This window comes from Gadus chalcogrammus, chromosome 20 (assembly GCF_026213295.1).
Source record: "Gadus chalcogrammus isolate NIFS_2021 chromosome 20, NIFS_Gcha_1.0, whole genome shotgun sequence".
Taxonomy (NCBI): domain Eukaryota; kingdom Metazoa; phylum Chordata; class Actinopteri; order Gadiformes; family Gadidae; genus Gadus; species Gadus chalcogrammus.
The window spans coordinates 442,871-513,298 of NC_079431.1; the positions used below are offsets into that span (position 1 = coordinate 442,871).

A 70,428-nucleotide genomic window follows, 5' to 3' on the forward strand; every position below is an offset into this window, starting at 1 on the left:
CCTAACCCTAACACTAACCCTAACCCAGCACCTCTCAGCTAGTATCATCAGCCTAACCCTAACCCTAACACTAACCCAGCACCTCTCAGCTAGTATCATCAGCCTAACCCTAACCCTAACACTAACCCAGCACCTCTCAGCTAGTATCATCAGCCTAACCCTAACCCTAACACTAACCCAGCACCTCTCAGCTAGTATCATCAGCCTAACCCTAACCCTAACACTAACCCAGCACCTCTCAGCTAGTATCATCAGCCTAACCCTAACCCTAACACTAACCCTAACCCTAACACTAACCCAGCACCTCTCAGCTAGTATCATCAGCCTAACCCTAACACTAACCCTAACCCTAACACTAACCCAGCACCTCTCAGCTAGTATCATCAGCCTAACCCTAACCCTAACCCTAACACAAACCCAGCACCTCTCAGCTAGTATCATCAGCCTAACCCTAACCCTAACACTAACCCAGCACCTCTCAGCTAGTATTATCAGCCTAACCCTAACACTAACCCAGCACCTCTCAGCTAGTATCATCAGCCTAACCCTAACCCTAACCCTAACACTAACCCAGCACCTCTCAGCTAGTATCATCACCCTAACCCTAACCCTAACAATAACCCAGCACCTCTCAGCTAGTATCATCAGCCTAACAATAACCCTAACCCTGAGCTAACCCTAGAGCTTTAAAGGCCTTTGGTTTACAGTCTTTATTCAACCATTTAAGATCAGATAATTTATGCACTAGTGTTTCATCTCTTGTTTTCTGCTCTCAGGCATTTCATTGATTTGGGTTTCGTCGACAAAGAGAGGATTGCTATTTGGGGCTGGGTGAGTTTCATTCAGTCCTTTTATCATGTTCCAATGCACTATAAATCATTATCATAATGAGTGTTCTTTAGCATAGTGAGCGTTCTTTAGCATAGTGAGCGTTCTTTAGAATAGTGAGTGTTCTTTAGCGTAGAGACCGTTCTTTAGAAAAGTGAGCGTTCTTTGGCATTATGAGCATGCTTTAGCGTAGCAAGCGTTCTTTAGCATAATGAGGTTCTTTAGCGTAGTGAGAGAAGCATAATGAGGTGCTTTAGCATAGTCGGTGTAGCATAATGAGGTTCTTTAACGTAGTGAGAATAGCATAATGAGGTTCTTTAGCGTAGTGAGAGTAGCATAATGAGGTTCTTTAGCATAGTGAGAATAGCATAATGAGGTTCTTTAGCATAGTGAGAGTAGCATAATGAGGTTCTTTAGCATGATGAGCATTCTTTAGCGCAGTGAGCGTTCTTTAGCATAATGAGGTTCTTCAGCGTAGTGAGAGAAGCATAATGAGGTGCTTTAGCATAATGAGGTTCTTTATCGTAGTGAGAATAGCATAACGAGGTTCTTTAGCATAGTGAGAGTAGCATAATGAGGTTCTTTAGCGTAGTGAGAGTAGCATAATGAGGTTCTTTATCGTAGTGAGAATAGCATAATGAGGTTCTTTAGCATAGTGAGAGTAGCATCATGAGGTTCTTTATCGTAGTGAGAATAGCATAATGAGGTTCTTTAGCGTAGTGAGAGTAGCATAATGAGGTTCTTTATCGTAGTGAGAATAGCATAATGAGGTTCTTTAGCGTAGTGAGAGTAGCATAAAGAGCGTTCTTTAGCATAATGAGGTTCTTTAGCGTAGTGAGCGTTCTTTAGCATAGTGAGCGTTCTTTAGCATTGTGAGAATAGCATCAGCCCACTGAGCAGGTGGAAGGTTTCATTCCCCTCGTGTTGCTGCCAGTCTTACGGCGGTTATGTGGCCTCCATGGCGCTGGGGGCTGGAAGCGGACTCTTCAAGTGTGGAGTCGCCGTGGCTCCAGTGGCCAAGTGGGAGTATTATGGTATGTTACACATTCCTGCCTTCTCTTCCTTCAGCTCCAACCACCCATCCTCCCATTATACTTTATAACGTGAACAACATGAAGCAAGATTCAGGTTTTATGAGGTATTAGTTTTTGTTGAGGCGTTTTGGTGATTCGTATTTGAATGAGTTTGTTTTGTAGATGCAGTATATACTGAGCGCTACATGGGCACGCCCGTAGACAACGTGGATGCGTACCAGGTGAGGACCACTAAGAAAAACGTCTGGTACAACGTCAGACAATCATCAACATCAATATACTGAATCGTATAAATAGGAGAGAGAAGATAAATTACAAATACCAGCGTTTTTATATTACATTGACTAATATCTCTTCTATCTTCTGTTGATAGAATTCCACTGTGACAAGAAGAGCAAATAACTTCAAGAACGTGGATTATCTACTGGTCCATGGAACAGCTGATGGTAGGACCATGAGCGCATTTACTTGTAATCTACTGGTCCATTTTAGGACCATGAGAACATTTACCATTTATCAACTGGTCCATGGAACAGCTGATGGTATGATACTAGTGTTTGTATAGAACACCTAGTCAGACTAGTCTTGTCCTAGAGCACACTGTGAGATACTAGTGCTGGTATCTCCCCAGTCCAAGGTGAGATCATTTAAGGCGTTCAGCAAAATAAAATGTACTCACAGAAAGTGATGAAGGAGGCAGATGCTACGGAACTTCAGTACCTGGAACATTAAGTAGAACATTAAGTACATGGAACATTAACTACCTAAAGTCTCTTTCCTGTAGATAATATGAGTGCTAACATGTCTCGTTCCTGTAGATAATGTATGTCTCGTCCCTGTAGATAATGTATGTCTCGTCCCTGTAGATAATGTATGTCTCGTCCCTGTAGATAATGTATGTCTCGTCCTGATAATGTATGTCTCGTCCCTGTAAATAATGTATGTCTTGTCCCTGTAGATAATGTATGTCTCGTCCCTGTAGATAATGTATGTCTCGTCCCTGTAGATAATGTATGTCTCGTCCCTGTAGATAATGTTTGTCTCGTCCCTGTAGATAATGTATGTCTCGTCCCTGTAGATAATGTATGTCTCATCCCTGTAGATAATGTCCACTTCCAACAAGCAGCCCAGATATCTAAAGCGCTGGTGGAGGAGCAGGTGGACTTTGAGGCGATGGTAAATATTGACTCCTGCTGGGCTCTCTGTGTTGATGAATGAACGCTTTAACCGGATCTCGTCACACTCTGACACTCCGGCAGCCAGAGGTTTGCAACGGTTGGATAGGCATCCTATTGCCAGGTTGGATGTCCTTTATATATATATATAATAGCTATATCTCAAAGGAGTGCTCTACAGAGCTTTGAGAACAACATTGAGTTGAATGATCAAGGACATCGGGAAACAGTACAATATTAACAACAAACAAACCGTATAATAGACATTTCTTTAGTGGGCAGTTAAGTGGATTCTAGATAACAGCTTAAAATGGAACAGAGTAGTTTAGAGTTGTGATGTTCTAATCTAAATAGTGATATAAATAAAATAAAGACTCCTAAAGTAATTACATTTCTATTAAATATTATTACAGAGAGTTCAATTAACATCCTACATTTAGGTGAATGTCTGATTAAAGATTTTTCAGTTGAATGGGAACAAATCCTGGATGGGTTTGGTTCCAACTGAAGTACGACCTGTCCCTTGGCCTGGGTCTGAGGAGAGATTGGGACCACATTGAATATTATATATTATATATTGCATAGAGTCCTGATGGCGGCTGACATGTTGGATCTGTTTCAGTGGTACGCAGACATGGACCATGGCCTGGGCGGCTCCGCCACCCAACACGTCTACACGCACATCAGCCGCTTCCTGCACAAGTGTCTGGCCCGCCCCCAATAGGGCCAGCTTCCTGAACAGGAGTCTGGTCCGCCCCCAACAGGGCCAGCTTCCTGAACAGGAGTCTGGTCCGCCCCCAACAGGGCCAGCTTCCTGAACAGGAGTCTGGTCCGCCCCCGATAGGGCCAGCTTCCTGAACAGGAGTCTGGTCCGCCCCCAATAGGGCCAGCTTCCTGAACAGGAGTCTGGTCCGCCCCCAATAGGGCCAGCTTCCTGAACAGGAGTCTGGTCCGCCCCCGATAGGGCCAGCTTCCTGAGCAGGAGTCTGCTGACGCAATGCATCCTGGGTCCATGCTTCTGCTTTTCGGATATTGTTCATGTTGTATTAATGTACATTTTGAAGCCGTACGTATGACTATGTGTTTGGATTCACTCTGTAGGGACAAAATGTGAGCTTATGTAATCTAAAGTTGTGATATTGGAGCCACTGTGTTTATAAAAGTGTTTTATATCCTACAAAAAGCTGGTGAACAAGTCAATGAAACGATGAAACTCTTTTTAATGTTCTCGTGTGATGTACCTGTTACCTTGATAAAATTAAAGATCAGCTGAATAAAAGTCATAAGTTCTGTGTAAAATAACACCTACGAATACTTTTAGTCTGAAATACCTCGGTAAAGTAAGAAAAACATTATTAAGGACCAGTTAAGTACCGGGTAAATAGTTAAAAGAAAAAAAAACGGTTTGATAGTGTGATAGACAGATGAACCCTAGCAAATCCCAAAATAAGTCAAATATAGAAGTAGGGAAACATATAGAAACCTAAGTAAGTCCTGATGGAGCGGTAATAAGTGGATGGACTCAGCAGAAAGGCTCTGGGTTCCATTCCCGATGTCAGCAGCGCAGGTACCTCCATCAGGAGGCCTATACCTACCTGCTCCATCAGGAGGCCTATACCTACCTGCTCCATCAGGAGGCCTGCTCCATCCGGAGGCCTATACCTACCTGCTCCATCAGGAGGCCTGCTCCATCAGGAGGCCTGCTCCATCAGGAGGCCTATACCTACCTGCTCCATCAGGAGGCCTGCTTCATCAGGAGGCCTATACCTACCTGCTCCATCAGGAGGCCTGCTCCATCAGGAGGCCTATACCTACCTGCTCCATCAGGAGGCCTGCTCCATCAGTGGGCCTGCTTCATCAGGAGGCCCTCCCTACCTGCTCCATCAGGAGGCCTACTCCATCAGGAGGCCCTCCCTACCTGCTCCATCAGGAGGCCTACTCCATCAGGAGGCCCTCCCTACCTGCTCCATCAGGAGGCCCTCCCTACCTGCTCCATCAGGAGGCCCTCCCTACCTGTTCCATCAGGAGGCCCTCCCTACCTGCTCCATCAGGAGGCCTGCTCCATCAGGAGGCCCTCCCTACCTGCTCCATCAGGAGGCCTGCTCCATCAGGAGGACCTCCCTTCCTGCTCCATCAGGAGGCCTGCTCCATCAGGAGGCCCTCCCTACCTGCTCCATCAGGAGGCCCTCCCTACCTGCTCCATCAGGAGGCCTGCTCCATCAGGAGGCCCTCCCTACCTGCTCCATCAGGAGGCCTGCTCCATCAGGAGGACCTCCCTACCTGCTCCATCAGGAGGCCTGCTCCATCAGGAGGCCCTCCCTACCTACGACTTCATGATAGAGCATCTGAAACATAACTAACAAGTAGATAAGCACATAATGAGGATATAGCTGCATATTGCTCTGTTAAATGGATTCCGGCCGCTGAGCGGTGTGATGACCTCCATGTGTCGCTGCGATGGCTTCACGGTGTTTACCTGGTTTCCAGGCGAGAGGCTCCTTCAAGCTGATGTTTGGTTAAGACCCCCGAAGGCTTTTTAACCAACCAACCATTGCACTATTTCCACACGATTCTCTCCTCTCCTCAAACAAAGTCAAAGCCATCCAGCTGGGGGGGGGGGGGAGCTGACTAATGGGTTGAGAGTAACAGGTTGCGGGGGGGGGGGGGGGGGGGGGGGGGGCACCTGGGACCGGTGGGCTGTCAGCTCTGCTATATAAGCCTCCGGTCGGCGGGGCGGAGCAGAGTCCTCAGCGGCAGAGGAGAAGACGACGAGCAGCAGGAACCTCCCCCGCTCACAGCCTGCAACCTCTCTCCCTCAGACGACAGGTGAGCCTCCCTCAGACGACCAGCTGAGCCTCCAGCCACAGCAACCGACCAGGTGAGCCTCCAGCCACAGCGACCTGGAGGTCAGACCTTCAGCCTGCAACCTCTCTCCCTCAGACGACCAGCTGAGCCTCCCTCAGACGACCAGCTGAGCCTCCAGCCACAGCGACCTGGAGGTCAGACCTTCAGCCTGCAACCCCTCAGACGACCAGGTGAGCCTCCCTCAGACGACCAGCTGAGCCTCCCTCAGACGACCTGCTGAGCCTCCCTCAGACGACCAGCTGAGCCTCCCTCAGACGACCAGCTGAGCCTCCCTCAGACGACCAGCTGAGCCTCCAGCCACAGCGACCCGGAGAGCAGACCTTCAGGCTGCACTGCCTCTCCTTCACTGCCTGTCTCTGCAGAGGGGCTGTGGGTTCACGCGTTGTGTTGGTCTTCCAGAAGCTCAGAGGATGCACAGCTCCTACTCTCTGGTGGGGGTCCTTCTGCTGGTGGCGGTTCAGGCCAGCTGGCAGCTCCCGGACCCCGAGGACCACGGCCGCAGGTGAGACCTCCTCCTGCTCCTCTGGCCCCTCTGGTCTCCTCCTCGCTCTGCTGAAGGTCCACCGTGTTCCCCTCAGGCTCACCGGGGACGCCCCGCTCAGCCTCCCCAGAGAGACGGCCTCCAGCAAGAGGCACTCCGAGGGAACCTTCTCCAACGACTACAGCAAATACCTGGAGACCAGGAGGGTGCAGGACTTCGTCCAGTGGCTGAAGAACACCAAGAGGAACGGGTGGGTGGACCTATGTCATCTACAGATAGACTAATACAAAGGGACCATACGACCTAATGTCATCTACAGATAGACTAATACAAAGGGACCATACGACCTAATGTCATCTACAGATAGACTAATACAAAGGGACCATATGACCTAATGTCATCTACAGATAGACTAATACAAAGGGACCATACGACCTAATGTCATCTACAGATAGACTAATACAAAGGGACCATACGACCTAATGTCATCTACAGATAGACTAATACAAAGGGACCATACGACCTAATGTCATCTACAGATAGACTAATACAAAGGGACCATACGACCTAATGTCATCTACAGATAGACTAATACAAAGGGACCATACGACCTAATGTCATCTACAGATAGACTAATACAAAGGGACCATACGACCTAATGTCATCTACAGATAGACTAATACAAAGGGACCATACGACCTAATGTCATCTACAGATAGACTAATACAAAGGGACCATACGACCTAATGTCATCTACAGATAGACTAATACAAAGGGACCATACGACCTAATGTCATCTACAGATAGACTAATACAAAGGGACCATACGACCTAATGTCATCTACAGATAGACTAATACAAAGGGACCATACGACCTAATGTCATCTACAGATAGACTAATACAAAGGGACCATACGACCTAATGTCATCTACAGATAGACTAATACAAAGGGACCATATGATGATTACCATCATCAAGGGTTAGAACAGCTGGTCTCATAGGAGTGAAGAGAAGGAGTAAAGAGGAGGAGTAAAGAGGAGGAGTAGAGAGGATGAGTAGAGAGGAGGAGTAGAGAGGAGGAGTAAAGAGGATGAGTAGAGAGGAGGAGTAAAGAGGAGGAGTAGAGAGGAGGAGTAAAGAGGAGGAGTAGAGAGGAGGAGTAAAGAGGAGGAGTAAAGAGGAGGAGTAAAGAGGGACTGAGGAGTAAAGAGGAGGAGTAAAGAGGGGGAGTAGAGAGGAGGAGTAGAGAGGGGGAGTAGAGAGGAGGAGTAAAGAGGAGGAGTAAAGAGGAGGAGTAGAGAGGAGGAGTAGAGAGGAGGAGTAAAGAGGAGGAGTAGAGAGGAGGAGTAGAGAGGAGGAGTAGAGAGGAGGAGTAAAGAGGGGAGTAGAGAGGAGGAGTAGAGAGGAGGAGTAAAGAGGGGGAGTAGAGAGGAGGAGTAGAGAGGAGGAGTAAAGAGGGGGAGTAGAGAGGAGGAGTAGAGAGGAGGAGTAGAGAGGAGGAGTAAAGAGGAGGAGTAGAGAGGGGGAGTAGAGAGGAGTAGAGAGGGGGAGTAGAGAGGAGGAGTAAAGAGGAGGAGTAAAGAGGAGGAGTAAAGAGGAGGAGTAGAGAGGAGGAGTAGAGAGGAGGAGTAGAGAGGGGGAGTAAAGAGGAGGAGTAGAGAGGAGGAGTAGAGAGGAGGAGTAAAGAGGAGGAGTAGAGAGGGACTGAGCAGTAAAGCGTGTCTCCCCCAGAGAGCCGTTCCGCCGCCACGCCGAGGGGACCTACACCAGCGACGTCAGCTCCTACCTGCAGGACCAGGCGGCCAAGGAGTTTGTGTCCTGGCTGAAGACGGGGCGGGGCAGGCGGGAGTAGCCCCGCTGAGGGGGGACCCCCGTGCGGACCGCGCCTCAGACCCCCAGTGTTTGGTCTCTTCTGGGCGCCCCGTGCTGATGTCTCCGTGGCCGAGCAGCAGCATGCTGCCGTCTCCGTCCCTCTTGTTTCCGTCTGGTGTTCTCCCAGGACTCCCGTTAACGTCTGCGGCGCTGCTGGATAAGAACATCTGTCGACAATAACTTTCTTAATTTCATATAAAGTCAGATTTAGTTTTGAATAAAGAAAAATGTGCTCCTTGAGATCCGTCTTTCTTTAGTTCTCATGCATCCATATCAGCGAACAGGTTTGAACATGATACTAATATCTGATAATATGAATGATTAATATGATACCAAAACCACCTCAAAGCTTCACTCTGTGAATAAACAGGAGAGACACTGATCCCCAGGAGAGACCCTGAAGAACCAGACTCTGTTTTAGATTTCCACAATATTTCACAAACCTCAGAATGATTTGTATTTTGTGTTACCAAATACTTTACATCAAAAAACCTTGCCATCATCATCAACCCATAATTGATCAAGTCGGTTAATTATGGACGGACCCCCCGGGGGGGCGTGGTTAAACAAGGAACTAAATGTTGATTAATATCCAACCAGAGTCCGAGGAGTCCGAGAGCCTTGATGAGGAGGAGTAACGCCTCCTCCTCAGTGAGGACTCAGAGAGCCTTGTTGAGGAGGAGTAACTCCTCCTCAGAGAGCCTTGTTGAGGAGGAGTAACGCCTCCTCAGAGAGCCTTGTTGAGGAGGAGTAACTCCTCCTCAGTGAGGACTCAGAGAGCCTTGTTGAGGAGGAGTAACTCCTTCTCAGAGAGCCTTGTTGAGGAGGAGTAACGCCTCCTCAGAGAGCCTTGTTGAGGAGGAGTAACTCCTCCTCAGAGAGCCTTGTTGAGGAGGAGTAACGCCTCCTCAGAGAGCCTTGTTGAGGAGGAGTAACTCCTCCTCAGTGAGGACTCAGAGAGCCTTGTTGAGGAGGAGTAACGCCTCCTCAGAGAGCCTTGTTGAGGAGGAGTAACTCCTCCTCAGAGAGCCTTGTTGAGGAGGAGTAACTCCTCCTCAGAGAGCCTTGTTGAGGAGGAGTAACGCCTCCTCAGAGAGCCTTGTTGAGGAGGAGTAACTCCTCCTCAGAGAGCCTTGTTGAGGAGGAGTAACGCCAACTCACCTGATCTCCATCTCCCGCTCCTCAGAGCTGAAGAGATCCCAGTGAGCGCGTCTCTCTGCCCCCCCCCCCCCCCCCCCCCCCCCACACTGCCCCCTGGGGTTCACACCACAGTCCACCTCACCTGTCAAACATTCAGATGATTCCCCGATGAGCGGCTGGCAGTCAGCAGGAAACGAAAGCACGCCAATCAAACAGGGCGGGGATCAGTGATTAGGTCAGCTGCTGGCAGGGGGACAGAACAGTAATGCACATGAGCCAGCATCTTGACATGTATTGGGATGTGCCTCCTCCGAGCTGTCATCTCTCCTGCCTCCAACCATCTGCTCAAGTCCTGCCCGCTCGCTCTATTTATAGCCACCCGTCTCTGAGGGTCATGTGACACGCTTCTTTCATCAGGCAACTTATGTTTTCTCTTCTAAATAACAATACGTACACGGCATTGAACCAAACGTCTGACATTAGAGTAAACTGCTTGTGTGTGTGTGTGTGTGTGTGTGTGTGTGTGTGTGTGTGTGTGTGTGTGTGTGTGTGTGTGTGTGTGTGTGTACAACATGATACGATATGAAATATGCAGACATAGATATAGATCTCTTTTTCAATATAATTTTATTCTCAAAATACATGTGCTTCAATATAACTTAAGGATCTTTATCAAAGTGAATCCAATGCAAAATTGTACGATGACATTTATGAAACACCAGATAAAAACGTGCATACAATATTTCACAGCTACATACGTTGGAGTGAGAGGAGAGAGGGAACAGAGACCTTTCAGAACCATAGAAAAAAACAGAAGACGTCTTTAAGAAGCTATTTAAATACATGAAATGATCTAGTGTCAAATGTAGGTCGTATGTTTTAATAAATAATGAATCCATTCATCTGGTAGAAAATATTTTCTGATATGAAGCAAGATGATAAATATATAACATAAATATTGATCCATTTTTAATTTCAATACATCTATTGATACATTTCATGTCAGAGTACAACGCTGATGCAAAGAAACTCACTAAAACAAGGATGCTATCAATACATTGTTTCAATCAAAATAATTACTCATAATAAAAAGAGTACAATAAAAATCGATATCAATACTCAGAAAACAAGATTAACGATGCACACATAATATATGCAAACATAAGGTTTTAATAAAATAGTTCAATAACAATGTTTTACAGAAAGGGTTTAGCAAATATATTAAAATATATAATATAAGTACTATGGCTGTTAACCAATAATCCAATCACAACAGACCACATGATTGTGGTCTGTTGTGATTCAATTGGACCAAAAAGCCGACCATTCGTCTAGACTGAGGTTTTATTCGATGAAAGTCCACATGTTGCTACATTACTTCTTTACTTCTAGGATGGATCGGCTATAGTAACATATAGTTAGTTTACATCCAGTATTGATCAGCTATAGTAACATTAAGTATGTTTGAATAATGTCCTGTTGCATAATATCCAGCTGCATATCGAAGTTCTTGTGCTATTGGGATTCTACCTTAAGATAAATGTACTTGTTTCTATCCATTATTGATCAGGTTTGGTAACATATAGTATGTCTACATCTAGTATTGATCAGGTATAGTAACATATAGTTTAGATCTATTGTTGATCAGGTTTGGTTACAAATAGTGAATATATAATATTGATCAGGTATATTAACACATAGTTTATATATATTATTGATCAGGTTTGGTAACATATAGTATATATCTATTATTGTTAAGGTTTGGAAACGTATAGTTCATATATATTATTGATCAGGTATAGTAACATATAGTTTATATATTTTATTGATCAGGTTTGGCAACATATAGTTCTTATCTATCATTGATCAGGTATAGTAACATATAGTTTATATCTATTATTGATCAGGTTTAGTAATATATAGTTTATATATATATATTATTGATCAGATATAGTAACAAATAGAGTAGTTTATATTATTGATCGGGTTTGGTTACATATAGTTTACATATTTTATTGATCAGGTTTGGTAACATGGCTCACTGGTATGTCTGAACCGGTTCTGTGTCTGGGTGAGCGTCTTCAGTCACCGGAGCGCTCTGCGTTCCAAGCGCTCCCGAAGCAACCCTTGGACATCTCGTCGGTGATGTTGAGGACTGGGCTCAGTGCTCTGAAACACCAGCAGATGATGTCACTTCCTGTCACATCCCTCATCATGCAGACAGCCTCATAACACATGAACACATGAACAGTGAATTATATAATTAAGATTCACTTTTGTGTACGCTTCAATTAATATAATAAACAGTAACTTACATATACGTATAATATAAAAGACAGTAATTTAGGTGTACGTATCATATAATATAATAGACAGCAACTTACAGGTACGTATAATATAAACTAACTTACATGTATAAGTATGTATATATAAGTATATAAATGTATATATTTATGCATAGATGTATGTAATGTATGTATACGTATATATGTATGTTTATGTATATTTATATATATACATGTATGATATATAATCAACTGTACCCTACTCGTAGTCTTTCAGCGGCAGCGCCGTGTCCTCCTCTCCCAGAATGCTTTGCTCCTCCACCTGGCAGATCAATTAGTCAGTGTGTTAGTGGAGCTAAACACCACAGATCATACAACTGAAGACTTCCAGAACATTCTACAGTCCTAAACTCTAGCCCAGGGTCTGCCACCCTAGGCACGTGTGCCATCAAGGGCAGGTGGCAGCATAATCATTGGCACACCTGGAAAAAAAAAAGTGTTCAATTATTATTATTTTTTTATTATTATTTAAATATTCCATTGCACAATGCGGCAGCATAATCATTACTACCTATTTTTTTACACTTTATTCTGTTTTGGGCATTTCCTCCCAGTGCAAATATGTTTAAATGAGTTCTGAAATGGGATCAATTAATAATTTTTAAACTTATGTTGTGAGTAATAGAAAGAAAATATTTAAAATATTGTTGCAAGTGGCCTGTATGCATCGCCTTCACATGGTTTTGCAAAGCTGTACATGTCTTAAAGATATTGATGGTTATGGTTTGAATATTCTTGTTTTTTAACATTTTCTCACAGTGCAAATATGTTTTTGAATGAGTTTCTGAAAGTGGTGTTTTAAGATGGATCATATGTAATTATAATATGTAAGCCCATGTTGCAAATATACCAACAAAAAAAAACATTTAAAATGTTGATGCATGATTGTGGACTATATGGAAGTAATACAATTCCAGGTCTTCTGTAAATGCTTTTGGTCGCTGTGTCATAATTCAGCTTAATGTTTAATATATTGTTGCTTAAGGCACTCTCATTAACGAGAAAATGTCAAACTGGCACTGCATGTTGTAAAGGTTGCTGACCCCTGCTCTAGAACATCATCAACAAACTATTTTTTAATTTGCAGTTCAGACTAAATCCCTTTTGGTCTTTGGTCTGATTCTCTAAGTTGACCGTGTGAGTGAGCGTTGTATCAACTCCACCTCATCCTCTTCGTCCTCCAGAATCTTCTTCTTGTTCTCCGGCATGAGGTCGTCCAGCCAGCTCATCTCCCGTTTGGTGAAGAAACAATCCATGAGCTTCCTGATGAACACCAGCGCCAGCACCTGGAGGGCACACAGGCAGGTGAGGCTCTCAGGTGGACCAGGTCTCTGGTGCTCAGGTGGACCGGGTCTCTGGTGCTCAACGTGAAGAAGGCATCTCACACCATCATGGGGAAGACGATGGCGGCCTTGGAGGTCTTGATGGTCCAGAGCAGCAGCAGGCAGCTGAGCTGGATCACGGTGAACAGGTGCACCTTGCGGAGGGGGACGTGCCGCAGGTAGATAAGGTCCGGCTGGTGTTTGGCCGGCATGAAGAACAGCCTCAGACGGTCGTAGAACTGGGGAGCGGCAAACAATATCAATATCAAACGCAACTAACCCCTCACTGGCTTAAACTCAACTAACCCAACTAACCCCTCTCTCACTCAAACTGAACTACCCCCTCACTCACTCAAACTCAACTAACCCAACTAACCCCTCTCTCACTCAAACTCAACTAACCCCTCACACTCTCAATGACCTCAACTAACCTGTCGCTGGCTTAAACTCAACTAACCCCTCACCCACTCAAACTCAACTAACCCAACTAACCCCTCTCTCACTCAAACTCAACTACCCCCTCACTCACTCAAACTCAACTAACCCAACTAACCCCTCACTCGCTTATACTCAACTATCCCCTCACTCACTCAAAATCAACTAACCCCTCACTCGCTCCAACTCAACTAACCCCCTTACACACTCCAACTCAACTACCCCCTTCACTCCAACTCAACTAAGCCCCTCACTCACTCAAACTCAACTAACCCCCTTACTCGCTCCAACTCAACTAACCCCTCACTCGCTCCAACTCAACTAACCCCCTTACTCACTCCAACTCAACTAACCCCCTCACTCACTCAAACTCAACTAACCCCCTTACTCGCTCCAACTCAACTAACCCCCTTACTCACTCCAACTCAACTAACCACTCACTCACTCAAACTCAATTAACCCCTGACTCGCTAATGAACTCACAGGAATAGAAAACATGATTTTGTTCATAGTTGAAGATAACACTAGTAGTAGTAGTAGATTGTTTTGATGGGCGATTTAACTGCATTTTGGTCATTTCATTTGATGTTAATATAGTTGTTAATATAAAGTAAAGAGACAAACAACTCAGCCAGATGTTGCAGCCATCTTGTGGTAGTTTATTCAACTCTAGCGCCTCCAGTGGCTTACACATGATCTGCATTTATACATATCAGGACATCCTCTTTATTTTCCTTTTTTTTTTGTCCGTCCATTGAGCTAAACAACTGCTCAAACATGAAAAAAAAATCCTAGTACTCCTCGATGAATCTTCTTGGCTTTGAGACAATTCGTCCACTTGCTGTTGTAACAGGTAGACTTGAAAGCTTTGTAGGACTAGAATTACTTCCTGATGTTTTCTTTTGAACGTCCATTTCATGCTTTTTCTCTGTACTGTCATGCACATCCTGTTGAGTGACATCTTGTTTGTTGGTGTCCTTTAGTGTGTTACTCAGTTCCTTGGACTGCATCAGATACTTTCTGTTTCTTCTGTATACTTGTCCCCCAGGTGTCTGGACTACATATGATCTTGGCTGGTCAGAAAGTCCCGTTACCTGGGCTGGATTCCATAATCCTTCCTGCCAGATTCTGACATTGTCGCCAACCTCAAGTTTCTGGAGTGCTCTGGCTCCTTGATCGAAATATTCTTTCTGTTTCTGTTGTCTTGTTTCAAACACCTGTTGTACTGTACTTGTGACCATTTGAGGTTTCAACGTCGACCCATCAACAGCTGGGCTGGTGACACTCCGACATCCTCCAGAGGTGTACTCCTCAGACTCAGCAACGACAGATATGGATCTTTTCCATCAGCTTTCGATTTTTTAAGCATGAGTTTGATAGTCTGTATTCCTCTTTCTGCCATTCCATTAGACTGCGCATGGTAGGGGCTTGAAGTTTGGTGACTGAACTCCCACTCTTTTGCAAAGGCTTGGAACTCACGAGAGCTGAACTGTGGTCCGTTATCTGAGATCACTATTTCAGGAATGCGATGTCTGGCGAACTGTGACTTCAGATGTGTGATGATTGTTGCACTTCTTGTGTCTGACTTCAACCACTCCACCTCTATGAACTTAGAATAGTAATCCACCAGTAGTAAATACTCCTGCTGGCTAAAGGTGAATAGGTCAACACCTATCTTCTGCCAGGGTCTTTCTGGAACACTGTGTGGTTGTAGTGGCTCTTTAGTTTGACGTTTCTGATATGTCCTGCACACGTCACACCTGTTCACCATCTCAGTGGTTTTTTCATTATCACTTCAAGTGGTTTGTGATCCGACTGCACATCCACTTCTCTTCCGTAAATGTACTGATGAAAACACTCTGCTCCGAACACAATTGCTAACATCTCCTTTTCTATTTGCGCGTAGCGCTGCTCATTCTCTGTCAGTGCGCGCGATGCATAAGCTACTGGCTTGAGCTCTTGAAGTAGAACGGCTCCAAGTCCACTTTTTGATGCATCCACTGACAGCGTTACGGGGAGCTTGACATCATAGTATCTGAGCACAGGAGCTTCAGTGAGCATCATTTTCATTGTGCTGAATGCCTGCTGCTGTTCAGCTTTCCACTGCCATTCAACATCGTCTCTGGTCAATCCCCGCAATGGCTCAGTATGCTTGGACATGTTTGGAATGAACTTTGCGAGATATGTGACTACGCCCAGAAATCGTTCCACATCTTTCTTGCATTCTGGAGTTGGCATTTTCAGAACAGCCTCAATCTTGGTCTGATCAGGTTTCAAACCGTCTTTTGTGAAGATATGACCCAGGTATTTCATTTCCTCTAGGCCCACCTTGCATTTTTCTTTATTCAGCTTGAAATTCTTGGCTCTTGCACACACGTGAAAAATGTGTACCTTTCATAGGTTATATTCTTTCTGGGGTTGCAGTATTCTTCAAATTTTTCCAGAATTATCGCCAGTTTAAGCCTATCATCCTCCTCGTCAAACGTGAAGGTATTGTACACTTCCACTGCCTCTTCGCCGGGTATATGGAGAAATAGTGAGGACTGTACCTTAGCTGACTTGCTAGCGCCCCCAGCAGCTGTTAAATACAGCTCAAAGCTCTGCCGAAATCTCCTCCAGTTTTCTGACAGGTTACTGTGCAGTAGATCAAGTTCAGCGGGCGGCTTAAGTCCTTCCATGTTTGCAATACCGATGTTAGTGTTTTTCCTTTTACTTCTGACACCATGTTAAGTTGTTAATATAAAGTAAACAGACAAACAACTCAGCCAGATGTTGCAGCCATCTTGTGGTAGTTTATTCAACTCTAGCGCCTCCAGTGGCTTACACATGATCTGCATTTATACATATCATGACACATGCTAATAGCATTATGAATAGTAGTAGTATAGCTAGCAAAGGCCGTTCAGCAAAGTCACAACTTTTCTCGGTTTTGGGACCTCAGTGGTGGAACAAGCTCCCTGCCGCTCTCAGGACCGCAGAGTCGCTCACTACCGTCCGAAAAAGACTCAAGACTCACCTGTTCAGAGTCCACCTCCCCCTTCTGGCCACCATTGTACATTGTATTGTATTGTGTTGAATGTTATTATAGTTCATAACTGTGTAGCAACTGCTATCATTGCGGTAACACAGGGAATTGGTTAGCCTAGCGATTGTTGTACTTGCACTTGGTTCTATGAACCTCATTACTGTACCGACAGCGATATATTGTTGCACTTCTTATGACAAATGTACTTATTGTAAGTCGCTTAGGATAAAAGCGTCTGCTATATGCCCTAAATGTAAATGTAAATGAATAAAGCAGAATATAAGGCAGGAGAGGGAAACAGGCTGAAGCACAAAGCCTTTACCTGGATGCCTTTCAGAGAAGATGCTCCCATGTACAGGAACACTCCATACAGGACCGGCATGGGAATGAACTGAGGACACAGGAACCATCAGAGAGACATGAGGACACAGGAACCATCAGAGACATGAGGACACAGGAACCATCAGAGAGACATGAGGACACAGGAACCATCAGAGACATGAGGACACAGGAACCATCAGAGACATGAGGACACAGGAACCATCAGAGAGACATGAGGACACAGGAACCATCAGAGAGACATGAGGACACAGGAACCATCAGAGACATGAGGACACAGGAACCATCAGAGACAAGAGGACACAGGAACCATCAGAGACAAGAGGACACAGGAACCATCAGAGACATTAGAACACAGGAACCATCAGAGAGACATGAGGACACAGGAACCATCAGAGACAAGAGGACACAGGAACCATCAGAGACAAGAGGACACAGGAACCATCAGAGACATGAGGACACAGGAACCATCAGAGAGACATGAGGACACAGGAACCACAGAGAGACATGAGGACACAGGAACCATCAGAGACAAGAGGACACAGGAACCATCAGAGACATGAGGACACAGGAACCATCAGAGACATGAGGACACAGGAACCATCAGAGAGACATGAGGACACAGGAACCATCAGAGACATGAGGACACAGGAACCATCAGAGACAAGAGGACACAGGAACCATCAGAGAGAAGAGGACACAGGAACCATCAGAGACATGAGGACACAGGAACCATCAGAGACATGAGGACACAGGAACCATCAGAGACATGAGGACACAGGACCATCAAGAGACATGAGGACACAGGAACCACAGAGAGACATGAGGACACAGGAACCATCAGAGACAAGAGGACACAGGAACCATCAGAGACATGAGGACACAGGAACCATCAGAGACAAGAGGACACAGGAACCATCAGATACATGAGGACACAGGAACCATCAGAGACATGAGGACACAGGAACCATCAGAGACATGAGGACACAGGAACCATCAGAGACATGAGGACACAGGAACCATCAAAGAGACATGAGGACACAGGAACCACAGAGAGACATGAGGACACAGGAACCATCAGAGACAAGAGGACACAGGAACCATCAGAGAGACATGAGGACACAGGAACCATCAGAGACATGAGGACACAGGAACCATCAGAGACATGAGGACACAGGAACCATCAGAGACAAGAGGACACAGGAACCATCAGAGAGACATGAGGACACAGGAACCATCAGAGACATGAGGACACAGGAACCATCAGAGACATAGACATGACAGAGGTCATGAAGACAGAGCTGACCTTGAGGACAGAGGTCATGAGGACAGAGCTGACCTTGAGGACAGAGGTCATGAGGACAGAGCTGACCTTGAGAACAGAGGTCATGAAGACAGAGCTGACCTTGAGGACAGAGGTCATGAGGCCAGAGCTGACCTTGAGGACAGAGGTCATGAGGACAGAGCTGACCTTGAGGACAGAGGTCATGAAGACAGAGCAGCCCATGAGGGTGAAGATCATGAGGCCGGTGAAGCGCTGCTCCCGGATTCCCAGGAACTTGGGCTGCTCCCCGGGGGCGGAGCACTCAGACTCCAGCTTCAGGCTGTTGACGTGGGAGATGGAGAGCACCGTGGCCGCCACGAACCAGGGCAGGCCCATGAGGGAGCACACGCCCAGCATCACCGCGACCACCAGCAGGTCCAGGTGGTAGCCACAGCCCTTCTGTAAGGGGGGACAGAGAGGAAGACCAGGTGATAGACACAGCCCTCCTGTCATAGTTACCGTAGAGGGGACACCAGGTGGTAGTCACTGCCCTCGGCAGGACAGAGAGGAGACCCTCAGGGACAGAGAGACCGTCAGGGACAAGGAGACCGTCAGGGACAGAGAGACCGTCAGGGACGGAGAGACCGTCAGGAACAGAGAGGAGACCGTCAGGGACAGAGAGACCGTCAGGGACAAGGAGACCGTCAGGGACAGAGAGACCGTCAGGGACAGAGAGGAGACCGTCAGGGACAGAGAGACTGTCAGGGACAGAGAGACCGTCAGTGACAGAGAGACCATCAGGAACAGAGAGGAGACCGTCAGGGACAGAGAGACCATCAGGGACAGAGAGGAGACCGTCAGGGACAGAGAGACCGTCAGGGACAAGGAGACCGTCAGGGACAGAGAGACCGTCAGGGACAGAGAGACCGTCAGAGACAGAGAGGCCGTCAGGGACAGAGAGACCGTCAGAGACAGAGAGGCCGTCAGGGACAGAGAGACCGTCAGAGACAGAGAGGCCGTCAGGGACAGAGAGACCGTCAGAGACAGAGAGGCCGTCAGGGACAGAGAGACCGTCAGGGACAGAGAGGAGACCTTCAGGGACAGAGAGGAGACCTTCAGGGACAGAGAGGAGACCTTCAGGGACAGAGAGGAGACCGTCAGGGACAGAGAGACCGTCAGGGACAGAGAGGAGACCGTCAGGCCTGGACCGGCCTGGACCGGCAGCCATGGGTCTGGACCCACCTTGAGCTTGTGCTCCTTGCGGTTGATGATGACGGCGGTGATCTGCTGGTCCATGAAGATGAGGATGGTGCAGAGCAGGGCGGGGAACAGCGCCACCACGGCGGTCCACCAAGGGTTGGGGCCCAGCGGACTCACGTACCAGCCCCGGTCGTCCCGGGTCGGCTGGGGACACATAGACCTCTTACTGTAGACCTCAGAGGAGTCCCGGAGGCACTGACCACCAACGACCAGGGGGAGGTAGCACACCTGGACTCCTGATCCAGACCTATGGGGGTCCTGGTCCTGGTCCAGACCCTTGGGGTCCTGGTCTAGACCCATGGGGAGGTACGTTAGACTCACTTTGAAGACGCTGGGCACTTTGAGCTTGGGCGACGGGACACCCAGGGCGTAGTCCACCAGCACCATGGTGAAGATGGTGATGCACACGGCAAAGTCACTGATGATGGCCCTCACCTACCACAGAGTGAGAGGTAACCTTTAATGTACCTGCCTAGGAATTATAAAATGGAAAACAATACAATGAATATCATCAAAAGTGTTTCTCAGCCCAGAGCGCGGTCGCAGCGCCGGCCACCAGAGGGCCTCGTTGCGCTGTGATCACTACCTTGGTGGGGAAGTAGCTGCTGAACTTGAAGTCCTTGAGGAAGGCGGACATGATGACGGTGGAGAAGAAGAGCACCACGCACCAGAAGAGCACGTCGGGGACATAGGGCCCGTGGGGGCCGCACGCACTGCCCACAAACTCCCCTCGCTTGTCCACGCAGTCCTGGAAGGGCAGGGGGTTAGATGATACCCTTTGTCCAGACCCCCATAACCACCTGGGGTAGATGATACCCTTCGTCCAGACCCCCCCCTTACCCTCTGGGGTAGATGATACCCTACGTCCAGACCCCCATAACCACCTGGGGTAGATGATACCCCACGTCCAGACCCCCATAACCTACACAGACAGACCAGGACAGGTCCAGTCTGCTCACTAATGGGCTCCTGTACGGTCCCTCCTGAGCTGTGAGGAAGAGCTGAGCCGGTCTGGTGAACCGCTCACTGAGCGCTCCACTGAGCAGGTCTGGTCCACACAGCCCTTAGCTGACCTCTTGGTGACCTGAAGGGAGGTCAGCAGAACACATGTCCGGCGCCTGCAGCCTCTAATTCCAGCAGAGCGGCCGATGTTTTAAGGGCTGACCCGCACTCCCAAAATGTAAGCGAGCATCAAAATGTGCTTTTCTGATATGTTGAGTAATCCAGTAATCCTTAATCTGCTCCTCCATCTGGAGCGCCCAGCGACCTGCTAGGACCCCCCGCCTACCCCACCGCCCCCACCTCCTCCTCCACCTCCCCCACCTCCTCCTCCACCTCCCCCACCTCCTCCACCTCCCCCACCTCCCCCACCTCCTCCTCCACCTCCCCCACCTCCCCCACCTCCTCCTCCACCTCCTCCACCTCCCCCACCTCCCCCACATCCTCCTCCACCTCCCCCACCTCCCCCACCTCCTCCTCCACCTACCCCACCTCCCCCACCTCCTCCCCCACCTCCCCCACCTCCTCCCCCACCTCCCCCGGCTCCTCCTCCCCCACCTCCTCCTCCACCTCCCCCATCTCCCCCACCTCCTCCATCTCCCCATCCTCCCCTGGCTCCTATTCCTCCCCAACCACCCCCACCTCCTCCACCTCCTCCTCCTCCTCCACCCCCTCCAACTCCTCCACCTCCTCCACCTCCTGCTTATGTAACATGGAGGAAAATATCCTGGTTCTGTCTCTCAGTAGAGCTAGTGGGACGGATGACATAGAGAGAGAGAGAGAGAGAGAGAGAGAGAGCAGAGAGAGAGAGAGAGAGAGAGAGAGAGAGAGAGAGAGAGAGAGAGAGAGCAGAGAGAGAGAGAGAGAGAGAGAGAGAGAGAGAGAGAGAGAGAGCAGAGAGAGAGAGAGAGAGAGAGAGAGAGAGAGCAGAGAGAGAGAGAGAGAGAGAGAGAGAGAGAGAGAGAGAGAGAGCAGAGAGAGAGAGAGAGAGAGAGAGAAAGAGAGAGAGAGAGAGTGAGCAGAGAGAGAGAGAGCAGAGAGAGAGAGACAGGGAGAGACAGACAGAGAGACAGACACAGAGAGAGAGACATTGTGTGTTACCTGGACCTCCATGGCCTCCCAGTAGATCTCAGAGGCTGTGATGTTGTTGGTCTCCCAGAACATCTGGGTGGCGTTGCTGGGGTCTGCTGGCTCCACACAGGAACACCTGGAGGACAACATCTGGTTCACCCGCTCCTACCGTAGTCCCACCCCAGGTCATGGTCCTACCGTAGTCCCACCCCAGGTCCTACCCTGGTCCTGCCCCCGGTCTACCTTAGTCCCGCCCCAGGTCCCGCCCCCGGTCCTACCCTGGTCCCGCCCCCGGTCCTACCCTAGTCCCGCCCCCGGTCCTACCCTGGTCCCGCCCCCGGTCCTACCCTGGTCCCGCCCCCGGTCCTACCCTGGTCCCGCCCCTGGTCCCTACCCTGGTCCCGCCCCCGGTCCCGCCCCAGTTCCTACCCTGGTCCCGCCCCCGGTCCTACCCTGGTCCCGCCCCCGGTCCTACCCTGGTCCCGCCCCCGGTCCGACCCTGGTCCCGCCCCCGGTCCGACCCTGGTCCCGCCCCAGGTCCTACCCTGGTCCCGCCCCCGGTCCTACCCTGGTCCCGCCCCCGGTCCTGCCCCCGGTCCGACCCTGGTCCCGCCCCCGGTCCGACCCTGGTCCCGCCCCCGGTCCGACCCTGGTCCCGCCCCCGGTCCTGCCCCCGGTCCGACCCTGGTCCCGCCCCCGGTCCTACCCTAGTCCCGCCCCCGGTCCGACCCTGGTCCCGTCCTAGAGAGCGTCTCTCTGCTGATCTCCTCCTGAGCCTCTAGCAGCTGAACCTCTGGTAAACCTCTTAACGCTAAAGGCCTAGCGCTGCCCAGTGTGCGTGCGTGCGTTCGTGCGCGCGCGCGTGGACGTACGAGTACAGGGACAGCCTGGCCAGGTCGTTGCCCCGGTTGAAGGGGTAGTGCCTCCCCAGGTGGACCAGCTTCTCCAGCGCCTCGTAGATGAAGATGATGCAGATGAGCGAGGCGAAGGCCTCCTCGGTGAAGCGCGTGATGTAGCACACCAGGGAGCTGGCGTCCGTGGCAACCAGCAGCACGCACAGGAAGGCCGTCCACAGCCCGATGCACGTCCTCAGAGACAGGTAGGACAGGCCGTACTCCCTGTAAGACAGACAGCCTACTGCAGGGTCACATGACTCAGGTAGGACAGGTAGGGCAGCCTACTGCAGGGTCACATGACTCAGGTAGGACAGGTAGGGCAGCCTAGCAGCAGCGTTAGCAGCAGGTCTGCTAGCGTTAGCAGCAAGTCTGCTAGGCTGGTGACAGCCGTGAGGAGTGGGGCCAAGGCAGTAAAGGGAGGGGCTAGAGAGGTAGACTGACAGCTGGGCTGGCCAATCATTTCATTAGGGCCGAATGAAATGATTGGCTACTTGGAAGAGGCCTACTGAGACACTGGGGCTGGGGAGAGGCCTACTGAGACACTGGGGAGAGGACTACTGAGACACTAGGGAGAGGCCTACTGAGACACTGGGGCTGGGGAGAGGCCTACTGAGACACTGGGGAGAGGCCTACTGAGACACTGGGGAGAGGCCTACTAAGACACTGGGGCTGGGGAGAGGCCTACTGAGACACTGGGGAGAGGCCTACTGAGACACTGGAGCTGGGGAGAGGCCTACTGAGACACTGGGGCTGGGGAGAGGCCTACTTGCAGAACTTGAAGAGGATCTTCTCGAAGACGAGCACGGGGCCGGTGCTGCCCAGGATGGTGAGGGGCTGGCCGGCGAACAGCGAGTAGGCCACGCCCGTCATGGACGCGCCGAACAGAGACTCGATGGCACTCTGGACCAGGAGAGAACACACAACACTGCATAAGCTCTCTCTCTTTCTCTCTCTCTCTCTCCCTCGTTCTCTCTCTCTCCTCTCTCTCTCTCTCCCTCTCCCTCTCTCCCTCTCTCCCCCTCCCTCTCTCTCTCTCTCTCTCTCTCTCTCTCCCCTAACCCCTAACCCCTAGGCCTCCTAATCCCTAACCCCTAGGCCTCCTAACCCCTAAACCGTAGGCCCCTAACTCCTAACTCCTAACCCCTAACCCGTAGGCCTCCTACGGCATGCACTATCCTCTTAGAGACGTCTCTGAATGCCCTGCATGGTGCTTTGGAGAAAAGGGTTTCCTCAAGTACTAAATTCTAACAAAAAGTGTTTCCATCTTGTCTTCAGTTTGTATATTGTAAATAGTGTATGAAAGGATGGTGAATGGTATCCATGGTGATGTCTAAGACAGTGTCTCCATGGTGATGTCTAAGACAGTGTCTCCATGGTGATGTCTAAGGCAGTGTCTCCATGGTGATGTCTAAGGCAGTGTCTCCATGGTGATGTCTAAGGCAGTGTCTCCATGGTGATGTCTAGGGTACTGTCTCCATGGTGATGTCTGGTGGTGTAGGGGCGGAGCCTCACGATGCGACCCTCTGTGGCCTCCCCCAGCAGCCCTCCGAAGGTGATGACGGGGGACATGCAGGCGCAGTAGAGGAAGAGCAGGGAGGCCAGGCACTGGAGGCTGAAGGCATCGCTGTAGTCTGACAGGTAGTGGGGCGCCTTCCGCCGCACGTCAAGGAGAAGACCCCCGAACAGCCTGGGGGCACACACACGGCTCAGCGCCCGACCGGGGTTACCACGGCGACCGGGCCCCTCAATCCAGGACACCCAGAAGCTCCAAACAGAAGAATACCTTTCACACGCATCTCTAAGACAATGTGTGTTGAAGTGTTTCCTCCCAGCAGCATTGTGATCCTGCAAAGCTCACTGCTGCTGGGGGGTCATGGAAACCCCTTCATGACCAGCTCCGCCCTCCATGACCGACGGACCGACCGACCGACCGACGGACCGACGGACGGACGGACGGACCGACCGACGGACCGACCGATGGGCCGACCGACGGGCCGACCGACCGACGGGCCGACCGACCGACGGGCCGACCGACCGACGGGCCGACCGACCGACGGGCCGACCGACCGACGGACCGACCGACCGACGGTTGGTCGGCCGGCATTCATGGTATTGAGAAAGGCCCAATAGGCTACCGGACCGACCGATGGTCGGTCAGCCCGTCGGTCGGCCCGTCGGTCGGCCCGTCGGTCGGCCCGTCGGTCGGGCCCGTCGGTCGGCCCGTCGGTCGGCCCGTCGGTCGGGCCGTCGGTCGGGCCGTCGGTCGGGCCGTCGGTCGGGCCGTCGGTCGGGCCGTCGGTCGGGCCGTCGGTCGGGCCGACCAACCGACCGACCGACGGGCCGACCGACCGACCGACGGCCCAACGGGCCGTCAGATTAAGATTCAGATTTATGAAAATGATAGATGTAGGGTTATATGCGATAGATAAATTACAGACATGAAATAGCTACATAAATGAGATTAATGATAAATATTTGATAGCCTAAAATATGATACATTAATGATATATTTACAATAGATATATCATAGATATATCATGATATAGGTGTATGATACATATATGTTATCGATAGATTAAGCTCTATGATAGATGATATGATATAGCTCTATGATAGATATATGATAGTTATAGCTCTATGATAGATATATGATATAGCTCTATGATAGATATAGCTCTATGATAGATATATAATAGATAAAGATCTATGAAAGATGATATGATATAGATCTATGATAGATATATGATATAGCTCTATGATAGATATATGATAGATATAGATCTATGATAGATGAAATGATATAGCTCTATGATAGATATATGATAGATATAGCTCTATGATAGATGAAATGATATAGCTCTATGATAGATATATGATAGATATAGCTCTATGATAGATATATGATAGATATAGCTCTATGATAGATGAAATGATATAGCTCGATGATAGATATAGCTCTATGATAGATATATGATAGATATAGATCTATGATAGATTAAATGATATAGCTCTATGATAGATATATGATAGATATAGCTCTATGATAGATATATGATAGATATAGCTCTATGATAGATATATGATATAGCTCTATGATAGATATATGATAGATATAGCTCCATGATAGATATATGATAGATATAGCTCTATGATCGATGAAATGATATAGCTCTATGATAGATATATGATAGATATAGCTCTATGATAGATATATGATGTAGCTCTATGATAGATATATGATAGATATAGATCTATGATAGATGAAATGATATAGCTCTATGATAGATATATGATAGATCTATCTCTATGATAGATATAGCTCAATCTCGATGATAGATATATGATATAGATGTATGAAACATAGATCTGACCGGCCCGTGCGTTCCAGCTCTGGACCTCCGTGTCCACCGGGCTCATCTTCCTCTTCTAGAACACAGCTCTTCCTCCTGCCCTCCTGCTCCCAGCGTGACATCATCATCATCAGACTCCTGTTATATCATCTTCAGACTACAGCTGTTTTTAATTTAACCTAAAAACCTATCTTTTAAAAAAATGCATTTTGCTAAATTTTCTTTAATAGGCTCTCCTTTTATCCATTTATTGGTATTTTTTAAGAATTGTTTTAATTGCTTTTATTCTCATAGATGTTATTCTTACTTCTCTGTAGCACTTTGAGATTCTCGTAATATGAAGGGTAATGCAGATGAAATGTATTATTATTATCATCATTATCATCATCATCATCATTATTATTCAGCATCACCATCATCATTATTCAGCATCACATTTGTCAACTACTGTTCTACATTGAAATGGTAGTTTCTTCTGTAGTACATTCTGGGGTACTTTACTGCAGTACTTTACTGAAGTAGTTCATTCTGGGGTAGTTTACTGAAGTAGTTTACTGTAGCAGTACATTCTGTGGTAGTTTACTGCAATAGTTTACTGTAGAAGTACATTCTGAGGTAGTTTACTGTAGCAGTACATTTTGCGGTAGTTTACTGCAGTAGTTTACTGTGGCAGTACATTCTGTAGTATTTTACTGCAGTGGTTTACTTCAGCAGTACATTCTGGGGTAGTTTACTGTAGCAGTACATTCTGCGGTAGTTTACTGCAGTAGTTTACTGTAGCAGTACATTCTGTAGTAGTTTACTGCAGTAGTTTACTGTAGCAGTACAGTCTGGGGTAGTTTACTGCAGTAGTTTACTGTAGCAGTACATTCTGGGGTATTTTACTGCAGTAGTTTACTGTAGCAGTACAGTCTGGGGTAGTTTACTGCAGTAGTTTACTGTAGCAGTACATTCTGGGGTAGTTTACTGTAGCAGTACATTCTGCGGTAGTTTACTGCAGTAGTTTACTGTAGCAGTACATTCTGTAGTAGTTTACTGCAGTAGTTTAGTGCAGCAGTACATTCTGCAGTAGTTTACTGCAGCAGTACATTCTGGGGTAGTTTACTGCAGCAGACTGACCTGGGAGGGCACGTGTTTGGGGGGCTCTATGCGGATGGAGGGGTCCCACTCCCCAGGGGGCAGGACGGTCACCTGATCGAGGAACTCATCGATCCCAGCGATCAGATCGGTACGATCTTTGGCTTTGTAGGCGACGTCATGGAAAACCTGGACGTGGATCAGGTGATGATACGGACGTGGATCAGGTGAAGATACGGACGTGGATCAGGTGATGATAGGGACGTGGATCAGGTGACGATACTTCATAATACTTAATAAATATAAGCCATGTATAAGGTATGTTTATTGATGGGTATGAGGGGTGGGTCGTTACCTCGTCGGTCATGAGGGTGGCTATGGAGCGACCCATCTCATGGTACTGGGGCCCTCGGCCCAGGGGCCCCAGCAGGATGAAGAGGAACCTGGCGGGGACCATCGTCATCACTACTACAGTACTATACAGTACTATCAACACCTCTCCAGCCATCACCGCTCCGCAGTACTATCAACACGTCATTCCTATCAGTACATGGTGGAGCAGTACTATCAACACGTCATTCCTATCAGTACATGGTGGAGCAGTACTATCAACACGTCATTCCTATCAGTACATGGTGGAGCAGAATCCATCTGGAGCTGCCTGACAGGTCGCGTGCTGCCAGATGTTCTGCCAGGTGTGGTCTGATTGGTGCCGTTACCTGGTCGTCATGGGGACCTCCGTCAGGTGGGGGAGGGGTTCTGGGGGGGGTCAGTACCTGGTCGTCATGGGGACCTCCGTCAGGTGGGGGAGGGGTTCTGGGGGGGGTCAGTACCTGGTCGTCATGGGGACCTCCGTCAGGTGGGGGAGGGGTTCTGGGTGGGGTCAGTACCTGGTCATGATGGGGACCTCCGTCAGGCCGTGGAGCAGCACGGCGGGGGACAGGCGGACGAACGCCACCACTGGCCGGGTCAGGAACTCCACCTCCCCCACCAGCACGTTGCAGGCCTCGGCCCCCGCCGGGATCTTCTTCATGAAGTGGAGATCCACCTGGAGGTAGATATAGATATACATCATATAGAATATTAATGCATCCCAGTCATCATGTAGAGGGGACACCGCAAACATCACTGCGGTGGGCCGATCCTGCAGATTTGCACTTTACAACATCCGCAGGATCCGGCCCTTCCTCACAAGGGAGGCATCTCAGCTTCTAGTCCAATCACTGGTCAGCTCAGCTTCTAGTCCAATCACTGGTCAGCTCAGCTTCTAGTCCAATCACTGGTCACCTCCCGCCTCGACTACTGCAACTCGCTCCTAGCTGGACTTCCTGCCTCTGTGTTTAAACCTTTGAAGCACATCCAGAATGCGGCAGCGCGCCTCGTGTTCAACCTACCAAAGTTCTCGCATGTGACCCCCCTCTTCCGGGACCTCCACTGGCTCCCTGTAGTAGCTCGCATCAGATTCAAGATGGATGGTACTGGCCTACAAGGCAGTCGATGGAACTGCCCCTCCCTACCTCCAAGCATTGGTAAAGCCACACACACCAGCCGATCCCTCTGTTTTGGGACCTCAGTGGTGGAACGAGCTCCCTGTCGATGTCAGGATCGCAGAGTCGCTCACCAGCTTCCACAAAAGACTCAAACCTCACCTGTTCAGAGTTCACCTCGACTCTGCATAGCTACCCATGAATGGCTTAGCCTAGCGATTGTTAGTACTTGCACTTGGTTCTATGAACATCTTTACTGTACTGACAGCAATATATTGTTTCACTTCTTATGACAAATGTACTTATTGTAATTCGCTTTGGATAAAAGCTTCTGCTAAATGCCCTAAATGTAAATGTAGATACTAAGAGATTAGCTGTCCCCTTGTAGCTTAACGATGCAATAGCTCCCTATAGGATGAATGTATGAATGTTCCGCTTCTATTAATAATCCTTAGCATTATGGATTTCACCTAGTTTATATAAACAGGATGGAGCTATTCTTTTGACTCTGTGCTGAATGTAAGCAGTCATTGCACTTGGTAGTATTAATAGTATTAGCATGGCACTTAGTAGTATTAATAGTATTAGCATGGCAGCTGTGCAGATCCATTGTTATGCAGCATGGAGTTTCGCTGGTTTGTGAGGGAGCGTCTCTACGAGATGTTTCTGAGTTTGGCTCATGTCCCTTGGCTCACTGGCACACTGCAGGCCCAGTGCAGCCGTCTGCAGCAGCCGCCAGACACCTCCTTGTGTTTGTGTTCTCAAAGCAGCATGGCAGCATAAGGATCAGAGCGGACGTTTGCACACATTTCAACAATGCAATCATCCAGCATGACTAATCCGTATGAAAGTAGTGACAGAATCCTATACAAGCATCACTGACATATATTCACATTTAGACACATTTTCTTCCTAAATTGAGTTTATTACATACAGGATTTTGCTTTAATCTTGTGTTTAAAGATAAACTATGGCCTAAAACAATTGAACATCATCAAGGTAGATAGAGGATTGCGGTACAACGGAGGTCCTATGTGAGTTTGTAGGAATGCATCAGTTAGCGCAGGGTTCAATAGGAGAGTCTTCAGATCACATGTTGTTTTAACAGCTTAGATGCTCTGTCTCGGAATAATGCGCCATCGGTTGTTCAAAGAAGGTCTGAGAGGCTCAGGACCAGTCAGATAGCATTTCATTACATACCCTTTCTGCTTTGCACATGTATACTAATAACCATGTATTACTATGCAGATCAGTGTGTCACAGGCGTTTGCTCAAAAAAGGTTGAGAACCAATGTTCTACATCCTAGTGTTTAGCCTGGATCTTAACATGATGAAGGCTGAAGGATGGTCATGATGCTGCTCAGTGGCAGTGAGAGCTGATGAGCTTCACCTCTTAGGTTCACATGGTCCCCATCATCATATGAAATGATAATGGTTATTGTGGTGGCTTTATCATATACCACCATCATATAGCATGGCTCTAATCCTAATCTAATAGAGGGATTTCCAAAGAATCAGGTTGGTTTGATTGATACCAACAATACACACATTAATATAGGACGGTGTGTTGTATTCTGACCCACTTGAGCAAGACAATGAACACATGAAGGAGAATGGAAGATGTTAAAGGGAGAGCGAACCTTAGCAGGAGAACTTCAACAGGATCTTTTATTACAACCTCAATAAGGAGACTCCCATTTTATATTTAAAATACCTTCCTCATCTGTGATCCACTGCATACTGCCGTGATCGCCATGATCCCTTACTAAACCAAGCCTACTGGTCCATGATACCTTACTCAACCCAGCCTACTGGTCCATGATACCTTACTAAACCCAACCTACTGGCCCATGTGTCTGCAATGCCTTACTAAACCCAGCCTACTGGTCCATGATACCTTACTAAACCCAGCCTACTGGTCCATGATACCTTACTAAACCCAGCCTACTGGTCCATGCTACCTTCCTCAACCCAGCCTACTGGTCCATGCTACCTTCCTCAACCCAGCCTACTGGTCCATGCTACCTTCCTCAACCCAGCCCAGTGGTCCATGTGTCTGAGGGAGGACGGTACCTTGCTAAAGTCCACCATACTGTCGTCTCCCCTCCCATCTGGAGCTGCCAGCTGGTTCTGGGAGGACGCGAGCTGACCTGGAACACAGACCGAGGGACAGGAGCTCTTCAAATGTCCAGGGACAAACCTCCTCTCCATATGTCGTTTGATCATCCATCCTCCTCTGAGCTCAGCCAAAATGTATAAAATAGATTTAACTTTCATATCAGAATCTGGGAAATAACCAAGACTGAGATCAAACACTACAGGGAAAGGCTTTCCTACGTTCTATGTTGTAAGGCCCAGATGGATGAAAGCTTGATTAAACCAGATTAAATCTAATAGTGCATTAAACCTTCTACAAAGTATGCTAACAGCATGTTTCCAAAGATGTGTCGGTCCTTGTAATCCCCCCCCCCCCCCCCCCCCACCCGTATGCAGTGTTTCCTCTGAATTCAATTGGCCCACGAAAATGGAATTAACACGCTGAACAACACGTGTGATACAGCAGCACCCCACAGCGGTCCTAAGGACTACAGGGGGGCTGTGGACCTCAAGACAGGACTACAGGGATCCAACGCCCCCTGGGTAGGCTGCGGTCTCCCCAGGCCTCACTGTTGGGGTCCAGGTGGAGCGTGGAGGCGCGCCGGCCCATGTCGGCCAGGGAGCGGACGATGGGGAGACGGCAGGCCAGCTTCTTGTGGTTTTGGTGGTGGTGAGGCTTCAGCAGGGTCTCCCTCACCCGGGCCCGGAGCTGCTCCCCCAGGGGGGAGTACAGCTCCTGCTGGTCCAGGACCATGTCTGGGGAAGCACCACAACATCAGCACACTGGACCCCCGAGGGAAGGTAGTCCACCACCCGGATGGAGCAGACCCACCTGGTGAAGGTAGTCCTCCACCCGGGTGGAGCAGACCCACCTGGTGGAGGTAGTCCACCACCCGGGTGGAACAGACCCACCTGGTGAAGGTAGTCCTCCACCCGGGTGGAGCAGACCCACCTGGTGAAGGTAGTCCTCCACCCGGGTGGAGCAGACCCACCCGGGTGGAGCAGACCCACCTGGTGGAGGTAGTCCACCACCCGGGTGGAACAGACCCACCTGGTGAAGGTAGTCCTCCACCCGGGTGGAGCAGACCCACCTGGTGGAGGTAGTCCTCCACCCGGGTGGAACAGACCCACCTGGTGAAGGTAGTCCTCCACCCGGGTGGAGCAGACCCACCTGGTGGAGGTAGTCCACCACCCGGGTCTTGAAGCAGTCCCTTTATTGGGTTATAAGTGACTCCTGTGCTTTACCCTTCCATGGGTAGGACTACTATACCTGTAGCGCTGCCCGTAGGCCTACCATTAATACTACTACCTGTAGCGCTGCCCGTAGGCCTACCACTAATAACACTACCTGTAGCGCTGCCCGTAGGCCTACCACTAATACTACTACCTGTAGCGCTGCCCGTAGGCCTACCACTAATAACACTACCTGTAGCGCTGCCCGTAGGCCTACCACTAATAACACTACCTGTAGCGCTGCCCGTAGGCCTACCACTAATACTACTACCTGTAGCGCTGCCCGTAGGCCTACCACTAATAACACTACCTGTAGCGCTGCCCGTAGGCCTACCACTAATACTACCACCTGTAGCGCTGCCCGTAGGCCTACCACTAATAACACTACCTGTAGCGCTGCCCGTAGGCCTACCACTACCACCTGTAGCGCTGCCCGTAGGCCTACGACTAATACTACTACCTGTAGCGCTGCCCGTAGGCCTACCACTACCACCTGTAGCGCTGCCCGTAGTCCTACGACTAATACTATTACCTGTAGCGCTGCCCGTAGGCCTACCACTACCACCTGTAGCTCGTAGGCCAACCACTACCTCCCCCAGTTCGTAGGCCTACCACTACCTCCCCGAGGCTGTAGGCCTACCTGCCACCCCCCCCAGGCCGTAGGCCTACCTGCCACCTCCCCCAGGCCGGTGGCGCTCATGTCCAGCAGCACGGTGCTGGAGAGGATGGCACTGCGCAGCATGAAGAGGCTGTGCAGCGCCAGCGTGGCCACGTAGGGCTTACTCCAGCGCTCGCCCCCGTCCTCCACGTCCTCCTCGAACTTCAGCCACCTGGGGGGGGAACAGGACATGACACCAACCCCCAGACCAGCGGGGGGGAGGGAACAGGACATGACACCACCCCCCAGACCAGCGGGGGGGGGAGGGACAGGATGTCTGACACCACCCCCCAGACTAGAGGACCACTAACTCAGGACGTGGTCAGACAGGAAGTGGTCAGACAGGACGAAGGCATACAGGATGAAGTCAGACAGGATGTAGTCAGACAGGATGTGGTCAGACAGGACGTGGTCGGACAGGAAGGGGTCAGACAGGAAGTGGTCAGACAGGACGAAGGCAGACAGGATGAAGTCAGACAGGATGTAGTCAGACAGGATGTGGTCAGACAGGACGTGGTCAGACAGGAAGTGGTCAGACAGGACGTGGTCAGACAGGAAAGGGTCAGACCGGATGTGGTCAGACAGGACGTGGTCAGACAGGACGTGGTCAGACAGGACGTGGTCAGACAGGAAGTGGTCAGACAGGACGTGGTCAGAGCCGTGGGGGGCTACCTGGCGCTCTCCCTCCACACGGCGGGCGCACCCTCCCTCAGGCTGATGCTGTCCAGCTGGGTGAAGAGGTGGTGGGGGAGGTGGTCCGCGTCCTCCCCCCCCAGGAGGGACTGCACCCTCTGGGACGGAGTGTCTGGGGGGGAGGGGGGGAGGGGGGGAGGGTCAGCAGGGGGAGGTAGGGAGGAGCAGCCTTGTGTCAGATGCTCTCTCTCTCTCTCTCTCTCTCTCTCTCTCTCTCTCTCTCCCCTCTCTCTCTCCCCCTCTCTCTGCCTCCCCTCTCTCTCACTCTCTCTCCCCCTCTCTCTCTCTCTCTCTCTCTCTCTCTCTCCCTCTCCCCCCTCTCTGCCCCCCCCTCTCTCTGTCTCTCTCTCTCTCCCTCTCTCTCTCTCTCCCCCCTCTCTGCCCCCCCCCCCTCTCTCTCTCTGTCTCTGTCTCTGTCTCTGTCTCTCTCTCTCTCTCTCTCTCTCTCTCTCTCTCTCTCTCACTCTCTCCCCCCTCTCTGCCCCCCCCCCTCTCTCTCTCCCTCTATCTCTCTCTCTCTCTCTCTCTCTCTCTCTCCCTCTATCTCTCTCTCTCTCTCTCTCTCTCTCACTCTCTCCCCCCTCTCTGCCCCCCCCCCCCCCTCTCTCTCTCTCTCTCTCTCTCTCTCTCTCTCTCTCTCTCTCTCTCCTATAACAATATACCATAAGTGCATATGTAAACATACAAATAATAGTAATATTATAGTAAAATGTAATGAATGTAAAGGGAAGCTACATAAAACAGCATCAAACAGTGAGGCCTGGTGTAGAATGTCATCCTCTCATGTTGTGGCGAGCTGAAATAAACTGTCCTGCGAGGACGGAGCTCACTTTTCCTTCTCCCATTAATATTCTCAGTCTGTCTACAAGGGAGTTTAAAAAATGTGGGTGTTTTTGGCCGAATTTGCTCAAATATACATTTTTGAATTTGGGGCAGTGTAGGAGGAAGTGCAGCTCGGTCTCTACAGCAGCTTCACACTGCTGGCTCAGCCGCTCCTCTTTGGGCAGCCATGGTTTCCTATGTCGGCCTGTTTCTATGGCGAGGCTGTGAGCGCTCAGTCTGTACTTTGTTAACCTCACTCTGTGTCTAACATCAGTGACTGTGGTCAGGTAGGGGGCCACAGTGTACTGTCTATTTAGGGCCAGATAACACTGCATTTTGCTCTGTGTGTGTGTTTCAGTGTTCCAATGGGTGAGGTAGGTTTGGTTCTGATGTGTTATCATTTGAGTCTAATTGATGTGTTCTCAGGCTCAGCCTCAGGACCAGCTGAGTGAGGGGACTCAGGCGTGCGTGCGTGCGTGCGTGCGTGCGTGCGTGCGTGCGTGCGTGCGTGCGTGCGTGCGTGCGTGCGTGCGTGTCTGTGTGTGCGTGCGTGCGTGCGTGCGTGTGTGTCTGTGTGCGTGTGCGTGCGTGCCTGCGTGCATGCGTGTGTGTCTGTGTGCGTGTGCGTGCGTGCGTGCATGCGTGTGTGCGTGCGTGCGTGCAGCACCTTGAACAGGAGACTCCCTCCCCTCCACTAGCGGCGCTCTGCAGTCGTGGATCCTCTTCCTGTATCTGTTGCCGTGGTGACGGTGGCGGTGATGGGGCCGCCTCCTGGTGCCGTCTAGGGGGACGTGGACCCCGATGTAGAGGGTCCGGTGACCTGCGACCCCGGGGGGCATGAGGGGGGGCAGGGGCAGACATGTTACACTTTACTCATGTTTAACCAAGGGACACAATATTAATATGAAGTGGGGGGCTGAGGGGGGGGGGGGGGGGGGTCCTGAGAGGGGGTGGGGGGTCAGAGGGGGGGTCCAGAGGGGGGGGGGTCTGAGGGGGGGGTCCTGAGAGGGGGTGGGGGGTCAGAGGGGGGGTCCAGAGGGGGGGGGGGGGGGGTCAGAGGGGGGGTCCAGAGGGGGGGAGGGTCAGAGGGGGGGTCCAGAGGGGGGGGGGGGGGGGTCAGAGGGGGGGTCCAGAGGGGGGGGAGGGTCTGAGGGGGGGGGTCCTGAGAGGGGGGTCCTGAGAGGGGGGGGGTCTGAGGGGGGGTCCAGAGGGCGGGGGGGTCCTGAGAGGGGGGTCCTGAGAGGGGGTCCTGAGGGGGGTTCCTGAGGGGGGGGGTCTGAGGGGGGGGACCTGAGGGGGGGGGTCCTGAGGGGTCTCTGCTCACCATCGAGGTCCTCCTGCTCAAAGCTGCTCCTCAGCTGGGACCGCATCCCCCCCCGGGCCAGCAGCGCCTCGTCCTCCCCCCTCTGCACGCACACACACACACGCGCGCGCGCACGCGCGCACACACACACACACACACACACACACACACACACACACACACACACACACACACACACACACACACACACACACACACACACACACACGCACACACACACACGCGCACACACGCACATGCACACGCACACGCACATGAACACTCATACACAGAGGGGTTGGCTTGCAGGAGGCGGGATATGAGGTAAGGTCTAAGTTTGTGTGTGTGCGTGTGTGCGTGCGTGTGCGTGCGTGTGCGCGTGTGCGTGTGCGTGCGTGTGTGTGTGTGTGCGCGTGCGTGCGTGTGCGTGTGTGTGTGTGTGTGTGTGCGTGTGCGTGTGCGTGTGCGTGTGTGTGTGTGTGCGTGTCATCAGGCCTCTGTAGCAGCAGCTGATTCCCTGGCACTGCTGGTCCGCTGGGCAAGAGCTCATCATCTCATGCTAATGATATTTATGAGACGTTAAGTTGATGGATTGGGCGGTACTGGTGGTACTGGAGAGACCTTGGTCACAACTTAACGAAGGCTCGTTAACTTAACGAGGGTCAGCAGGCCTGCATCTACACCATCAGCTCCTCCTGCTCCACCAGAACTCAGACGTTGACCCACTGCTGTCATCCACACACAAAAAGCTCCTCCTCTTATTAAATCATGTGTCAATCATACGTTTTCTTACTCTAAAAACATCATAAACCCTTAAAAAAAAATCACTCATCAAAATGGGTTGGGATAGGAAAACCTTAAAGTGCTTTTTATCAAGACAAAACAAAGCTCCACTTACAGTCCTTACAGGCCATATGGTCATTATCCAACTCAACAATAATTTAAAAATACTTGATATTCTATCTATATATTCATATAATATCGAAAATAGTCTACATGACAGAACATTTAGATGCTATCAAAGCTATCTGGTGTATTGGTTTTTACGGAACCAAATACGAATATGGGGAAGATCAATAGATCCCCTCGTCAGCCAGCGAGCAGGCAGGCTCTGGATGAGCAGACAAGGGTCAGAACAGAGGAATGGGATCGGAACCTTGGCCCCTGGAGCAGTGCCCCAGCATGCAGCAGAGACCCGGTCTGATCCCTGCAGACGGCAGCGGCCATTTGGCAATGTCAGGAACTGTCCGCTTTTTATCACGTGGATACGATCCCGCCGAGGCAACCCGATACTCCCGCCCACGAAGCACACATCACTCTGAAACCAACTCATAACTCTGAATGAATCTGATCAAAGACAGTCTTAAACATCACTCTGAAACCAACTCATAACTCTGAATGAATCTGATCAAAGACAGTCTTAAACATCACTCTGAAACCAACTCATAACTCTGAATGAATCTGATCAACGACAGTCTTAAACATCACTCTGAAACCAACTCAAACTCTGAATGAATCTGATCAAAGACACTCTTAAACATCACTCTGAAACTAACTCATAACTCTGAATGAATCTGATCAAAGACAGTCTTAAACATCACTCTGAAACTAACTCATAACTCTGAATTAATCTGATCAAAGACAGTCTTAATTATCACTCTGAAACTAACTCATAACTCTGAATTAATCTGATCAAAGACAGTCTTAAACATCACTCTGAAACTAACTCATAACTGAATTAATCTGATCAAAGACAGTCTTAAACAAAACTGTGAAACTAACTCATAGCTCTGAATGAATCTGATCAAAGACAGTCTTAAACATAACTCTGAAACTAACTCATAACTCTGAATGAATCTGATCAAAGACAGTCTTAAACATCACTCTGAAACTAACTCATAACTGAATGAATCTGATCAAAGACAGTCTTAAACAAAACTGTGAAACTAACTCATAGCTCTGAATGAATCTGATCAAAGACAGTCTTAAACATCACTCTGAAACTAACTCATAACTCTGAATTAATCTGATCAAAGACAGTCTTAATTATCACTCTGAAACTAACTCATAACTCTGAATTAATCTGATCAAAGACAGTCTTAAACATCACTCTGAAACTAACTCATAACTGAATTAATCTGATCAAAGACAGTCTTAAACAAAACTGTGAAACTAACTCATAGCTCTGAATGAATCTGATCAAAGACAGTCTTAAACATAACTCTGAAACTAACTCATAACTCTGAATGAATCTGATCAAAGACAGTCTTAAACATCACTCTGAAACTAACTCATAACTGAATGAATCTGATCAAAGACAGTCTTAAACATCACTCTGAAACTAACTCATAACGCTGAATGAATCTGATCAAAGACAGTCTTAAACATCACTCTGAAACTAACTCATAACGCTGAATGAATCTGATCAAAGACAGTCTTAAACATCACTCTGAAACTAACTCATAACTCTGAATGAATCTGATCAAAGACAGTCTTAAACATCACTCTGAAACTAACTCATAACGCTGAATGAATCTGATCAAAGACAGTCTTAAACATCACTCTGAAACTAACTCATAACTCTGAATGAATCTGATCAAAGACAGTCTTAAACATCACTCTGAAACTAACTCATAACGCTGAATGAATCTGATCAAAGACAGTCTTAAACATCACTCTGAAACCAACTCAAAATCTGAATGAATCTGATCAAAGACAGTCTTAAACATCACTCTGAAACTAACTCATAACTCTGAATAATTCCGTTTGTAGTCAGGCAAAAGAATCGGCAAATCTTGCATCTCGCTGGGCGGGGCTGTTCTGTTGTCCCTTCCTTCAGTTCTCCGATCTCCACAGAACCCTAGGTATTAACGTTTTGTAGGCTGTTGCTTACTTCCCACCTTCACACAATCACACCATTAGATGAGTGAATGAGAGGATGAGGCCGCTGGATGGGATGCTACAAGATGTATGAGATAAGCAAACTAACGGGTTCAGACTTTATCATACCTCATCTCCGTTGCTTTAAGCTCTGCATCACTGCCGCTTTAAGCTCTGCATCACTGCTGCTTTAAGCTCTGCATCACTGCCGCTTTAAGCTCTGCATCACTGCTGCTTTAAGCTCTGCATATCTGTTGCTTTAAGCTCTTCATCTCTGTTGTTTTAAGCTCTGCCTCACTGCTACTTTACGCTCTGCTTTAGGCTCTGCATCACTGCTGCTTTAAGATTTCCTTTAAGCTCTGCATCACTGCCGCTTTAAGATCTCCTTTAAGCTCTGCATCACTGCTGCTTTAAGCTCTACATCACTGCTGCTTTAAGCTCTGCATCTCTGCCGCTTTAAGCTCTGCATCACTGTTGCTTTAAGCTCTGCATCACTGCTGCTTTAAGTTCTACATCACTGCTGCTTTAAGATCTCCTTTAAGCTCTACATCACTGCTGCTTTAAGATCTCATTTAAGATCTGCATCTCTGCTGCTTTGAGATCTCCTTTAAGCTCTGCATCACTGCTGCTTTAAGATCTCCTTTAAGATCTGCATCTCTGCTGCTTTGAGATCTCCTTTAAGCTCTGCATCACTGTTGCTTCAAGCTCTGCGTCAGTCCACCTCCAGAAGCCCCCAGCCCATGTCCAATGAGATTCCCCGTTAAAAATGAAGATGGAATATATATACATAAATGATATGGAAACTAATACTAATAATAATGATGTATTCTCAATCAATTATTTGTACCCCTAAAGAGTAATTAATTCAGTCAGAAGTATTTGAAGTGTCATACTCAGATGGAGGATGATCACCATTAGGACGGGAAAACAAGGATTCAGCCCCACGCCCTTGGGCTGGGAGGGGCCACCATTCTTTAGTTTGGTCGAAGGAGAACTGGTGGGCGTGGCAGTGGATCATACGGGGTCATGTGACTCAGTTCACTTTCATTCATAAGAATAATTAGTAGATTTGAAAACACATGACCAAACAAGGGAAGGTTTAATAACTGATATTTGACATTTGATTAAATGGAGTTCATTGGTGTGTGTGTGTGTGTGTGTGTGTGTGTGTGTGTGTGTGTGTGTGTGTGTGTGTGTGTGCACGTGTGTGTCACCATAATCTGCGTCTCATTTTAAATATAATGCGGACAAAGGTCACCTGATTAAATTTGGTAGATTATGAGGCATCTGTTAAAAGCTTTGCGTTATTACATAACATTAAGAACACCAGCAGAATCACATCAATAAACACATACATGTAAACTTGCACCTGAAAGATACACATGTAAACATACACGGGTAAGCATACACGTGTAAAAATGTACACTTGTAAACACACACGTGTAAACATACATGTAACACACACACACCTTTAAACGTACACGTGTTAACATACATCTGTAAACAAACACACGTGTAAACAGGACTTAAGAAGCAAAACATTACGGTCAGAACATTTAACCAAATACAAGCCAAGGTAACTCAGAAGGTCTCTGAGTAAGAACCGGCGGTTCATTAATGAACTCTGAGCGAAGAACAGGACCCTGGAACGGCTCTGAGCTGCAGTAAAGAACAGTACCGTGGGGCGGCTCTGAGCTGCAGTAAAGAACAGTACCGTGGGTAGGGGCGGCTCTGAGCTGCAGTAAAGAACAGTACCGTGGGGCGGCTCTGAGCTGCAGTAAAGAACAGTACCGTGGGTAGGGGCGGCTCTGAGCTGCAGTAAAGAACAGTACCGTGGGGCGGCTCTGAGCTGCAGTAAAGAACAGTACCGTGGGTAGGGGCGGCTCTGAGCTGCAGTAAAGAACAGTACCGTGGGTAGGCTCTGAGCTGCAGTAAAGAACAGTACCGTGGGTAGGGGCGGCTCTGAGCTGCAGTAAAGAACAGTACCGTGGGGCGGCTCTGAGCTGCAGTAAAGAACAGTACCGTGGGTAGGGGCGGCTCTGAGCTGCAGTAAAGAACAGTACCGTGGGTAGGGGCGGCTCTGAGCTGCAGTAAAGAACAGTACCGTGGGTAGGGGCGGCTCTGAGCTGCAGTAAAGAACAGTACCGTGGGTAGCGGCGGCTCTGAGCTGCAGTAAAGAACAGTACCGTGGGGCGGCTCTGAGCTGCAGTAAAGAACAGTACCGTGGGGCGGCTCTGAGCTGCAGTAAAGAACAGTACCGTGGGGCGGCTCTGAGATGCAGTAAAGAACAGTACCGTGGGGCGGCTCTGAGCTGCAGTAAAGAACAGTACCGTGGGTAGGGGCGGCTCTGAGCTGCAGTAAAGAACAGTACCGTGGGTAGGCTCTGAGCTGCAGTAAAGAACAGTACCGTGGTTAGGGGCGGCTCTGAGCTGCAGTAAAGAACAGTACCGTGGGTAGGGGCGGCTCTGAGCTGCAGTAAAGAACAGTACCGTGGGTAGGGGCGGCTGTGAGCTGCAGTAAAGAACAGTACCGTGGGTAGGGGCGGCTCTGAGCTGCAGTAAAGAACAGTACCGTGGGTAGGGGCGGCTCTGAGTTGCAGTAAAGAACAGTACCGTGGGGCGGCTCTGAGTTGCAGTAAAGAACAGTACCGTGGGTAGGGGCGGCTCTGAGCTGCAGTAAAGAACAGTACCGTGGGTAGGGGCGGCTCCCGCGGCGGCTCCTGGGGGTCCATCATCTCCACGAGGTCGACGTCTCTCGAAGCGCGTGCAACTGTCCGGTCCCGAGCCGCGCGAGATCAAAAGCTAACGGTCCGTCGTGATGAGCTCGAGCTGATGTCTGAGCGCATTACCGGCGCGCGTGAGGCTCAGCACAGGCGATCTGCGCTCTGGCTCTGCCCTCTGCGCTCTGCGCGCCAACACGCGGAGAGCCTCGAGCCTCGAGTAATCTATTAATAAAGGTGTAGTAATCTATTAATAAAGGTGTAGTAATCTATTAACCAAGGTGTAGTAATCTATTAACCAAGGTGTAGCAATCTATTAATAAAGGTGTAGTAATCTATTAACAAAGGTGTAGTAATCTATTAACCAAGGTGTAGCAATCTATTAATAAAGGTGTAGTAATCTATTAACAAAGGTGTAGTAATCTATCAATAAAGGTGTAGTAATCTATTAATAAAGGTGTAGTAATCTATTAACAAAGGTGTAGTAATCTATTATTAAAGATGTAGTAATCTATTAACAAAGGTGTAGTAATCTATTAATAAAGGTGTAGTAATCTATTAACAAAGGTGTAGTAATCTATTAACAAAGGTGTAGTAATCTATTAACAAAGGTGTAGTAATCTATTAACAAAGGTGTAGTAATCTATTAATAAAGGTGTAGTAATCTATTAACAAAGGTGTAGTAATCTATTAATAAAGATGTAGTAATCTATTAACAAAGGTGTAGTAATCTATAAATAAAGGTGTAGTAATCTATTAATAAAGGTGTAGTAATCTATTAACAAAGGTGTAGTAATCTATAAATAAAGGTGTGGTAATCTATTGATAAAGGGACGGTTTAATAATCTATGAATAAGGGTGTGGTAATCTATTAAGAAAGGGAAGGTGTAGCAATATATTAAAGAAATCAGTCTTCATGGCCTGGCCCACCTTGGCTTGCGGCCAGGTGACACAGAACCCATCTCGGCAGGTAGGAGGTAACAGCAAGGAGCTTACATTTGGGAACTGTGTCCCCTCTCTCTCTCCCCCTCTCTCTCTCCCCCTCTCTCTCTCTCTCTCTCTCTCTCTCTCTCTCCCCCTCTCTCCCTCTCTCTCTCTCTCCCTCTCTCCCCCTCTCTCGTTCCTCCCCACCCACCTCCTCCATCATACTAGAACGGCGTGAAACAGGAGCACCAGAGGATTTATTTCACCTAAACCAACTCACAGGGCATTCATTACTATTAATGACCACCGCAAAATTAATGAAAAAGCGAAGCAATGACACCTTTAAGAGCCTCTCCTGGATCCAGACTCCCTCTAGAGGCCAGGGACTGCACCAGCAGGTCCAACTGTGACTCCTCCCTGGTGGTGACCCCTCCCTGGGGGTGACTCCTCCCAGACTCCTCCCTGGTGGTGACTCCTCCCTGGTGGTGACTCCTCCCAGACTCCTCCCTGGTGGTGACTCCTCCCTGGTGGTGACTCCTCCCTGGGGGTGACCCCTCCCTGGGGGTGACTCCTCCCAGACTCCTCCCTGGTGGTGACCCCTCCCTGGTGGTGACTCCTCCCTGGTGGTGACTCCTCCCAGACTCCTCCCTGGTGGTGACTCCTCCCTGGTGGTGACTCCTCCCTGGGGGTGACCCCTCCCTGGGGGTGACTCCTCCCAGACTCCTCCCTGGTGGTGACTCCTCCCTGGTGGTGACTCCTCCCTGGTGGCGACCCCTCCCTGGGGGTGACTCCTCCCAGACTCCTCCCTGGTGGTGACTCCTCCCTGGTGGTGACTCCTCCCAGACTCCTCCCTGGTGGTGACTCCTCCCAGACCCCTCCCTGGGGGTGACTCCTCCCAGACTCCTCCCTGGTGGTGACTCCTCCCAGACTCCTCCCTGGTGGTGACTCCTCCCAGACTCCTCCCTGGTGGTGACTCCTCCCAGACTCCTCCCTGGTGGTGACCCCTCCCTGGGGGTGACCCCTCCCTGGTGGTGACTCCTCCCTGACTCCTCCTCTGCAGTGACTCCTCCCTGGTGTCGACTCCTCCCTGACTCCTCTGCAGTGACTCCTCCCTGATTCCTCCTCTGCAGTGACTCCTCCCTGACTCCTCCTCTGCAGTGACTCCTCCCTGACTCCTCCTCTGCAGTGACTCCTCCCTGACTCCTCCTCTGCAGTGACTCCTCCCTGGTGGTGACTCCTCCCTGGTGGTGACTCCTCCTCTGCAGTGACTCCTCCCTGACTCCTCCTCTGCAGTGACTCCTCCTCTGCAGTGACTCCTCCTTTGCAGTGACTCCTCCCTGACTCCTCCTCTGCAGTGACACCTCCTTTGCAGTGACTCCTCCTCTGCAGTGACTCCTCCTTTGCAGTGACTCCTCCCTGACTCCTCCTCTGCAGTGACTCCTCCCTGACTGTAGGTGGGCGGTTCTCCTTCACGACGGTTAAGCAGTAGCTAAGTGTAGTCCTCAAGGGCCACCAACTTGAATGTTTTTCATGTTTCCCTGTTTTTCACTCACAATTTAATTTAGTCAAGGTAATGAGTACAAAGCTTCAACTTTTCAATATTCAAGATATTTATTGTCGTTTGCACAGCAGATGTACAGGTACATTGGAATAATTGTGTGATTCTTAAAAAAAACACATCTTTATTTTAAGAGGGAGAGAATATAACAGTTAGCATTCAGGATGGTAGGCTTTTCCTAGCACAGTTGAAGTACTTACCTTCATAATAATCAAGTTGTTTTTTACACCCATGATGCTTAGGTTATATTTCTAATGATTTACCTTTTTCTCTTAGATCAAGCTTTGTGATTCATCACCAGTGATGAAAAAATAAAGAGTTCATCTATGGGCTGGAGCAGTTGTCTCTGAGAGGAAAAGAAAAAAGTATATCTCAAACAACAAATACAAATGCAATGGCATCACGTATAATTACATCTGTAACTACTTATAAAGTACTGTTGATGCACGTGCAGGTGCGACCACTTCAGCTGATTTGGCTCTGGAGACACGGACCATCTTGTAGAGACAAGGCTCAATCAAAGACCAAAAAGCCATCAGGTGGTTGTAGCCGGCAAATCTATTCACAAAAGACATCACATAAAAATGTTCAATTAAAAGTGTGCATCAAAAGTATACATTGTTGCCAAAATAATGTCAACAGTAACTACTAAGATTACGATTTTATCGTGTGTATATATTGTGGCAACCCGCTCCTCGAATGAGCCGGGTTCCAGGTATAAATCACGCTTGGCAGTGTGGGTTAAAGTAAACGCGCTCTCTAGGGTCTAGGGCCTCCGTGGGCCTCTAGCCTCTCGCGGACACGAGCGCTTCCTCCTTCCTCGCTCCCGTCTCTGGTCTGCCCAAATGTCAGTCCTCTTATAGTGGCTCCTCGGCTTTCGGCCAGGTGTCCCCCAATCAAGCTGATTGGGTTTCGGTCGGTGCTCTCCGTCGCCGGCTGGTGGGTGACGGTGGTAACGGCCATCCAGGACCAACCCTCGGGCTGGTCCGGGCCGAGGTTTACGGGGCGGGATGCCACAATATATATATATATACGCAACGGTTGCTCTACCGGATGGCGTCGTAACTAATCCCTGGCACTCAGCTGACAGGTTTGTTTAGTTTCCTCTTTGGGTGCAGTTCAATAACTGCCCCAACTCCCTGTAAGACGACCTGATGTGTCGGGATATCCAATGCCCTAATGTGGTCTCTGTGCTCTTTCTTTTTAGAGTAGTGTTCCTGTCCGGGCCGTATCTTTGGGAGGCGCGGTTTGGAGGTTTGCCGTGTACTTGCATGCAGATAAGTAGGGTGTTAACTGCTCAATTCAAACATTTTTACAATTGTTTATTAGGCCTAATAGTATTTTTATTCTAGGACCAGCATTGGTGGAGTTGGAGACGGTCACATTCTGGCGCTGTCGCTTCAGTGCTCCTATTTTCATCTCATAGAATAATAACAACAACATAAAGTGTCTGCTACAGACCTTAGAGTGAGTTGTGATGACATATTTATCCCGGCGTATGTTTACAATCCATTGACTCGTCACGTCAGTTTGGCTGGGAAAGCCATGGAAACTTAATACCCCTTTGGATTTGGCTGACGCTGTACAGTGAGGGACACAGCAGTGCTCGGCGTAGGTTTCTCCTGCCTATGAAAATGTACCGTTTTAAAATGTTTGCATCTTGATTCATAAAGGGTATCAACGTCAGCTGGCTAGCGCGATGAACACACAGACCGGAACCGTCGGGGCTGTATTATTTGAAACAGGAAGTACGTCACACAGCTTAGTGCATACAGCCTATTATCTTCTGTGGTCCCAGTCTTTATGTGCCCCGAAATACACATGTTTGTGGATTTAAATTATAATTTTTCATGCCAAGAGTTTGACCGTTTATTGTGCAATTTTGAGAAAACCCAATGAGAAAGACTACACGTCTCGTATGTGACGTCACGCTCCCTGCGACTGGCGTGGACAAGACCGACAATCTCCCAATCTGCATATCTGAAATTCTCCACATGCCCCGACTTATAATGGTTTTCCCCTCTTTCAATGCTTTTATCCTCCCCTTAGAAAAAAGCTGTGAAGTGGAGAAAAGAGATATCGACCTGAGTTCCAAGTGCGGGTGGTGACGTGTATCATTCGCGTCGAGAGCAGCGAAGAGCTGTACGGCCGTGGCTGTTTCCCAATGTCAAGGAAGCATGCTCAACGGCCGCCCTTTTAAGGACGCTACATCATAGAACGCCGACAAGCACTGTTCCAATGTTGAGGACACTCGAAATACGCGCCATTTTTGCGTCCTTTGTTTTGAGAATTCCGAGATTTTTCAAGGATGCATCGCTGCATCCTAGACGAGCCAAAACTACCCACAATCCTCTGCGTTCACTGGGCGGGTTCTTGAAAATGGCAGAGCAGTACACGTTCAAATGAAGTGAAGTTATACTAGTTTTCAGAAATATTTTGTGCCGTATTGCTTTTTATAGATTCATCATGTTAATGCAAATAATCAAGCCTAAAGACCTGTGCCACTTTTCAAACGTTTTTGCAACTTAATGATACTTTGCTATATTTTGCATGGACGTAGCTGGTGTTAAACACCACTGTCACCAATATCAATTTACTCGCTCACAAGATTACATAATTTATGTATACCTATTTATGTTTGTGTTGAATCGTTTTTTTTAGGGTCAGCCCAGCAAACGGAGGCTTTTGTGCGCCGGGTGGCGCGCAAACATTTGTTTACCGGTGGAAGGGATAGTGCCACTATCCAATGTTGTAAAATTAATGCACAACCGATCATTTGCAATGTTTGTAATTTTTAATGAACGTATATAATTGTATTTTATATGATATACTTATGTGTTCAAACCACTGGTAGATTGTAAGCATATATGAATGAATGAATCGGATCAGTTAAATATATCCAAATAAATACATGTTTATCATCTCTTTCTTTGTCTTTTCCCCCCTGCATAGGCCTAATAGTAATCAAACGTACTGTAAATGTGATGCATGAATTAAGTTCTCAGACAATTTCACATCGTTTTATAAAAATTGAATGGATTTTCCTTTTAATAAAGACGATTCTATCAACCGCAACAAAGCTTTTGTGACTTCCCCAAAGAGGCTCCATGCGAAGGAGACATGACCGCATTCATAACAGACAAAAGTCAAATAAATATCGATCAGCTTGATTGCTGCCATGTTTTATTCATAAACGCACTTGTGTTTACAAGCGGACACGCAGTATTAAAAAGCGGAAGCGGAAGCGCTTCCACACTACCAAGGCCGTTTCTCAATTCGCGTACTTGTGCGTGCTCGTGGACGGGACTCTCTAAATCGACGCAACTTCGACCTGGGCGGGACTTTACGTCCTACGTCACTCGCTATGGGTGTGCATGTGTGCGCATAGCCGTCACTCGCGATGGGTGTGCATGTGAGAGGTTTTGGCTTTAGTGTCTATGGGTTGGTAATAACGGTTCTGATGATTTTTCTGATGGAAAAGTGGTCTTTTATTTCCATAATCTTTGTTCAGTGAACGCATAAACCCGTTTGTTAGTTAGCAGTTAAACAAAATGCGATCTCTTTGTTTACAGTTACCAACGACCAACTGATGATTGGGGGTTCGAATCCCTAGTGATGCAAGGTTTTTTCTTTCATTTTGGACTGCACACACATCGCGAGTGACGGATACTCGCACAATGTACACACATCACTGTCTTTACAATTTCTAGGCAACCGAAGTTTAAAGATTGTCAAGTGGTTAACTCTTGAATCGCATGTACTAAGACCTGATGGGTTAGTGGTCAGAGAACAACTCATTAACGCGGGGATAAGGGGTTCGATTCCTTAATGAAGCTAGCGTTTTTCTTTCATATTCAACTTGATTTTTCTATGCCATTTTGCGTAACTTGTAGTTTATGATGAAGAAATGTTACTGGGGTTAAGGTTAGGGTAACGCTAAGGGTAAGACACAAAGTGTTTTTGCAACACAATATTTCTTACAATAACAAAGTCCAATGTTTTGATGACTCCAGTAGGAAACTTAAGATACCTAGAGAAATGCGTGAGTGCTCACAAAACATCAACAAGTCAGCAGTGTGGTACAGGGTGATCATTTCTGATTCAGTACAAAAGCTGAAACTATTAGCCAGGAGTGGGAAAGATGCAGACGCAGACGTGGGAAGCAAGTTTAATCGAAATAGTTGGGGTTAGCTGGTATGGCGTTATCTGGTATGGCTATAGTCTAATGTTAGCTTAGTTCGTGTTGTTTCGTCATGTTAATCGCTAGTAATAGTAAGTCATTTGTAGAAATATAGCCTATCATCACAGACTGTAGGAATGTCACCCACCCTCCATCGCGTACGACACTGACGCTCGTAATCTGTAGTGCAAAAGAGTTCGTGCACAGATCCCTGAGACAAACGGCTACGCGCACACATGCAAACCCATAGCGAGTGACGTAGGACGTAAAGTCCCGCCCAGGTCGAAGTGGTGTCGATTTAGAGAGTCCCGTAGAGGGGGGGGGGGGTCAAGGTGAGGGTAGAGGGGGGGGTCAAGGTGAGGGTAGGGGGGGGGGTCAAGGTGAGGGTAGGGGGGGGGGGGGTCAAGGTGAGGGTAGGGTCAAGGTGAGGGTAGGGTCAAGGTGAGGGTAGAGGGGGGGGGGGGGGGTCAAGGTGAGGGTAGAGGGGGGGGTCAAGGTGAGGGTAGAGGGGGGGGGGTCAAGGTAGAGGGTAGAGGGGGTCAAGGTGAGGGTAGAGGGGGGGGGGGTCAAGGTGAGGGTAGAGGGGGGGGTCAAGGTGAGGGTAGAGGGGGGGTCAAGGTGAGGGTAGAGGGGGGGGGGGGGTCAAGGTGAGGGTAGAGGGGGGGGGGGGTCAAGGTGAGGGTAGAGGGGGGGGGGGTCAAGGTGAGGGTTGAGGGGGGGGGGGTCAAGGTGAGGGTAGAGGGGGGGGGGGGTCAAGGTGAGGGTAGAGGGGGGGGGGTCAAGGTGAGGGTAGAGGGGGGGGGTCAAGGTGAGGGTAGAGGGGGGGGGGTCAAGTTGAGGGTAGAGGGGGGGGGTCAAGGTGAGGGTAGAGGGGGGGGTCAAGGTGTGGGTAGAGGGGGGGGGTCAAGGTGTGGGTAGAGGGGGGGGGTCAAGGTGAGGGTAGAGGGGGGGGTCACGGTGAGGGTAGAGCGGGGGGGGGTCACGGTGAGGGTAGAGCGGGGGGGTCAAGGTGAGGGTAGAGGGGGGGGGGTCAAGGTGAGGGTAGAGGGGGGGGGGGTCAAGGTGAGGGTAGAGGGGGGGGGGTCAAGGTGAGGGTAGAGGGGGGGGTCAAGGTGAGGGTAGAGGGGGGGGGTCAAGGTGAGGGTAGAGGGGGGGGGATCAAGGTGAGGATAGGGGGGGGGGGTCAAGGTGAGGGTAGAGGGGGGGGTCAAGGTGTGGGTAGAGGGGGGGGTCAAGGTGAGGGTAGAGGGGGGGGGGTCAAGGTGAGGGTAGAGGGGGGGGGGGTCAAGGTGAGGGTAGAGGTCGAGGGTAGGGTAGATGTGTATAGGTTATCTCATTATGGTCAGTATTAAACATCACATAATGCACAACATGCAGAAAAAGCCACACAACCAGGTAGAATTTGTTATATACGATTTTATATAAACACCACGAGTATACATTTTATAAAATCGTTTGCACATTGAAACATTTAGGGAAGCGATTTGTCCGATGTCCGAACCCATTTTGATCAAAGCGTGTATCGTGAATCCAGCGCAGCCATCTGTCCCTAACTCTGTCCCTAACACTGAACCCCGACGCCTTGAAGGACAAGGAACCCTCCCACCATGGGGAGGAAGGAACCCTCGATGGAACACGCTAGGTGCATCCAAATGTGCAACAGATGGTGAGAAGGTCACATTGCGTGAGTGTGGAGGAGATGAATCCACAGGCCAAAGTCCTGTTGTGTGAGTGTGGAGGAGATGAATCCACAGGCCAAAGTCCTGTTGTGTGAGTGTGGAGGAGATGAATCCACAGGCCAGCGATGAGTGGCGGTTGTTGATCACTGAAATGTGGACAGAGGAAAACAGCATATTGTTCAGTTGACTGTCTAGGTAGTGTCGCGTTATCAAAAGGTTATTACACCTGTAGTCAATGAACACGATATCCATGTCATCTTCAGCAGTGGGATACTGACCTAAGGGACTCCAGCTGGTCAGAGATACAGGCTTGACGTAGCTCAGGTCTGTCTGTCCCAGACTGGACACAGCATTTCAACTGCACCTTACAAAGACGGATGATATGAATACAAAAGGACACAACGATTCAGTTATCTGGCAGGATGTCCGAGCCAAAGAGTCTTGTTGAATTCAGAAGTGCGCAATGCCATGTAGTCTGAGAACTCGGGGGTGGAACCCAGCACCATTTGATGGAGAGCCCAACACCCCATCCTACCCCGTTTAGAGTTCCATCAGCAACAGACTCACCTTCCAGATGCATGGCTCCTTCAGCTCTCTCCTCAGTGGATATCCCCTTGGAGTCGGGTGTCACTCACCCCACCCTGACGTCCTTCACCAGGCAGGTCCTCCATCACCTCCCTATCCCTGTTTGGGGACAAACGGGGCCGTATGGCCTCAATGTCTGGGCACAATCAAAGTGGTAGTTTGATGGTCCGACATCAGTGGTAGTTTGCTATAATGTCTGGTAGTAAACTGTTGTTTCCCAGTACAAGTCATGTTCAGTTCATGCAAACATACCAGTACTACTTGTTGGCAGGCAGACTCATGGTTCTCCAGGTGCACGGCTCCTCCATCAGCTCTCCTCAGCCAAGGACTCCTGGTCTGTGTAAACAGTGGTGGTAGTTGAGCAATTTGGGGGGGGGGGGGGGTATTCTTGTGACGCCCGGTTTAAACCAAAGCCCTGGCTGGAGTGTTAATGAGGCCATTAAATATGATTCGTTTTATTCTTTCCAACTTGCATAGAAACTAAAGCAAATGCAAAGCAGCTATAGTTTGTAATCTTTTAAGTCAGAACACTGAAATATTCTAGTTGATGAAAATGCTGTTCAGTTCCATAAATAATTGAATCACTTAGTTCTGATCGTCACATGACTGAACACAATGATGACCCACAGCTGTCCTTCACCTTCCAGAGACCTCTGCAGTCGCATCGTAGCGATCGTACATCCGAGCGGATCCTGGTGGGTCAGCGATACAATCAGGATATGAAAAAAAAAAAACATTCTCACACCTCAGTAGACAGTTTTTCTTCATTTTAAAAGGGGACATTATGCCACCAAATCTGACACATATTACATCACTACTGGGCGCGTACACCTAGATCTGTGCTGGATAGATGAGCAACGTTTACTTCGGTCCACTGGGTAGGCTGGTAGAATGATCTGTACAGCACAGATCTAGGTGGACACGCCCACTAGTGATGTCATATGGGGCAGATTTTCAAAACCGCTTGTTAATCACACTCACACCTGGTGGTATAATACTTCCCCTTTACAGAATAACAACTCTCAGAAATCAGACGCTGCAGCCTCACATGGAGAGCAAAATTGTGAGTGAATAAATCCTGTTCACTCACAGCTCCCTAAACCCAGCGACTTTTTTCTCAAAATCATTCTGATCAAAACGATGGCTGAAGAGACCGATGTAGGGCTGGTGGAGTGGCTAGTCTAGCAGCCTACTCCTTCACATTGAGGTGGCAGTGTAAGGTATAATCACCTCAGGGTCGGCTGTCCTTGCCCCCCCACCGAGGGACGTCCGTCACCAGCGGGTCCTCAGCACGGCTCCATCACCACCCCTCACAGAGTCCTGGTCTGGAGCAAAAACCAGGGAATTTGCCTCATGTCCACCATGTTCAGTTCATGCAAACCAGTGCAAACCAGTACCACCTGTTGGCAGGTAGATTCATGGTCGTCCTCCAGATGCAGTTCCTCCATCAGCCAAGGCCATCGGGTCTGTAACAAACAGGGGTGGTAGTTGAGCAGTGGGTGGGATTATTCTCTGGACGCCTCTTTTAAACCATTCTGAACCAAAGTACTGGCTTTTGGTGTAAAATGTAGGGGAATAGAAGACACTGCAAGTTAAAAAAATAAATAAGAACCATGCACACACTTGAAAATGTGTTATGCAGGAGAATGGTAGAACATTCTTCTCTCGTCCACCATGGCGCCATCGGCTCTCGTCCATCAGCACTCCTCCACCAACGCGTCCTGACCTAACATCAAACGGCAGTAGTTGGGTCCAAAATCTGGTAACAAAGCCGTGGAGGTCAAACCTGCACACCCTTGCATTTATAAAGGGGAAAAAATATCTAACTTCAAGCTTACAAGTTGACTCGTTGAGAAATGTATAAACTACTACTGTCAGAATGAAAATCTGAGAAAGATAATAAAAAATAATCAGCCTCAACAATTAGTTTCAGAGCGGCTTGGAGATGGTACCCTGGTCCACCTTGCTGCCCAATTACTGGTCCAGGTAGTGGGGTTACCCTCTAGTCCCCAGCCTCAGGTCCAACCAGCTGTGTTGTACAATATTTAACTAAACCTTGGGAGACGACGTGCCATTTCTAAACTGCTGCAAATTAGCTTTATTAATCAACTAGATTTACATTGAGGGCATTTAGCAGATGCTTTTAACCAAAGCGATGAGTACATTGTTCAGAAAGAGAAGCAATAAACTAGACACAGGTTGGACGTGTTCAGGAAGCGGACTCCCAAACACTAAATCAAGGTACTGAACCATCATAATCAAGCACATTAACATCCAATATTCATCCTTCTAATGCAAAAATCAACATTGATCGAAAGCCACTTACACCGATAGAGCCTGGTTCAAGAGCTCGGCCACATCTCCTCCCACCGACCACGCTGCAGAGATCACTGAGAAGATCATAATGTTATAAAAGATTGGTAAATACTGTGGGAATCAATGTGAAAGCTTCAATATCAAACACTCACATGTGCGGTTGGATTGACATCTTCTGCATCATACAGGATCAGGACTGCAAGGCCTGGAGTTTCCCCCCCCCCCCCCCCCCCCCCCCCGTCTGTTGGCACAACATTCATCCATTTAAAAACACCACGACGCGCTTTACATCACTGCCTTTACTTTTCTAAACAGCTATACCATTTGATAATACGTGAATAAGCACACTTACATTTAACCCTTCCTTTTGTTTCTGAAGTCTAGCAGAAACTATATTGAGCAGATCACAGCCCAGATATTTAGAACACTAGCAATATCAATAGTAATTTAGATAGTAAAATGATACTTAGCCACATTCAGCTGCTGGGTTGTTGAAGAACTAAAAAGCTGTAGTATGTAAATGCCGTCATCTCCATCTTTTACGCGACCCGATAAATGTGTGCGCAGAAAATCGAGAGTTGATTGTAGAGCGCAGTTATCAAAGTAGTTTGCGGTATTTTGTGGGATAATTAAAAATATATATATTTTAAGAGTGCCCTTCCTAATTTCTAGTGCATAAGGATTTACCAATAATCGCAGATGGTTACCTATAGAAATGGGGAACTGCCAGATTACCTTAATTGGGTACGCTCATTAGTTATGAGGTTTACGCAAATGCCAATCCTGATCGTACTGCCAGACGCCATAATAAGGTGTGGATGACGTAACGCAATTGCCAATCCTGTTCGTACTGCCAGTTATCCTCCACCACACAGTACTGCAGCATTAGAGCTTCACAGACTGCACAAAACTACCAACCTCTACAGAAACCCCAAGCCCCGTCATACTGGAATCGTAACGTTCCAGTACGAACCATCCCTAAGTAACGTAACCAGCACCTCACCTTGAGCTGAACGACGATGAAGATCTTGTGGTCGTCTCAGTGCAAAATACAGCCAACAGACTTACCTTGAGGCGATCTGGTAGTTTGTTGCTGTTGGTTTATGTACAAAACATTTTGACTAAACATTTCAGTTACCCCATTTAACTAATTATCTACCAATTAACAATGCTTGCCAGTGTACAAAAAAGCTAACTAATCTGTCTTTTGGCTACTTCCTCGCTTCACATCGCATGAGCATTGCCATATTGATCCGGGTGTGGTCCGAGTGGCCAGAGATGCATGTTAGGATACTGTGCTGTCTGAAGTCTACTGTTCTGTAGACGTGCCCCCCTCCGGAGAAACAGTGTTCAAAAGGGCTGTTGCATCAGTTACATGACCTGGAACATCCGTCAAGACTGACAGGGACTCCCCAAGGAGAGACGCCATGGGTAGGATGCGAGGGCTCTTTCTCAGCGACTAGAATACACCACAGCGCCTACGGGAGGGAACCATTGCACACATTTCAATATTCCTCTTCATAGACCTTGAAGCCCCAGCGAGGATTTATTTTCCTCCTCAGCTGAAGAAGAGCTTGGTTACAGCATGAAGAGAACCCTAGTTGGGATGTTACCAAGATGGTTTCTGATTCAAAAGGGGGACCCAACTCCCAGGTCCAGCTAGCATCGACAAATGCATTACAATTCAGCCCAAGAAAAACTTGCATCCCAGCACAGGAGTCCAGCAGATACAACCCACAGGGCCTGCCAGCCAACCATCATGTCGGGGCTAGAAAGGGCAGCCACGTCGCCGTCTTTCAAGCTTGAAGGACCATTTCCTAAAATGTTGTGATGTATAATAAGTGCGTATCCCCATGTCATCACGCTCACACATGGTATGCCTCGTCACCCTGATCACGCCCGGATGAAGAACCCCAGGCCAGGTAGAACCCCGACTACATGAACAACCGAACCAGGTAGAACCCTGACCACATGAACAACCAGGCCAGGCAGAACCCTGACCACATGAACAACCAGGCCAGGCAGAACCCTGACCACATGAAGAACCAGGCCAGGTAGAACCCTGACCACATGAACAACCAGGCAGAACCCTGACCACATGAACAACCAGGCAGAACCCTGACCACATGAAGAACCAGGCCAGGCAGAACCCTGACCACATGAACAACCAGGCCAGGTAGAACCCTGACCACATGAACAATCAGGCAGAACCCTGACCACATGAAGAACCAGGCCAGGCAGAACCCTGACCACATGAAGAACCAGGCCAGGCAGAACCCTGACCACATGAACAACCAGGCCAGGCAGAACTCTGATCACATGAACAATCAGGCCAGGTAGAACTCTGACCACATGAAGAACCAGGCCAGGCAGAACCCTGACCGCATGAAGAACCAGGCCAGGTAGAACCCTGACCACATGAAGAACCAGGCCAGGCAGAACCCTGACCGCATGAAGAAACAGGCCAGGCAGAACCCTGACCGCATGAATAACCAGGCCAGGTAGAACCCTGACCACATGAACAACCAGGCCAGGTAGAACCCTGACCACATGAACAACCAGGCCAGGTAGAACCCTGACCACATGAACAACCAGGCCAGGTAGAACCCTGACCACATGAACAACCAGGCCAGGTAGAACCCTGACCACATGAACAACCAGGCCAGGTAGAACCCTGACCACATGAAGAACCAGACCAGGTAGAACCCTGACCACATGAAGAACCAGGTCAGGTAGAACCCTGACCACATGAACAACCAGGCCAGGCAGAACCCTGACCGCATGAAGAACCAGGCCAGGTAGAACCCTGACCACATGAACAACCAGGCCAGGCAGAACCCTGACCACATGAACAACCAGGCCAGGCAGAACCCTGACCGCATGAACAACCAGGCCAGGCAGAACCCTGACCGCATGAACAACCAGGCCAGGTAGAACCCTGACCGCATGAACAACCAGGCAAGGTAGAACCCTCGCCATGCCCACCTGAAGAGCCACAGGCAGTCCAGTTGTTTTCCTTCAGACTCAAACTTTTCCGCTTTGATGAGCCTGAGAACAGGGACGGGATTTGATGGAAGTGGTGAGAAGGTAATCTGATTAGGTCACCCCAGTGGTGGGATGGTAGGTATCGGACATCCCAGTAGCTGGTAGTTATCGGACATCCCAGTAGCTGGTAGGTTTCAGACATTCCAGTAGCTGGTAGGTTTCAGACATCCCAGTAGCTGGTAGGTTTCAGACATCCCAGAAGCTGGTAGGTTTCAGACATCCCAGTAGCTGGTAGGTTTCAGACATCCCAGTAGCTGGTAGGTTTCAGACATCCCAGTAGCTGGTAGGTTTCAGACATCCCAGTAGCTGGTAGGTTTCAGACATCCCAGTAGCTGGTAGGTTTCAGACATCCCAGTAGCTGGTAGGTTTCAGACATCCCAGTAGCTGGTAGGTTTCAGACATCCCAGTAGTTGGTAGGTTTCAGACATCCCAGTAGTTGGTAGGTATCGGACATCCCAGTAGTTGGTAGGTATCGGACGTCCCAGTAGTTGGTAGGTCTTGAACGGACCAGACCTTGAACAGAGCAGGGATTGGTTGGTAGGTCTTTACAGTAGGATTCTCCTCATCCCATATGAACAGCAGGCCGATGAGCCCTCTGCTGGCTCAGATGCAAGCCTTACTCAGGCTGAACTGCAGAGTAAGGGAGGAGGCCAGCTGGTCCTGGAAGTTCGGTCCTCTTAAATCAGAACCTATGGCGGTAAGATCCCACCAAGGACCCTTTTCGTGACTGCAGCTGTGCTCTACTCCAGCGGAGTACTCCTGCAGAGGTAGAGAAACCGTAGCTACGGCTTCAACATGTATGGTGGGCAACGTTCAAATGTGCTCCATGGTTCTCTAGCGAAGGACCGAGGTGGTTTGTTCTAGTCGTTGAGGAAGAGCCCTCACCTCTCATCCCCGGGCGTTTCCCTTTAGGTGAGAGCCTGTCACCATCTTGAATGACATCCCAGTTCATGTAAATGACTTCACAACCACCTCTTAGACACATGCCTTCACCTGAAGGGGGCAAGTCTACAGAGCTGGAGGCTTCAGACAGCGCAGAACCCTAGCATGCATCTCTGATCACTCAATCTGAACCCTCATCAGTACGGTAACTCATGTGACGTGATGCAAAGTTCAGGAAGTAGTGGCGAAGCATGTCGAAAGAAAGTCTAGACAAAACCTTGGAGTATGTTTTGGCTGCACTCTGAGAAACCCTAGGTTACTATTCTCACAATTCACTTGGAACCTATACTACACCCCTTCTAACAGCATTGACACATGTTCAAACTAAACAGGTAATTAGCCCACGTACCAACAAAAACATTATTTAAATCATTCACCTTTCCACCTCAGCCAACGAGGAGGCCAAAACAATGCCCCAGCATAAAGAGGAAATATAAGGACTTACAGTTCGCAGTTTCTTCTTCATGGTTCAGTTTTGATACTCACAGAATCACTTTCTCCTCCTTGACCTGTGAAGTAACGGAACGAGCAGATTCGATTTAGTGCTCAAACCACACCACTGAGGCAAAGTTGATTCAAGCTAACTTAATGTGAATTAATCATGCATTCCTTTCCCCAAATATTGGCACCAATCTACTCCAAACGACAGTCCTTTAACCTGTAGAAACTTCATTAAAACTTGATACTAATAATTTTTTTTAACTTTATTTTGGCAGTTATGTATAGTTTAGCTGCATATTCTAGACTAATATACTTGAAAGAAATATATCAAATTCTTAAGGGTTTTAACTTTTAATTTGTTTTGTTTTTAAAAGGCAAAAATCCACCTAATAAAACGATCAAGGGCTTAATAAAAAGCATGATTTGGCAAACGCATCAGACTCTATAGACGTCTTAAATCAGCCCACACAACTAGCACATTGAATCCACATTTAACCACACCACCTGAATAAATAAATGGCCTATAACCACGCAAAAACACTACAAATGATGTCCAATTACATCAAGAACCAACATTAAACATCAAGTAAGCCTAGTAGGAAAATAAACGTTCTACTCACAGCAGGTCCAGATGTGGTGGTCCGTTTTACTTCGAAAAGCGTTCGTTACAAGAACTGTCATTTGTCACACAAAACCGGGAAACTCCAACCAAGTTCTGGTTAAACTCCTAAAGTATACATCACCGTACCTGGGAGACGTTAGTTAGCTTAGTTTGGCCTACTGAGCAGCAGACAGGTAAGTTAGAGATGACTGAGCACGAGTCGCCACATGCAGGTGAACTCATTAGCGCGGAGCGTGGCACTAATTAGTTAAACCACGTGCAGATGCGGCCCAGCGGGTTGCCTTGGTAACGGATATGTGTCGCATTCATATATTTATTTATTTATTTATTATAGATTTATATATCTATATTTATTCATTTATTTATTATTATGATAATAATAATAATAATAATAATAATAATAATAATAATAATAATAATAATAATAATAATAATAATACGTGAAGCTATCCGTGGTGGTGAGGGAACGTGCGTGAAGCGCATGCGGCATGCCCCATCTGACAGTACGACGCAACCAGACGCCTGTGAGCGACGCGTCTCTGTCCATGTGCGTCTCTCTCATGGACAGGTCTCTCTAGGGGACTCTCTAAATCGATATGGCGAGTGCACAGATCCCTGAGACAAACGGCTACGCGCACACATGCAAACCCATAGCGAGTGACGTAGGACGTAAAGTCCCGCCCAGGTCGAAGTGGCGTCGATTTCGAGAGTCCCAATCGACGCCACTTCGACCTGGGCGGGACTTTACGTCCTACGTCACTCGCTATGGGTTTGCATGTGTGCGCGTAGCCGTTTGTCTCAGGGATCTGTGCACGAACTCCCTTGCACTACAGATTACGAGCGTCAGTGTCGTACGCGATGGAGGGTGGGTGACATTCCTACAGTCTGTGATGATAGGCTATATTTCTACAAATGACTTACTATTACTAGCGATTAACATGACGAAACAACACGAACTAAGCTAACATTAGACTATAGCCATACCAGATAACGCCATACCAGCTAACCCTAACTATTTCTATTAAACTCTGAACCATTTTGCAACAGGCAACTGTGTGTTGGTGCGTCTTATTGCTTCCCACGTCTGCGTCTGCATCTTTCCCACTCCTGGCTAATAGTTTCAGCTTTTGTAGCCTACTGTAGCCTATATCAGAAATGATCACCAGAAATGATCACCCTGTACCACACTGCTGACTTGTTGATGTTTTGTGAGCACTCACGCATTTCTCTAGGTATCTTAAGTTTCCTACTGGAGTCATCAAAACTTTGGACTTTGTTATTGTAAGAAATATTGTGTTTCAAAAACACTTTGTGTCTTACCCTTAGCGTTACCCTAACCTTAACCCCAGTAACCTTAACCCCAGTAACATTTCTTCATCATAAACTACAAGTTACGCAAAATGGCATACAAACATCCAGTCCAATATGAAAGAAAAAAGCTAGCTTCATTAAAGAATCAAACCCCTTATCCCCGCGTTAATGAGTTGTTCTCTGACCACTAACCCATCAGGTCTTAGTACATGCGATTCAAGAGTTAACCACTTGACAATCTTTAAACTTCGGTTGCCTAGAAATTGTAAAGACAGTGATGTGTGTACATTGTGCGAGTATCCGTCACTCGCGATGTGTGTGCAGTCCAAAATGAAAGAAAAAACCTTGCATCACTAGGGAATCGAACCCCCAATCATCAGTTGGTCGTTGGTAACTGTAAACAAAGAGATCGCATTTTGTTTAACTGCTAACTAACAAACGGGTTGCTGCGTTCACTGAACAAAGATTATGGAAATAAAAGACCACTTTTCCATCAGAAAAATCATCAGAACCGTTATTACCAACCCAGCATAGACACTAAAGCCAAAAACTTTTCGCACGCATCAAGCGAGTACTGTCGTAAAACCCGGAAGGTTTCTTGATGCGTGCTCGATCTCGCCGTTTCACCGAGCATGCATCGGAGGTGGCTCGTGTGTACTTGCAACCGCTATAAATCCCAGGATGCATTTCGCACTCGCAGCAGTACGATGGCGGACAATATGGAGAAGAGGCACAACTGTAGCTTAAGTTACTCTTAACTTATATGTATATTTATATAATATATTATTTATTAATAATAATAATAATATAAGATAATATATAAATATATATAGATAAAGTCGTGTGTATATAGCTTATACACATGACAGGACACGCATATCTTTTCAATTTTTATTCATTCAGAATATTTACATGCTATTTGAAAATGAAAGAGGCTGGGATTTTGTTTTATATCATTTGTTTATATTGTTCAGTAGTATATGCCTAAATGAGGCCGTAGCACAGTTAACGGACGAGCAGAGGTGGTGACGTCATCGAGTCCGCTGCTGTTCCAATTGCAGGTAGGCCTACGTACTCGCGTGCTCGCAAGTGTGTGCTTGAAGTACGGACTTGCCAAGCACGTACTTGCAAGTCATCGAGTCCGTAGTACGCGTGCTAGGAATTGAGAAACGTATTGGCCCCTTGTGCCGTGTTCCAATACCCGTACTGTCCGCACTTACTAGCCAAAATTTGAGTACACAGTACGTTCCAATTCAGATCCGGCGAAAATAAGTATACTTCAAGGACCCGGATGCCGTACTCAAAACGGGCTAATCGTGAAGTGTGGATCGAAGGACACTCCCCGTACTCAACGGCAGCCATCTTAGCTACGTAGCGGAAGAGGCGGAGCCAGGCTGAGCCAAAGTCGGCGCATTTTCCACATAGCCTGCATTAATAGAGGCCGTTTCTCAATTCGCGTACTTGTGCGTGCTCGTGTGCTCGTGGACTCGTGAAACGTCATCAGTCGTTGCCCGAGCACTGTTCCAATTCGAAGCACGCATCAAGCGAGTACTGTCGTAAAACCCGGAAGTGTTCTTGATGCGTGCTCGATCTCGCCGTTTCACCAAGCATGCATCGGAGGTGGCTCGTGTGTGCTTGCAATCGCTATAAATCCCAGGATGCATTTCGCACTCGCAGCAGTACGATGGCGGACAATATGGAGAAGACGCACAACTGTAGCTTACGTTACTCTTAACTTATATATATATTTATATAATATATAATGTAATAATAATATAAGATAATATATATATATACATATAAAGTCGTGTGTGTATAGCTTATACACATGAAAGGACACGCATATCTTTTCAATTTTTATTCATTCAGAATATTTACATACTATTTAAAAAAGGAAAGAGGCTGGGATTTTGTTTTATATCATTTGTTTATATTTTTCAGTAGTATATTCCTAAATGAGGCCGTAGCGCAGTTAACGGACGAGCAGAGGTGGTGACGTCATCGAGTCCGCTGCTGTTCCAATCGCAGGTGCGTACTCGCGTGCTCGCAAGTCTGTGCTTGAAGTACACAGACTTGCCAAGTACGTGCTTGCAAGTCATCGAGTCCGTGGTACGCGTGCTAGGAATTGAGAAACGGCCAGAGTCATTTTGTAGCTTTCTATAGCTGCTAGGCGTAAAGAGTTCATCGTTCAAAGCGGGATGTTTATTGCGGGGGAGGAGCCACGGTGGCAGTCGTGATCGTCATTTCCGGTAAGTGCACCATAGAGTACTCGATTTGGAACAGCACTCACATCTAAAAAATTAGCGTACTCAAGTGAGTACGGATAGTGCAGATAGTGTACTTCCTTTAAGTATACTCATGGAAGTACGGGTATTGGAACACGGCACTGGAAGTACGGGTACCGGAAGTGGCGTGACTTTGCCACTCTATTGCCCCCTAGGGGTAGAGCGGGTGACGTCATTACGCTCTAGCCTCAACGTCTATTTGCCAGGTGTACGATAATTATCGTATTTGTACGATAATTTGGCCCTCTGTACGATGTACGATCAATAATCCGAAAAAAGGCCAAAAATACGATAATTTGACCATTCAGTGAATGTGTGGTTGTAATCAGCCTGTCGCAACTGTCTGTCGGATTTCTTTTTGTGAACCCTGAAGGCATCTCTTTCCATGTGACAAATTTCAAGCCAATCATGCTTTTCTAAATGTGAGCTTGCCTCAGAACAACGGCAATGATTGGCTGAATAGTCCGCTGCGCCCGCCCCAGGAAAAAAAAAAAAAGAAAGAAAAGAAGAAGAAGCAGAGACGGCTCGGCCCGGTCTGGAGAAGCGCGGAAAAGAAAATGAAAGAACCTTATTATATAGCCAGGTTATATATGCACTTTATTTTATTTATTTTTTCCACAATATCTTTATTAGAGTTTTAAGCACCATAGCAAAGAGAAATACAGTCTTTGACATTCCTGCAACATGTCAACATATGTTAGCTGCCTTACTATGTTCAGAACAGAACATAAAACAAAAAATCACATAGAACTGCACTTTATTTTAAGTAAGAACCTGGTGTAGGCACTTTTAAGTTTTCATAAGTGCAGTTTTTGTTTATTTTATGAATTGTTGTCATTTTGAGGACAGAGACAATGTTGTTTCTCTGAAAATAAAATTTCAATATGTGAAACCAGATCTTTATTTTCTTGTCAGTTATCATGAATACTATTTCCCTTTTAAACCTGGTGCTATGTCTATTTACTAACAGTGGGTGGCTGGCCTCCAGGCCTCATGATTTGGCTCATTAGTTCCCACCCGTCATTGTTTATGGGAGACACGTTAGCCTAACGCAACTGTGGGGCTGCTGATGAATCCATTCCGTACCAACGCAAAGCCGTGAGTGCCTGTTAGATGCTATTCAACACTCGAGTGACTATATAGCGCATCAATAGACTTGTTATTTTGATTATGACGGGTGTACGATAATTTCCCTCAAAATACGATAATTTTATGTCTGGTACGATAATCCTACATTTCCCACCTGGCAACACTGTATGAGACCAACTGGAGATACACGAGGCGGGTATGAAATTAAACTGTTGAGCCTGAAAAGAGTATAAATGAGGTCGAAATCGGTTAAGATATGTTTGAAGATCAAAGTATGTTGATATGGACGGCCTCGCTGTCCCCCCCCCATTATAAAAAAATATATTTTAAAAGTAGAATATCTTAAACTTAACTTAAAACTTAAAATATTTAAGAAAATGGAATGTAAGTGCGCCGTTCTAAGCTAATATGAATATTTTGAAGGGAGTAGATGAAGAATTGTGGAAGAAGTAGGGGCCCAAAATGAGTTATGTGAAACAACAACAACAAACAACAAAAAATAAGATAAAAAGCTATAAAAACTACAAAATGATTCTATCAATGCAGGCTATGTGGAAAATGTGCCGACTTTGGCTGAGCCTGGCTCCGCCCTCTTCCGCTACGTAGCTAAGATGACTGCCGTTGAGTACGAAAAGTGTACATCGATCCCATGATCGATCCACACTTCGCGGTTTGACCGTTTTGAGTACACATTCGGGTCCTTTCAGTACAATTATTTTTGCCCGATCTGAATCGGAACGACCTACGTACTCAAACTTAGGCTAGTATTTAGTATGGATATTGGAACATGGCACAGGGCTGGGTCAGAGCATGTGAAGGCCATTCACATATATTCACCTGAAACTGACTTTCTGGATGCGCTTTTCTTTCACACAGATTCTCATTTCTCCTGGTTTTCAGATGTTTATTTCGACCACTTTCACATCACGTTTTCTCAATTCTCTATTGTCTTTATAACATTTTCTGTGTATCCCCTGCATTACTCAGAATTACCCCTAGGGGTACCCGTACCCCCATTTGAGAACCGCTGTTCTTAATGTTCTCCAAAGCTTAACTCCCTTGTTCTCATCGTATGTAATGTATTAATATTCCGAACCATATTCTTGTTCCCCGGCGACGAACATGAAGGTCTTCATCGCCATCTGGTGTATTTCTCCAGGAAGGCCCAACCGCTCGTGTGTGTGTGTGTGTGTGTGTGTGTGTGTGTGTGTGTGTGTGTGTGTGTGTGTGTGTGTGTGTGTGTGTGTGTGTGTGTGTGTGTGTGTGTGTGTGTGTGTGTGTGTGTGTGTGTGTGTGTTTGTGCCAACTATAAAGCTATTTATAATTCTCTAATCATGGTATCATCTTGTTCAACAGATTGGGTTTGCAGTTCGAACTCTTTTTGATATTTAGAAGCTGCTTCTTGGATCCTGATTTTAACTTTAGGTTTAAGATATTTTTAAAACGATATCTGACACATTTGAAAAGTAACAGGCTGAGAAACCATATAGGCATTTATAGCATTACAAGTATAATTTGCATAATTACGCCTATGAATGTTTAAATGTTGGAGTTTGTACAACAGCATATTATTATAATTCTTTAGGATAATTCGCGAGCTGTTTTTCGGCTTTTAATTTTTTGTTGAAGTTATTATTCTATAATAGGCCTAGGCCTAGCCTACAATATTATTCGATCTATGTTTTTCCATTTCCTTTTTTTAAATGTATTACATATAAATATTAAATTCCCATGTTCATGTTGAAACCAAATAATATATTTTAACTATAACTATAACATTAAATTATACTTGATCAAACATTTCTGGGTTGTTTTTCCCTATGGATAAATAAAGTTAAGTGCAAATATTCGATTTCAATTTCAATATAGCCTCCTATATAATGGATAACGGGTCTAACAGTTTTTTTTTTTTAAATAGGCTAATAGAATGACAATCGTTTCAAATTTATGCAACGAGTTCCAGGGTGACCCTGCGGCTCTTGTCCTTTTTATTTATTGGACTTCATCACATTACATCAGATACAGAAAACCTCCACAAACATTATCGTAGGCTATGAAAAATAAATAGGATTCCAGAAAGACATTTAAATAAAAGCTACGCTTAACCTATTATTAATTAGCCTATCTTTTAAACCACATCTATATTAAGAATTTAGATTTAAAATTGAGATAAGCCTACGACAACTTAAAAAACGGTATTCTAGAACTGTGATAACGAAATACATTTAGGATTCTCACCGGCAAAAAGAGCGATGCCAGGAATTGCTACAGGACACTGAACATAAGACCTCCACGTCAGTCAGAAGATCTCCGTCTAAAGAGTAAGAAGATCTCCATCTAAAGAGTCAGACCTCCACGTCAGAAGACCTCCGTCTAAAGAGTCAGACCTCCACGTCAGAAGACCTCCGTCTAAAGAGTCAGACCTCCACGTCAGAAGACCTCCGCCTAAAGAGTGATCCTCCCAGGTTGCTGTGGTCCGCGTGTGTCTACAGAGAGATGATCTCCACACCTCAGAAGTCCTCTTCTGTGGACCACGTGTGGCTCCACCTCCGCGTGGCTCACGTACAGTAGATCCAGAATGTTCTCATGTTCTCTCAGTGGCTGAGCAGCCAAACCCCGTCTCCCCGTCCACGCGGATCACCACGAGGAAATAAAATGAACCTTTGGCCCGTCTGCGAGTTAGGATCTCTTCTTTACATGTATATCTCTCTATAAACGATAGAGAGATAGATAGAGTGATAGTTGGAAGGATGATAGATAGATAGATAGATAGATAGATAGATAGATAGAAAGAAAGAAAGAAAGAAAGAAAGAAAGAAAGAAAGAAAGAAAGAAAGAAAGAAAGAAAGAAAGATAGACCGATGGTAGATGGTGGGGAGATTATTTTAGTTATGTGGATAAAAACTGTAGTAGCCAATGTCCTTCGTACAGTTCTTTTCACATTCTCGCGGCGGCAGCATCTCGGCCTTCAGCGGGGCCGCGAGGTCGGGCCCCGGGGGGTCGGGGCCCGGGGGCCCGGGGCCCACGAGGTCCAGACCCGGGGGATCCGACGGAGAGATCCGTCTCCTCTTCGCCTGTTCAAAAATCCCCGAGTCGCCCGAGTCGATGGACTTGATGGAAGACGGAGTCTCTATCCATGTGGGTTCCGACAGGTCTTTGGGCTTGAGGTCCTCTCCCGCCGGGGACCTCTCGGGGCCCGCCTGGTCTTCCTCCGCCAGGTAGTGCGACCCCGCCCTCCAGCAAGACAGCACCGCGCTGCCCGACTTGTTGCCGCTGCAGTACTGCGGCGGGCTGCGCGCGCCCCAGCCCGGGGGGTCCGGGTAGTACCCGAGCGGCAGGGGGGCTCTGCCGGAGCAGCCGGCGGGGGAGAGAGGGAGGGCCTTCACTCCGGCCGCCGCGTACGATAGCAGCGTGGCCGCGTTGCCCGCGAAGTCCGCCGCGTCGTACGCCGAGGCGGCAAAGTCCAGGCGGTTGTTGGCGGGAGCGACGAACCAGCGCTGCGGGGCGGCGGCGGGGGGCTCCTCGCTCTGCGGGGACAGCAGGCCGCCGCCGAGCGGGACGCTGCGGTCACTGCCGGGGCCGCCCCCCCCGCCGGGGTGGAAGCGGGACTTGGCGTAAGTGCTGACGAACTGGTCCTGCAGGAAGGAGCTGGCCATGGCGTAGCGCGCCCCCGGGACGATCTGTGCACGCGGAGAGTCGCCCGGGGAGGGCGTGAGACGGTCGATGTCGCAGCCCGTGTAGACGCTGCAACACAACACACTTGACGACCTGGGCATGCGCAGATCACCTCACGACTTTGGGGGCGGGATCCCCCAAATAATATAATCATATAATTATGAACACCATTATAGGACCAATATAGGCCTACCCATAATACGATCATATGATTATGTATAGGCCTACTAATATAGGAGCAAACAGCCTATAATATAATCATAATTATGAATACTAATATAGGAGCAATATACCTATAATATAATTATATAAGTATGTACTAATATAGGCCTATAATATAATCATACAATTATGTATACCAATATACTATATATATAGATATATATAGATATAGATAGATATATAGATATATAGATAGATATATATATAATGTAATGCAAAGTATTTTCAAGTTTGACTATTTAGGCCGAAATATCTTTTCGCACGGAGAATGAAATTCATATTTTTTGCTTTATTTCAATAAGGTAAAAAACGCACGTGTCGTAGTTGTCCCGGAAGCCCTTAGCGAAGGGGTTGTGGTCGATCTTCAGCTGCGTGATCTGGAACACAAGAGACAACGTCTTAAAGCAGCGGCACAGACACACGTCTTAAGGCAGCATTAGAGACACACGTCTTAAAGCAGCGATAGAGACACACGTCTTAAAGCAGCGGCACAGACACACGTCTTAAGGCAGCATTAGAGACACACGTCTTAAAGCAGCGATAGAGACACACGTCTTAAAGCAGCGGTACAGACACGCGTCCTAAAGCAGCAGTAGAGACACACGTCTTAAGGCAGCAGTAGAGACACACGTCCTAAAGCAGCAGAGACACACGTCCTAAAGCAGTAGTAGAGACACGCGTCCTATAAAGCAGCAGTAGAGACACGGGTCCTAAAGCAGCGGTAGAGACACACGTCTTGAAGCAGCAGTAGAGACACACGTCTTGAGGCAGCAGTAGAGACACGGGTCCTAAAGCAGCGGTAGAGACACACGTCTTAAGGCAGCAGTAGGGGTTAGGGTTGGGAGCGGGCCCTACATCGGTGTTCTGGTAGGCGGTGACGGCGATGAACTGCGTCTCGGTGAAGGTGAAGGTCTGCACGCGGCCCGGCTGGCTCGAGTCCTCGGTCCCGTCCTCGTTCACCTCCACCACGTGGAGCCTGGGCTGGTACTTATGGAGCGACTGAAGCACCACCATCTGGAGACATGAACGATGAACACATGAATACAGACTGGAGCACCACCATCTGGAGACATGAACGATGAACACATGAATACAGACTGGAGCACCACCATCTGGAGACATGAACGATGAACACATGAATACAGACTGGAGCACCACCATCTGGAGACATGAACGATGAACACATGAATACAGACTGGAGCACCACCATCAGGAGACATGAACGATGAACACATGAATACAGACTGGAGCACCACCATCAGGAGACATGAACGATGAACACATTAATACAATCTGTACACACACAAACATACACGCACACACTGAATACAGTCTGTACATACACACACACACACACACACTCACACACACACACACACTCACTCACTCACTCACTCACTCACTCACTCACTCACTCACTCACTCACTCACTCACTCACTCACTCACTCACTCACTCACACACACACTACAGTCTGAATACAGTCAGAACACTGAAGGTCTGACTGTAGGAGATTATATGTATTATATTATTATTTATATTACATTATTATTAGGAAAAAATATACATTATTTATAATGCAATTCTCTAGGCCGTTATACAAATCTAAAAGGTGAGCAGACAACTGTAATTAGTCATAGGCCTAGTTATATTAACAAATTAGTATTATTGAAACGGTAGCCTAATACAATATATACTAATAATAATAATAATAATAATAATAATAATAATAATAATAATAATAATAATAATAAAAAAAAACTAGGCTAAACCACATCGGCTACCAGGCGGAGTAATTAAATATGACAGATCATACCTGGCCGGTGTTGTTGGACGCTCCCTTATTGTTCGTCAGCTTCAGTTTTCCGAAGGAGATCTCCTGGCGCATCCAGTGCGCACCGGTGTTCGGGGAGTCGGGGTGCATGTACACACGGTTCCCTGAGGAAGAGGAGGACGAAGAGGAGGGCTCAACACTTCATCAAACACCTCGCGAAGTCGAACACCAAACACCGTCGGCGGACTGATGGAGGATAATATCATTCAATGATATTATAACTAGGATGTCAATAAAGATATTATAAGTATGATACCTATGTATCAATATAGATATTATAACTATATATAGGCAAAATAAAGGCCTATATCAATGTCAATATTATGAATGTGATATATATATATATATATATATATATATATATACACATAGGCCTATAGGCCTATATATACAATCATAATCATAATCTAAGAATCATAACAATGAGTAGAATTTATAGAGCGATTTATTCATCAAATCAATCACACAATATAAAGCTAGAAGGCTTATATCTGTATATATATATATATATATATATATATATATATCACATATATATAGGACACACTGTATTCAGTGTGTCCTATATATATATATATATATATATATATATATAGGCCTATATTATAAATGTGATATCTATAAATAATCGAACTGTGATATATATATCTATAAATATAGATATTATAAATATGATATCTATATATCAATATAGATATGATAACTATGATATATATCTCTAAATATAGATATTATAAATTACCCGTCACGTTTGTGTCCGCCTTGCCGCACGGGACCCACTTCCCGCCCTGGAAGCGCCAGTGGTTGGGGTCCGCGAGGACGACGTCCACGAAGACGTTGTAGTGCGCCGCGGGGTCGAGGCCCGACACGTTGAAGCTAAGGAACGGGAACATCCGGCTGGGAGGCCAGAGAAACACAATCAACCGTTAAGTCGATTAATTAGAGACGAAGCCCCCCAATGTCTCAATTTCTCATCATCTTGCAAAAGAAACGATGAGAAGATTTGCTTTCTTAAATGCTTAAACCCTGCTTTCCAAAATAATCAAAGAAGTAAATTAAAATACAATGTAGTGCTTGGCACTGGTTTCTATTACCATCCTTACTGTGCCGACAGCGATATATTGTTGTTTCTCTTTTTTTTGACAAATGGACTTCAGCGGATTGGTAAATTAGCGACGACTGCTTCTTCCCCAAATAATGTTAGTCGGTCCCATCTTATTATTAGTTATATAATAACTAATATTAATAATATAATAAATAAGAGAGTTATGTCATAACTAATAATAATAACTGATAGCAGAGCCTCCTACCGTCCTTGCTTGGTGATGATCATCTCGGTCTGGTGCCGGTGGAACTTGAGCCACAGCGCCCGGTTGCAGAGGTACACCTGCGCCTTGCCCGGCACCAGGCCGGCCTGCGGGGAGAACTGGTAGAAGGCGGATCCCTGGTACGTGTGTCCGTACTGCTGGCCGTACGGGTAGCCGGCGGCCGGGTAGCCCTGCGGTGCCGCGGGGCTCAGCAGGCCGCTGTAAGCTCCGTTGGAGATGACCGGGTGGTGCGCCATGTAGCGGCCGGGGCTTCCGATGGAGAACGCGGGGTGAGCGGCACCGTGTTGGCCGGGGTAGGGGAACATGGTGCTCGGAGCGGCGGAGACTGACTGCGGTGGAGCGGGCTGAGAGGAGGTACACCTTCCTGCTGCAGATCCATCGAAATTATGACGAGTGTCAGAGAGTCCGTGCAGATCAGGAGCGGCTTTGCCCCTCTGGACGTCCCCTGAAGCGTCCTCTGAGTCCGGGAGCCCGTCCGCCTCTGACTGGTTCCTCATCTCCCTGGAGGAGGTGTTCTTCAGAGGTGCGCGTGTTTCTGGGCTGTCACTCGGGCCGGTAATAGGATGGTCCTGTAGCGCACGCTCAGAGGAGCCGCTGAAGCCGCTGCCCACATTCACACATTCACATTCACCCACACACCTCTCAGAGAGCGGTGGCGAGGTACGATCCCCAACCTGCATGGCTCACCGGCTCCGTGGTAGCGTTAGTAGAGCGGCGGTATCACGAGCTTTACGCACGGGAACCTGCCGGCCCGACACTGGACGGGTGGAGGTATTTGGTGGAAAGCAAATTAGCCAATTGACACCAACCTGCCTGGAGGAGGCTTTTCTCTCTGCATCGTTAATCAAACAAGCGTTCTCATTGGTTAGCTGGAGACAGTAATTTAATTAGACAGCTCTTAATGAGGACAACCTGAGGATCGCTCAGACAAACGGAGCGTTGGGCGGCGGAGGCCGTCTGACGGAAATCAGGCTCGAAACTCCGCACTCCTTAGAACGCCATCAGACGCTTTATAACGCCGTTATGTGCTTTATAACGCCATCAAATGCTCTATAACGCCATCAGACGCTCTCTAACACAATAAGACCATCAGACTCTCTATAACGCCATTAGACCATCAGACGCTCTACGCCATCAGACCATCAAGCCATCAGACGCTCTTTAACGCCATCATAGCACCAGACGCTCTATAACGCCATCAGATTCTCCCCCCATCTCTTTATCTGCTGTTGTTTACTATTGATGCGCTATGAGTGCCAAAGTGTGTCCAGGAGAAACGGAGATCCATTATTAACGCCCAGATGACGGCTGACAGGCGAGGCTCGAGATGTTCGCGATACGGTGAGAACCTGGCGGCCCTCCGAGACGTTTAGAGGTCCCGGGGCGGATTAATATTGGAGGACTAAGAACCACTGGTACCGGACCATCGGAAAAGACAGGGGAAACAGAAAGAGGAGAAAATAAATAATACCATGGAAAATTATGTCAAGACAAAAACAAGATGTGATGTATTTGGTAAAGTTGTTTTATCAAATGAATGAAATGCTTTGTTTTACTGGTTTACACGGTATTTATATTGGGGGAGAAAACTCTAAATTCGGTGGAAGCTCTTGGGATTTCTAAAGCTGTATGCCTCCAGGGATCATATTCATAACAAGCTTCTGCTTATCGTATTAATGGTAACTGCGGCCGAGATCATCTTACCAAACAACCATAAAGACA

The 70,428-nt window shown here is 47.9% G+C and overlaps 4 protein-coding genes and 1 long non-coding RNA gene across 12 annotated transcripts in view; 2 read left to right on the forward strand and 3 right to left on the reverse strand.

Moving 5' to 3' along the window:
• The window catches only part of fap (fibroblast activation protein, alpha), a 15,835-nt gene extending 11,495 nt beyond the window's left edge, over nucleotides 1–4,340 (forward strand). The window contains exons 21-26 of the mRNA XM_056579612.1: nucleotides 777–831; nucleotides 1,763–1,862; nucleotides 2,025–2,083; nucleotides 2,236–2,308; nucleotides 2,965–3,038; nucleotides 3,660–4,340. Coding sequence (XP_056435587.1) covers nucleotides 777–831; nucleotides 1,763–1,862; nucleotides 2,025–2,083; nucleotides 2,236–2,308; nucleotides 2,965–3,038; nucleotides 3,660–3,761 — 463 coding nt within the window. The 3' untranslated portion in view covers nucleotides 3,762–4,340. The remainder of the gene's footprint in view (nucleotides 1–776; nucleotides 832–1,762; nucleotides 1,863–2,024; nucleotides 2,084–2,235; nucleotides 2,309–2,964; nucleotides 3,039–3,659) is intronic.
• Nucleotides 4,341–5,796: 1,456 nt separating this feature from the next.
• On the forward strand, nucleotides 5,797–8,487 carry gcgb (glucagon b). 2 transcript variants are annotated; one of them, XM_056580201.1, is made up of 5 exons: nucleotides 5,842–5,863; nucleotides 5,978–6,072; nucleotides 6,302–6,404; nucleotides 6,481–6,633; nucleotides 8,116–8,487. In XM_056580201.1, exons 3-5 carry the CDS (start codon nucleotides 6,313–6,315, stop codon nucleotides 8,234–8,236), a joined length of 366 nt encoding a protein of 121 aa, XP_056436176.1. In that variant the 5' UTR covers nucleotides 5,842–5,863; nucleotides 5,978–6,072; nucleotides 6,302–6,312; the 3' UTR covers nucleotides 8,237–8,487. The 2 variants fall into 2 exon arrangements, with proteins under 2 accessions (XP_056436177.1, XP_056436176.1); XM_056580202.1 differs by lacking the exon at nucleotides 5,978–6,072 and having other exon boundaries at nucleotides 5,797–5,863.
• Nucleotides 8,488–11,388: 2,901 nt separating this feature from the next.
• On the reverse strand, nucleotides 11,389–31,119 carry LOC130373091 (sodium-driven chloride bicarbonate exchanger-like). 2 transcript variants are annotated; one of them, XM_056579338.1, is made up of 19 exons: nucleotides 30,934–31,119; nucleotides 30,340–30,416; nucleotides 27,670–27,827; nucleotides 27,135–27,222; nucleotides 26,822–26,968; nucleotides 25,724–25,806; nucleotides 23,865–24,039; nucleotides 23,119–23,252; nucleotides 22,329–22,574; nucleotides 21,487–21,592; nucleotides 19,973–20,134; nucleotides 19,708–19,821; nucleotides 19,369–19,530; nucleotides 18,334–18,585; nucleotides 16,846–16,914; nucleotides 13,129–13,302; nucleotides 12,905–13,027; nucleotides 11,945–11,997; nucleotides 11,389–11,565 (listed from the first exon to the last, which is right to left on the reverse strand). In XM_056579338.1, the coding sequence occupies exons 1-19, from the start codon at nucleotides 31,115–31,117 to the stop codon at nucleotides 11,478–11,480; spliced, it is 2,595 nt and encodes an 864-aa protein (XP_056435313.1). In that variant the 5' UTR covers nucleotides 31,118–31,119; the 3' UTR covers nucleotides 11,389–11,477. The 2 variants fall into 2 exon arrangements, with proteins under 2 accessions (XP_056435313.1, XP_056435312.1); XM_056579337.1 differs by having other exon boundaries at nucleotides 11,945–12,003.
• A 17,632-nt stretch (nucleotides 31,120–48,751) lies between these two features.
• Nucleotides 48,752–52,135, reverse strand: LOC130373125 (uncharacterized). Of its 6 annotated transcripts, XR_008893466.1 has the most exons (10): nucleotides 52,066–52,135; nucleotides 51,924–51,987; nucleotides 51,221–51,323; nucleotides 50,998–51,063; nucleotides 50,828–50,922; nucleotides 50,238–50,289; nucleotides 49,850–49,933; nucleotides 49,580–49,696; nucleotides 49,291–49,376; nucleotides 48,752–49,158 (listed from the first exon to the last, which is right to left on the reverse strand). It is a non-coding gene; the product is annotated as an uncharacterized LOC130373125 (long non-coding RNA). The 6 variants fall into 6 exon arrangements; XR_008893468.1 differs by having other exon boundaries at nucleotides 50,828–51,063; nucleotides 51,221–51,318; XR_008893465.1 differs by having other exon boundaries at nucleotides 49,291–49,370; nucleotides 50,828–51,063.
• Nucleotides 52,136–64,528: 12,393 nt separating this feature from the next.
• tbr1b (T-box brain transcription factor 1b) lies at nucleotides 64,529–69,386 on the reverse strand. The gene is made up of 6 exons (XM_056580282.1): nucleotides 68,689–69,386; nucleotides 68,121–68,275; nucleotides 67,361–67,482; nucleotides 66,401–66,559; nucleotides 65,861–65,922; nucleotides 64,529–65,392 (listed from the first exon to the last, which is right to left on the reverse strand). Exons 1-6 carry the CDS (start codon nucleotides 69,384–69,386, stop codon nucleotides 64,534–64,536), a joined length of 2,055 nt encoding a protein of 684 aa, XP_056436257.1. The 3' UTR covers nucleotides 64,529–64,533.
• Between the last annotated feature and the right edge of the window lie 1,042 nt (nucleotides 69,387–70,428).

Excerpts from the sequence above, each read along its gene's own strand:
- tbr1b (XM_056580282.1), bottom strand. The coding sequence starts at position 69,386 with ATGCAGGTTGGGGATCGTACCTCGCCACCGCTCTCTGAGAGGTGTGTG. Across the intron at positions 66,560-67,360 it reads CGTCCAACAACACCGGCCAG|ATGGTGGTGCTTCAGTCGCT; the intron begins GTATGATCTGTC and ends TCATGTCTCCAG. Across the intron at positions 65,923-66,400 it reads CCGCCTACCAGAACACCGAT|ATCACGCAGCTGAAGATCGA; the intron begins GTAGGGCCCGCT and ends CTTGTGTTCCAG.
- gcgb (XM_056580202.1), top strand. The coding sequence starts at position 6,313 with ATGCACAGCTCCTACTCTCTGGTGGGGGTCCTTCTGCTGGTGGCGGTT. Across the intron at positions 6,405-6,480 it reads CCCGAGGACCACGGCCGCAG|GCTCACCGGGGACGCCCCGC; the intron begins GTGAGACCTCCT and ends TGTTCCCCTCAG. Across the intron at positions 6,634-8,115 it reads AAGAACACCAAGAGGAACGG|AGAGCCGTTCCGCCGCCACG; the intron begins GTGGGTGGACCT and ends TGTCTCCCCCAG.
- LOC130373091 (XM_056579337.1), bottom strand. The coding sequence starts at position 31,117 with ATGGTCCTGGACCAGCAGGAGCTGTACTCCCCCCTGGGGGAGCAGCTC. Across the intron at positions 24,040-25,723 it reads GAGCTGGAACGCACGGGCCG|GCTGTTCGGGGGTCTTCTCC; the intron begins GTCAGATCTATG and ends GTGTGCCCCCAG. Across the intron at positions 19,531-19,707 it reads AAGTGCCCAGCGTCTTCAAA|CCGACCCGGGACGACCGGGG; the intron begins GTGAGTCTAACG and ends ATGTGTCCCCAG.